This window comes from Saccostrea echinata, unplaced genomic scaffold (assembly GCF_033153115.1).
Source record: "Saccostrea echinata isolate AGI-Se365-2 ecotype Australia unplaced genomic scaffold, CSIRO_AGI_Sech_v1 ptg000058l, whole genome shotgun sequence".
Lineage (NCBI taxonomy): Eukaryota > Metazoa > Mollusca > Bivalvia > Ostreida > Ostreidae > Saccostrea > Saccostrea echinata.
The window spans coordinates 5,837,524-5,909,612 of NW_026889807.1; the positions used below are offsets into that span (position 1 = coordinate 5,837,524).

The window sequence follows — 72,089 nt, forward strand, 5'->3', positions numbered from 1 at the left end:
AGTGATATATACTTTAGAGCTGTAATATATAGTACAAGTTTGAAATATGAAGAAGTTTGATATTTGAAGTTTGAGATGTTTGATCTATCAAGTTTGAGATATTTGATATATTATATACAAGATTTGATATATGAAGTTGATTTGCTTGAAATTTGAAGTTTGAGATATGACTTTGATTTTGAACAGTTTGTATGTTGATTTTGAACAGTTTGTTCCGCGGTAGGCCCGGGGCGGTTAAACTTTGAAACACACATGAAGTTTGAATTTGGTGGGATTGCCCAGTTGAAATGGCATCCCACAATGTTTGTATTTTCTTGTGCCACGGCCAATACTCGCCACAATAAATAAGTATAAATTCTATACTGAGTTTTGTGTCATTTTCTCTGTATAAATAATAGCATCTATTTGTGTATACAAAATAGATGCCTTTATTTTACGAGAAAAGTATATTTGCAGGGACCTATATACTAGTATATAGGTCCCTTGTACGTTGGCTTTTAAGAGTCGGGCTTGGATGACACAGCAAGTGTATATATAATGGGTCGGGTTTGTTCTTCGCACTCCTTTCTGCTGAACCTTTCAAAGGTAAAGACGCATAACAAATGCTTGCAAAAAATACATCTAATTTTTGCTTTGTAATTTAAACCCTCCCTCCCACCATCTTTATTAGAATTTTCTGTTTTCTTAAAAATATTTTCCGTTGATTTCTATAGAGATGAAGTTTTACCAAAATTATAGACTTGTTTCTCTTTGTTTTCCCAAATAAGTTATGTTTTTTGATGAAATTCACATTAATATTCGGTATATAAATATGAAAAATCATTCCAATATGTTAACTTTCCAAATCAATTCTCCGATAGGTGGCAGAATTTTACTATCATTCTTGATATCATATGGTCTATTCAAGCATACGTATTAAAGCTAGTAATCTGGTTCCCATTAAAAATTGAAAAATGCTGTAATTCTGTCAAAAAATCATTGAAGCGGAACATAATGCAAACTTGATCTGTAACTTATCAAGATACACTCACATACCAAAAATCAACTCAATATCTGCAAACGTTTGGAAAAAATGCGTTGAAAACCCTTAAAAATTAAAAAAAAGTTATTCCCTCAAAAATCAATGAAGCGGAACGAAATTAAAAACTTGATCTGTGACTCATCAATACACACTTGCATACCAAAATCAGCTTAATATCTGCAAGCGTTTAGAAACCAAGTGGGACAGAGTGACAGAGAGACAGAGGGACAGCTAGGCGGACAGACAGACAGGCGGACGGACAGACTCAGAGGAAACCTATCGTCCCCTCCGGTTTCAATTTATTTTATTCTCGATGAAACTCTTTAATTCTTTGTGCAGTGTATAGAGGGCTCTTAAGCACATGTTAAAAAAAATTCCAACTTTTTCCTCATTTTCCCCTCCTGTTTATGTCATGTTTCATCATTGGGTTATATTTTTAATTCTTTTGAATGTCATTTAAACATTGAATTGTGAATTGTAGATACATGTAGTATTACATGTACTGCAATAATTATTTTCAATAGGTCTTTCTTTGTTAACACGATAGAATGCACCATTCGATCCTAAAATGTTTTCATTCGTGTCTCGAATTTGATTCTAATTGATTTTCACGGTCACATTTTAAGAGTCAAAGACACTGAAAGATCAAAAGAACTGCGAACGATAGTATTGTTCTCCCGCCTACCTCCAAGTCAATTTTCAAAAGTTAACATATTTGAATGATTTTCCATAGTTATATAGATATTTATATGAGTTTTCATAAAACATTACTTCTTTGGGAAAACAAAGAGAGATAATTCTATAATTTTGGTAAAACTTGTGATTTTAACTATAGAAATCAACGGAAAACGGGAAATATTTTTACCCCCCCCTCCCCCCCCCCCCCCCCGCGTGAAACAAAAATTCCTTTTTAAAGGTAATATGAACTGTCATTTTACAAATTCATACCAAAGCTTTTTGTGTTTCAAGGGGGGGGGGGGGGGACATATGTCTTCAGAGAAAAAAAACTACAAAATGCCTATTTTTTCACCAATTTCAAAGGGATTTACAACTAAAACATTGTATTTCATTCATAATATATGCTAAACTTTATATGCGTAAAACATAAGAAAAGACTTAAGGAACATTTACTCATATCCAAAGATATTCTAAAATGTGATGTTGCTTTAAAGCCCGATTTCAATGGAAAATAACGTCTACCCCCCTTATTTAAAGGGCTAGAATTAGGGGTAATTAATTATTTAACACTGGTATCAAAAATATCAATTACAATTTAACTATTCTTTGCATTCAACAAAGATTTTACGGCCATATTGCCTTTAGTAATGAATTAAATGGGTTTAAAATGTAGGTGGGGATCGAGAGTTAGCGTGCGTAGTTCTTTAAAGGTCGATTTCAACTCTTAGACTTAACATACACACATGGTTTTGTTAGTATTCGCCGATATATATGCAGTTCAAGTTTTGTTATGAACATAATGTAATGTTGAAAAACGTATTCAACTGAAAATCTTAATGTCGCGTCTTTTATTTACAAATTTCAAGATGAAATTTTCAGCCGTAAAATCGTTCCGAATAGATTGCAATGAATGTTAAAAGATGTCTTTTATCCTATATAAAAAGAAATCAAACCACTTCTCGCAAAGAAATGCATGGGTCTCCTTTTATGCGAATTCATAAGCATGTCGCTTAAAATCGATTAACTTCCGTAACGATTTTGTTTTAAATTTCACGCATAGAATGCAGATTTCAAAAAGAACTGAAAATTATCTGAAAGTGACCACGGAACCTTATATCATCGATTCTAGTTGCGAGTCAGCTTTTTTGGACGATTACATTTTCGGCATGACAAAATGAATTAGACAAAAACAGTTGTCTCTCTTAACAATTTAACTTCCATAACGGTAATTCAGGAAAGTTTATGCATTAAAGGTATAAAGTTTTTTTTATCATTTTGGGAGCGAAATGCTTCATACTTTTGTTTAATATTCTAAAAGAAACTATTGAAGAGAATTTTAACTTTTATTGCTGGGAATTAACTTCCGTAACGATTAACTTTCGTAACGATAAATTTTCCTGAAAATGTAATTTAAATTCGGATTCATGCGAGACTTCATGAATTATACTTAAGCGATCTTTACTGAACATCAAAAACGAAAAAAATGGTCAAATTCAGTTTTTTTTAAAAAATAATAAGGCTTGATCAAAATTAACATTACCTTAAAATCAATGGTATCTTGAATTTGTTGTAAAAAGATAATGATACTAGATTTGTGGACAATTCTTTGTTTTCAAGTTCACTGATATGTCCTTTAGAGAATTATGTTGTTCATTTTGCTATTTTTTTAAAATCTGAATTGGTCCATTTATCGATGAATAACTGTTAAGCCCTGAGAAGTTTATTGTGTGTAAATCTTGATTATAAAGCATAGGTACATTCATAGATGTAGAATAAAGTGTGAATACATGCACAGGTACAGTCAGGGATGTTGTTTATAAGGCACAGGTACAGTCATGGATGTAGAGTAAGATGTATATACTGCACAGGTACTGTCGTGGATGTTGTTTATAAGGCACAGGTACAGTCATGGATGTAGAGTAAGATGTATATTCTGCAAAGGTATAGTCGTGGATGTTGTTTATAAGGCACAGGTACAGTCAGGGATGTAGAATAAAGTGTGTTTACTGGACGGGTACAGTCGTGGATGTTGTTTATAAGCACAGGTACACTAATGGATGTAGAGTAAAATGTGTATACTGCACAGGTACAGTCGTGGATGTTGTTTATAAGAGACAGGTACAGTCATGGATGTAGAGGTAGATGTGTATACTGCACAGGTACAGTCAGGGATGTTCTTTATAAGGCACAAGTACAGTCATGGATGTAGAGAAAAGTGTGTGTACTGGACAGGTACAGTAATGGATGTGGTTTATAAGCATAGGTACAGCTATAGATGTAGAAAAAAGTGTGTGTACTGGACAGGTACAGTCGTGGATGTTGTCAATCAGGCACCGGTACAGTCATGGTGTTAAATTTCTAGAGTTGTCAAGACAGGTACAGTTGTGGATGTTGCATCCCAAGAAATTCCTTACGATTTTCTTTGAGCTGAACTCAATAAAGGTGCTATTAGCGCTATTCACCGATATTCCCTATAGATTGATTCCAGACAATTGATTGCAGAATCTTAGAGAGGTGGATCTAATAAAAATATTTACTTATACAAATATTTTCTTCGGATGTTATCGATAATTATAGCATTAATTTCCTTTAATATGATCAATTATTTTAATACCATACCCTGCATATTTCAGATATCACACAACGGTTATCGACCAGTCAAGATGTTAATTGTTCCATGCATATAAAATTAATTTTTATTTCTTTTGAAAATTGGGGGGGGGGGGGGGTTCTTCCAGCCTATTTTACAACTTTGATACCTGTGCCTAGTAAATTTTATGTACTTTGTAAATAAATAAAGGGTCTTTGTCAGGGACTAGTCTTTTTCAGGGCATAGGAGGCTACTTCCTGGGGTGCACTTGAGATGTTTATATATAACACATTGAAAACGCGTGGATCCACCCATTCCACCCGTATCTATCGTAAGACATATATTCATGGGGAAAAAACTGTCTTTTTCATTGACACCACTTGCTTGATCAATGAAATTGGTGAAATTAATAATATTGTGACGTACTTATACTTTCTAACATTAAAATGATGCATTACAAATTAATTCCAATATTTATTATAATTTCCTTTTTTATTTTACTTTATTTATTGTTTACTCGTATATTTTCAATAATTATACTAGCATGTTTCATTTTAAATTCATCATTATTATTGAGCACGTAGGAAATTGAAATTATGCTGCCCCCCTCCCCCCCCCCCCCAAAAAAAAAAAAAAAATAAAGACCTGGCTCATATTTTTCTCTGAACATAAAGTTTTAAAGCTTTAATTTTAAATCTGTAAACGTTTTGGATCCTTCCCTAATCACTGCTGACATCGTTTGTCTCGGTATCACTGTCATGGGTAATACAAAAATAAGATTAGCGTTAATTGAGCGTTGATTGAATTCAGTCTAAATCTAAATCGGAGAAAATCCACAGAATTTCGTGTCGTGGATGTTATTAATCAAGCGCAGGTTGAGTCAGTGGTAGTGTGTATGTACGGCACAGGTACAGTCGCATATGTTGTATATCAGGCACAGATATATCGTCATAGATATACAAAAATGTACGCTGTAGTAAATGTTACTTTTTAGAGATTATAGCGATCCATACAATGGATTTAGGCATAGTCAAGTTTACATAATTATATTTTCCCCGATATATTCACTAAGCCAGTTATTGGTACCTTTTGGCGATTACAGCCTTCCATAAAGTAGATTTTTTGAAATCAAAAATTTTCTTTCCTCCCTATTCGTATTTTTCATTAAAAGCAATCCATACTTAACAACATATAGTTAAATACGTTGAACAATCCGGAAAATCTTGTTCTGACATTCCGTTTTTGATATTAGTGAGCAGGTACAGTCATGGATGCCCGGTACCAGCATTGCCGAGTACAGTTGCGGATGTTAGCTGACAGACCCCACTTAACTAAATTAAAGGATATTAGGAAAAACCCAGAAAACTGTCAGCGGACAAGAACGGAAAACAGAGAATGACAATATAAACACTGGGCACTCAGAGAAGTATGGGAAGTAGATTCAGAGAGCATATCATCTTTTATTCACTCTGTTAACTCTAAAACACAGACTTTTCAGAGCAAGAAAAGGAAAAATGAATGAGAAATGATGATTAGAATAGCAGCTGAGAATGATAATAAACTGATCAAAGAGGTTGAGTAATTGCAAGTGTATTCCAAGAGATTAAAAAAACATAGGTAATCAAGGATTTTGAAGTTCATCTAATATTTTCTAGAAGTAAGGAAACTTTTTTATGCCCAACCATATAGTGTTTGTCATGTTCCTCTTTCGTCCTTCTGTCACACTTTGCATTTAGCTCAGTATCAAAGCCCAGTTTCAAAGAAACTATTCAAGATATTTTTATCAAACTTCATATGCTGAAACACATTGATGATGGTGATTCAACGGCATTAAGTTTTTGTGACCTTTGCCTGTCCTTTGACCTTGACTTAACTGTTCTTGAATTAGTGTTAGCTCGGTCTCAAAGAAACCATTCGATATATTTTAATCAATTTTCATAAGCTGATAGATACTGATGCAAACTTTCAACTGCATCGACGTTTTGTGAACTTGACCTTTCCTTTGACCTTGACCTAAATGTACTTAAATTTGCATTTAGCTCAGTTTCAAAGTAACTATTTGAGATATTTTTACCAACTTCAAATGCTTATACTTATTAGTGAGAACTATGCAATTGAATCAAAAACTTTTGCCTTTGAACTTTCCTGTGACTTTGACCTCCCTTTTCTTAAATTTGCTTATTGCTCAGTTTCAAAGAAATTTTAAAGTAAACATATGCACTGATACATAATTTGGTGAGATTTTATCAATTATTTTCATTTTTTTTTTAAAGCTGACCTTTCCAGTGACCTTTGACTTCATTGTTTATTGTCTATAGAACTTGGTTTTAAACACTTGGCGGGGCATTCATGTCCTATGGATATATTACGTTACATCTGACCAATATATTGAAACCTTTCATTTTTGAATCATCAATATACATAGTTTTGCCATGCTAAGTAGTTAAATTTTACAGTGAATGTTAGAGTAAGGTCTTTTGTGACAGAACGTGCATTTTGCTTTGATCAGTAAAATGGTTGATACATAAAGGTTAGTGAAGCAATAGTTTCCTTCCAGTAATTTGAGAACCTTTAAGCTTTATACGCAGAATGCCGTTGGAAAGCAAATTAGCCAATAGATTAGTAGGTCCAAATTTAAGGTTATGTTGTTTCTCACTATACAAACATTCCAATTTAAGTATTATGATTTTTATTAGACATGAATATATATATATATATATATATATATATATATATATATATATATATATATATATATATATATATAACTCTGATTTAAGGACTAGGGAGACCAGACCATTATATATGGCTTAAGGAGACAATATACAAATTTTTTAAATTTGCTTTTTTCTAAAAAGAAATACCAGATCAAAGATCTATAGAACACCATTTAGTCGACTCTTGCTTAATTTCTTCATAATAAATGCCTCCTAAAAATATATGAAAAAAATGGTCTCCTTAATATTTTATGTTTCTCTCATATGACTTAAGGAGACCAGTGTATATTTTTTATAAATATAACTTGTGGTTTAAGTAGACCATTTTTCTTTCATAGTAATTTCACTTATTATGCATTAATTAACATATTGTTTCCAACCAGAATAGTTGCGGATGGTCATTAGTCAAGGTCAGCAGAAAGATATTTGTGCTAATGTGACTCAACATGATCAGTACAAAACGTTGAATTAAACTAAAGTTTATCATTGCACAAGTGACTTAAATAGAGAGTAGTTGCCCCAGTGGCACAGTGGTTAGAGCGTCTGCTCTAGAGTAGCGAAGTAAGGAGTTGATCCTTACGTCGCAGGTTCAAATCCCACTGTGGGATGGGGAGACCGGTCCTTCAGATGAGACCGTATAAATCGAGGTCCTGTGTCGCAGTAGGTGCTGGCACGAAAAAAATCCCTCGATGCTCAATGGCCGTAAGTGCCGATATAGGACAAAATTTGCAGATCTCCACCGGCATGTGGTGGTGTCTCCATTTGAGTGAAAAAATCTTGAGAGGAATGTTAAACAACATACAATCAATCAATATATAGAGAGTATAAGCCCAGAGTAGCTTGTTCTGATATCCACATTTAACTCTCAATGCTGTCGCCCACGTGGTGCAGTGGAAAGAGCCAATGCTCTAGAGTCGTGGAGTTAGTTGATCCTTTTCTCACATGTTTGAATCCCACTTTGGGACGTAGAGACCGGTCCTTCGTACAAACAGAGGTCCAGTGTCGCAGTAGATGCTGGCATGAAAAAGATCCCTCACTGCCCATTGGCCCTGAGTGCCGAGCATAGCTCATTTGCAGCTCTCCATCAGCAAGTGTTGGCATCTCCATATGAGTGAAAAATTCTCCAGAGGGACGTTAAACAACAAACAAACTCTCAATGCCCAAAACAGTTTAACCTAAAAGTGAATGCAGACATAGATTATTCTTTAAACCAAGCATAGTATACTCCATATTGTTTTGTTGAGGACACAAAGTTCACAGTGGACTTCAAGTAGTTTTTCCTGCTATTTATACCAAGCTTCTTTTAAACCATATAGTCACTGAGTGCATTCGCTTTCCAACTAATTGATGAAGTTCTGACCTATGCCTATATTTGTTTAAATTCTTTCTGATTTAAGAATACATTTGACCAGTTGAAACCAAGAGTACATGTACTACATAAAATTTCAAGGTTGTGATTAAGATTCAGTAAAAGTTATGCCCCATCCAGTATAGCAATATGTGGATGCCATGTTCAATATACATATTTGCTATCATTAAACTTGCAGAGACCATGAATCAAAATAATTCAAATGCTTAAAAATCATTTTATTTTTACTGCTAGTCAAAATACAGTCACTCAAGCATATCCTTTGTTAATTTGAAAAAAAAAATGATAGTTTAACATTTATTATTAATACCATACCAAAGCACTTCTTACATAATCCAATGATTCATGCTGTGATTTTACCTATTTAGATGTTTCTTATTTACAGTTCAGTATACATGATATACCAGTACAATGTGACACTAACCTAGTATCAGCTAAATGGATCATTACTATTCTGTTTTTAAGAAGTTTGCAGGGTAAAAAGTATAATAAAATAAAAATGTTGATACATTTATTGATTGCATATGCTAAAAACTTTTATAAAATATCAAACATTGTATCATAACAGCTTTTACAAATGAATTCAATACATTCAAAGGTACAAAAATCAAATTATTTTCATCCACAGTTTTATCATATTCAGTTGAACAACAGCTACATCTATTATATAAAATGTATGGTAGTTGGCACTGATGGTATATATATCCTGAGCAAAGAAAAAACACTTCTATAAATGTTATCTACTAGTAAGGCAAAGTCTCACTCAACAAACACTCTGGTAATGTATATCACCTGGATCCAAAATCTATGTAAGTTGGTCTGGGTTAGATTTAACTGCTCAATAACCCTGAAAATGTATGTTACATCCAGCATCAGAAGCAGGATACATCATCTATGTTTACTGATCACCAAAGAGTATATTGTTACTTTGAATGAACCTTCTCTAAAAACTGGTCATTAATCCAGAAAATCTAAGTCAAATCAAGGATTGGTACCCTGAAACATTTACATGTACATACATCATCTTTGCAGGTTTGTTCAACATAGAGTTTATAATTACATGAGAATAGGACTGCTCAAAACACTTAATCTTGTCGAGTCCCCCATGTGGCGCAAAGGAGAGAGTTTGTAATCTAGAGTCGCGAGTAAGGATTTAATCCTTAAGTCTCAGGTTCAAATCCACTGGGGTTGTGGGGACCAGTCCTTCAGATTAGACCATATAAACTGAGGTCCCGCCTAGCAGTTGATGTGGGCACAAAAAAGATCCCTTACTGCTCAAGGCCCTGAGTGCAAAGTATAGGTCAAATTTTGCAGCTCTCCACCAGCAAGTAGTGGCATCTCCATATGGATGAAAAATTCTTGAGAGGGATGTTAAACAACAAACAAACAAAAACAAAAAAAAAACACATGAGGAAAATGTAGATCAGGTCAAGCATCTGAAGTAAATCTGTTAATGTGCTTTATTCCATGCAAGTTTGTCCAGGTAGAGCTTAGGAATGAACCTTGCTCCTTAAATTTTAACTGGGATGACAATGCTAGGTATATAATAAGAACTCATCTAGACTGTCCAGAAAAGCTAAAAAATATTTAGCAATTTCTTACTTGCATGATTTAAAAAAATCTGCAATCTAACATTATTTAAAAAAAAATTCAACACATTTTCTAATTTTCAACAAATTCAATGCACTATGAGACGATTTAACATTTCTTAACCACATACACTGTACTTAAAGTGCAATATACATGCATTATACTGTATGTTAAATCTTTACAGTTTTCTTCAAGTACTCTAATAGTATATGAAATATGAAGATTACCAACAGTGATCAAGCTTTAAAGTCCATTGAAACAATACATAATTAGAGCAGAGCAAACACAGACCTCTAAAAACACCAGGTGCAATGGAGGAGAAAGCATTTCCTGCCATGTGCTCCTTGACATGACTGGGCAAATGGAAAAATCCACAAACAATTCAGTGTAAACAATTTTGATGAAAAACATTAGTCAACATTCAACTTAATGATCGATTGAATTTGCTATAACAATTAATTTACACGTAAGTGTACACACATGTATGCATACTAGATGAATTATTTCACAATATCCAAAATTGGACAATAATAGTTTCTAATCTAGCTAGACAACAGGAAATTTTCATTATTACTTACATTACATGAAACTATTGAAGTCTGTGAGCTACAAATTATATCTAAAAATTATACACATTTTAACAAGTGTTTACAGTTTAGTGTATTTATTATACACAAATGATGACTTAGTAATTATGACATACTAGTAAAGTCCACAGATTGACTTCCAGATTTCAGCTCAAAGGCTTGAAGATTTTTAGTGGCTCTTTCATCATTTTTTATTCACTGAATATTTTCATTTTTATTTTCAAGATGCTGTTTTTGTTGAGGTCTTTTAGCAGTTTGATGCAATCCAAGAACTCCAAGGGCAATTTAAGAACTCCTGAATTTCTTTCTTACCTGGAAAAAATAAAAATTTAAAAGTTTAAAATATATTCAACTTACATGAAGAAAACTAGTAAAACTAGTGATAATGTAATAGACCTTTCAGATGTTCCAAAGCAGCTACATGTATCTAATTAAAAAATATAAAGTTTGAAGTATTTAGAGTCACCTGTACTCTGAACATGGGATATATGTATTTGACAGACAGATGAATGAATAGACTGATCACTATAGAGCACCTTAGTCTTAATTTTCAATAATCTTTATATTAGTGAAAATCAAATAGGAACTAGAGTGTTTCAAGGAATGAATATGTCACCTGCTAGGTATCGTTATTAAAGAGGTAAATAAATCTAAGAGTGGTCAGCTATTAATTTAATATTAGCATGGAGGTTCATGCATTTGCCTGCAAGGAAAAAAAGGATCCAAAAGTAAAAGACTGGGATAGAATCTGGCAATCAAGGAAAATATGGTTCCCCAGTCCTCAAATGAATAATTTAATTGAAATTATGAGGAATAACTATTTATCATTTTATTAATACACATGTAGGTGCTTCCAACAATCCTCGGAGGAAAGGAATTTCAGACTGTCTTTACTTTAATTGTCACTTTGTCAGTCAACACGATTCATTGTGGAATACTGATCCCAATGTATTTTCATAGTATTTAAATATAAGTTTGTGTGGTAACTGAATTTCATACAGTTTCAAAGTATAGTATCATGAGCTCAAAAACATATATAAATGCTAATTATCAAAACCCTGCCTCTCAAAATTTTGGAGATATAAGGTGTGACAGACGGACAGACAGACACCAGGTAAAGTGATCTCTAAGTGTCGTTCTGCTCTGCAGTTGACACAAAAATGAAAGTTAGTCAATTTTTGACCATGTATATCACTTCAGTGATGAAAGGAATGCTGAAGTGGTAAGTCTATCCTAATTATTTGAAAATACGGCAACCCCATTGGTCAGAATATAATACATATGCTGTCCAGCCTTAATTTCATTGGCATAAAGCAGCACAAAACACGATTTGATTGGATGGTGCAACTTGTTTTTCTAGGGGGCGCTGTTGCAACCCTGGAAAAGAAAACAGGACTGGGGCTTGCCCCTAGAGGGCACTTACTGACCGGAAGTAAACAAACAACAGAAATAGCAATACACTAGAAATATGTCCATAGGACATGTATGCCTGCCGAGTGTATAGTAATGCAACATGAAATTTTGTGTTAGTGTATGAAGTTTGATGAGAATATCTTGAAAAGTTTCTTTAAAATTGAAATTGAAATCTAAAAAAAATGGATATAGATGATAAATTCTCACCAAATTATGTATAGATGCATAGCCTTAGATATCAATATTTTAAATGGTTTTAAAACCATGCAAAATGCAAATTGAAGGAAAGTGAGGTCAAGGTCACAGGAAAGGTCAAAAGTTTTTGAAATAGTTGAATAGGTCTTACTAATTATATATGTATCAGCATATTAAGTTTGATAAAAAATATCTTGAATGATTTCTTTAAAACTGAGCTAGTCACAAGCGTGGCGCCATGGTTAGAGCGTCTGCTCTAGAGTTGCGAAGTAAGGAGTTGATCCTTATGTCGCAGGTTTGAATCCCACTGTGGGACATGGAGACCAGTCCTTTGGATGAGACCTTATAAACCAAGGTCCAGTGTTACAGTAGGTGCTGGCATGAAAAGACCCCTCACTGCTCAATGGCCATGAGTGCAGAGTATAGGACAGAACTTGCAGCTTTCCACTGGCAAGTGGTGGCGTCTCCATATGAGTGTAAAATTCTCGAGAGGGCCTGCAGATTACCTGTAATGATTGCGCAGCTATGTTTAGGCTTCCCGAAGCTTTAAAATGGTCTCAAAACATAATATGTCATTGCGAGGTTGGTTTTAGTTTTAATTTAAAAGTATTGAACTTAAGTACTTCCAATTTATATAGAGGATTTCCTCGGCTATGTATTAACATATTTGTTATGATATCACATGACTTTGCTGATCACGTGACGGTCATTTATAATTTTTTGAAGTGTTTCATATAAATCGCTTCGGCGCAGTTGATTTACACAATAATTATTAACATTTTGTTATAAAAATAAGCTCATCGTATCCTTGTGTATCCGAAATGTGCTTGGGAAAAGTCATAGTATTACTTAGATACAAAATATTTCCAGAGAAATTCAACTTACCTACAAATTTGAGGGTATTTTCCACACAATATCGTAATCTGTATTAAAACAAAGCCAACACACATTTTTCCCAAGCAAGATTCAGTTAGAGAACAACCTCTTCTTACAGATTTCAACAAAAATTCTCAGATTAATCCTCATTCTTCACCTGCGCCAGACTCTTTTATACACACTAAATAAATTCTACCTCCAACCACGGGTATAAAACAGAGTACATTTCAAAAGTATATTTTTCATAAGCATTTTGAACATGCTGAATTTCAATCAAGGGTAGGTAAGCGGTGTATTTTTAAAATATTCTGACATATACGACTTAAAAAAACCTTTAACGACCCGTGAATTTTGCAATAGCTACCTAGCATTTTACATGCAGTTTCAAATAAAGTGTAAAGTTCATGACACTCTCCCCGTCATAACACCTCAAGATTTCAGTGACTTGACGTCATTTTCCATTATGACGTCATATTTTGGTAGTTCAGAGATGTGAAGGCACAGAGTGCACTGTGATATTCTACGGGAAGCCTAACCTACCTGCGTGACCAAAATCCCTACTAGGCTTTAAACTCTTCATTCTTGACCTGTATTTCGTCAAATAAGATTTTTCCAGTTAATTAAGGTAAAATTACTAATTGTTAAAACTGTAAATGATTTTTTTTTTTTAACCTGAGCCAGATTTTTACTTTTCTAAAAAGTGTCTGTATTTGACTGTTGGTTCCACCTATCTCAAGGAAATGATCTGTAAAAGCTAGTAAATGTTAGAAATCATAATCTGTTCTCTATCTACTATAATCATGAGAAAAGGTGTTGAAAATTAACAGATGGAGATAAAATCAGCAGTCATATTAAAGGCTTTTTTTCAATAATCAATTTATTAGTGAAAATCATAAAAGTATTAGGCAAAAAGGAAAAATAAATGTTGTCATTAATTAACCTTGCATATCTCTACAATTTTCTGATAAGAAAATTATACCCGATGGATGCAATATAATCACCCTTTGCCTGCCCCTAAATTAAATTATGAAATTTTGATAGATTTTGATCTAGTAAGCAATTATTTAAAACAAGGTTCTTTTAGAGGTGCCTAGGGTCGAAATTCATAGAAAAAAAAACTACAAAAAACGTGAAAACCTATTTCAATCATACTGGTTTATATTTATTACAAATGTCCTCATAGTCAGCATAGCCCAGAACGATAGACCGCAGACTCTCACCATGAACATTTTTAGTGTCCTGGTTCGAAACCATTTGTTGGCACATTTTTATTTTTTCAAACTTTTTACCTGTATAAACACTAAAGAACGAGTGCACTTATGGGCCCCGGTAAAATGTGACAAAATGAAGAATTAAATTAAGCATAATTTTCCATCTCAGATCATTAATTGATATCTAAACCATAAGATTCAACAAATTTTATCGCTGAAATTCATGAATATACAAAGAGCAAAGCCATACAATGTGGTAGGGGTCAGCCGACATTCGTGATTTTTTATAGTAAATCGAGGACGGTCATTCATTTCAAAGCTTTTGTTTATTGTCAGCCTAACATTGTACAAACTTGTGCGATTGACAAAAAATGCATTATACATTTATAAAACTTGTGTGAAAGTAGGAAATTTGTACATGATTAGGCTTGTACTTAAAATATTAAAAATGTATGAAAAGTTCAATGTTTTTCCTATAACAAGCAAGAGCTATTTACCTGTATGACCTATGTTGAACCCACCCGTGGAATAAATTATTTAAAATACTGGTAGTCACGTGAGTTCTACCCAGGTAAACATTCCTCAAAGATGTTCACTGTAAAACATAACCACGTTTTGTATCATTATATCGAAGTCAAGCCACATAGAGAAGTTTGTATGTATTTGGTTTTAGGAACACAGGATGGTTAGGAGAGTTTAGTGTCGTTAAAATGTCATCATAAATAAAAGTGTCAAACATTTTTAACATTCATGCAAGACAATGGTACTGGTATTGAAAGCCACCTAAATACACTTTTTTTCATTTTAAAATTTAAAGGAACTAATGTTAATAGTTATTGTATTATTTCAAACGCAAGCATGCAAATTTCTTAGTTTGATCACTATGGATACAGGTATCTATACAACTTCATTCGATTTTTTTCTCGGGTAAAATAGCACAAGAAGTATCATTCGGCAAAAGTGGATGCTCTTGTGTATCGAATCAACTGAGAGATATAAACCCCGTATGCAGGTGATGAAGGTATATTGCTGAATAAGTAAGGGAAGTTGACGATTGAAAAGTTAAAGTCATCACGTTTATCTTAAAGCTTGGTTGTTAGATTACCATTAATGTAGAACTAAAGCAATACATGAGAAACAAGAAACTACACACATGTGGCCTAAAGTCAGTGACCGGAACATATATCGGTAAGCTTTTTCTAAAGACAGAAACCAATATTGGTCCTATAGGTCATCTCATATTTTTAACTAGAAGTGTTCCTTTGATATACTATATTTTACTTAATTTCTATAGACTTACTTATTAATACCCTGAAAAAAAAAAGGAGGAAAACAGGAACTACCTGTTTAAATGACCCCGACCACCGAGGTTAATCTAAAGTTTGTCCCTGCCTACCTGAAAAACAGACTGCCTTGGGCAGTCAGTAATTTCCAACTCTGGTTATGAGATGCTAAATGTTTAATATTTACAATTAAATGCTTATATTTACATTTTTAAATTCATGATAGATTGAGAAAGTCGATAAAATCATTTCTATATTAAGTCTGTATACTGTATAGGGGGAAAATAACTCGCGGTGTTAATATTCGCTATATTCACGGTGTGAATAAATCCGTGAATTCAAGAAACAGTGAATAAGTTTTCAATAACCTACATGTTATATTTGGAAATTTGAGAATAGACTACGATATCATAGGTAAATATATGTGCAGTGCATGGTCATTTCAGTAATTACGAATCGTACTTGTCATTCAATTATTTTAATTAAAATGCTTGACATTAATTTAGATCACCCAGCAGATAATAACCTGTATTTGTTTAAAAAAAAAAACTGTTTTAATAGCCAACGCTACATGTTTCATCAATCAAAACACTAGGGTCATGGGTTTTGAATACCCGTACGTAACTATGTTACGATGTGTATTTGTTACCTGCATTATCATGTTTTTATCGACATTTTGGTTTTAAAAAATCATTCAAATAACTATTGAACTTGCTGATGTATATATAAATCTACCCTGTTGTTCGTGAAGTGAATACATAACGCTGATTAATGCCTTCTAGCTATGCTATGGATTAAACAGATATAGACATTGAAGGAAGGTACATGTAACCTTAGTTATATACCGATTCTGCGAATTCAACAAACCGCGATCGTGTCAGAGGAGAGAAAAACATGAAAATTACAACCCCTGAAATTAATCCCCTATACAGTACTTCAACCGAGAAATTAGTTGAAACTGGTTCCAGAAAAGAAGCTGAAAATGTTCAATAGTTTACAGACAATACTTGACACATGATGACTGAACAAGAACAGATAGCAATAAGTAATTTAAATGACTCAGGTGAATTATAACCTGTTCAATCTTAGATCCATCTTTTTTCTAATACGAGGGTTGATTCAAAAGTTCATGGGATTTAATTATTTCTAAAATTTTATTGTGATTTGATGAAAGCAAACAATAGGCATATTTATAATATAGAGTCATTATGCAACAATACTGGAAAATTTCACCACGTTCCAATTACCAATAAGGTCACATGAGCTTTCTGAACACTGATAGTTGTAAAATCCGGGGGAGACTTCGACGTAACGTCAAGTTAAGTATGTCATGTCATGTTATAGGAGCATCTCACCCTCATGTTCAATTCAACTAAGTAATTCTACAGAATATTCTGCCTTTTTCTCTTTTTTTCTCTCAAGAAAAGCCTGGGTATCCACCAATCAACTTATCTTTATATTACACTCATATTTCAAAAATACTCCCCATCTTTCCATATGATGTTCCAATTTCAGTAGCAAAGTCAAGCACAGTACGTCAGTGGTCAACATCCATCAACGCTTAATTTGTCTACGAGAAAAACAGACCCTCCAAAAGCAGCCACACCTTTAATCAACCTCCATGGAAGGTCTATTGTTCTTAAATTTCTCACGCCACTGGAAAATCAGTTGCTAAATGCATTTTTCTCCAGCCTGTATCAGTAGTATACCCCTTTAAGTCAGAGTGTTCCTAAGATTTTAACAAAACATAACTTGACTGAAATGTGACGTTCTCTAACAATTAAAAGATGAACAAGAAATCATCAACTAATAATCTAAATATCAAGTTAAATCAGTAAAACTCTCACAGACAGATATATTAGTGGTCAAGCAATCATAATAATGACAAAATTCTCATTTTATTTGCCACTTAGCGCAGGTTTTTTCTTATATCACGTATTAAGAATTAAAATGATAATGAACGAGTAAATGTCTCCCCTGCATTTTAAAACATCCTTTGCTATGGCAACTGCCATAGAGTTACTATCATTAATATTTAAAATATTTTTTTATTAAAAAAAATTCAAGAAGTGTCTATATTTTTATTTGTAATTTTCAACCACTTTCACTAATAAATAAATAAAATAAGAAGAAATTCCATGAACTTTCGGATCAATCCTCGTACATGTCAGTCATTAAATTTATATAATATACAGTATGCATAAGGGAGACCAAATGTATTATTACTGCATTAAGGAGACCAACCACTATCCATATGTAAATCAGTATTCAACCACTTTCACTTAATAAAAAAATAAAATATGAAGAAATTCCATCAGCATTTGGATCAACCCTCGTACATGTCAGTCATTAAATTTATATAATATACAGTACGCATAAGGGAGACCAAATGTATTATTACTGCATTAAGGTGACCAACTACTCTCCACATGTAAATCAGTATTCAACCGCTTTCACTAATAAATAAAAAAAAATATGAAGAAATTAGTGATGAGACATCGGTTAATTTTCATAATCGATCATCGGTTGGAATTGGTTACTGCTTCTGATGCGATTTCACCGATTATAATCGGATTTCTTCATAGTTTTGTATACAAAAAGCAGACTATTACAATAATTTCATTTATTTCTTTAACATGAATATATAAAATACATAATATATTATTTTCTTTGTTGTTTTGCTTCTTTTACACTTTCTAGACCTAAAAATATTTACAGTGGACACCCAACATGGCTGCCTAGCGGCAGAAAACGAACTTCAAAAAGCTGTGGGGGGAATTGATCACTCTATATTTAAGGTAAATGTTGACTAAGTTGCATATTTTATATCTCAAATAAAAGATACAATTAATATTTTTTGAATAAAAAGAATCAGCTGATTGATCAAACCAAAGAGCAAACACAGATTTGGCAGAAAAAAAATTCACCCGGGGGTAAATTGAATGGGTCGGTCGGGTTATTACAGGAAACAAAAATAATTTTTTTTAGGCCCTATATATGAATCTTCGGTTCTTAATCACCTCTGCTTCGTGCTAGTTGGCTAGTATCAGATGCAGATGCCATTTTCTTTCATTAAGAAGAAATAAATTTTAAACCAGAAATGGATAATTCCGGAATGTATTGTATTAGAAGTATGTTTCCGATGATCGATTATGAAAAACTATAATCGATCATCGGAATCAGTAGCATTTTTTTTGTCGACAATCGATGTTTTTTCTGATTATCGGTACAACACTAGAAGAAATTCCACGAACTTTTGGATCAACCCTCGTACATGTCAGTCATTAAATTTATATAATATACAGTATGCATAAGGGAGACCAAATGTATTATTACTGCATTAAGGAGACCAACTACTATCCACATGTAAATCAGTATTCAACCACTTTCACTAATAAATAAATAAAATATGAAGAAATTCCATGAACTTTTGGATCAACCCTCGTACATGTCAGTCATTCAAGGGGGAGTTTCGATAAGGCCGTTTTTCGGCCCCTCACGAAATTTTATGAAATTTTGATATTTTGTAGAAAAACTTCTAAACTTCCTAAAAATATGAAAATAATTTATGTTACGCATTTTCCGGTCACGTGATAATTGAAAATTTAAGTATACCCCCATTTCGTATATTTTGGGAGTAGACATTTTCATAGGGGGAAAGTGGATTTTTTAACCGTCAAAATCGTAAATGAAATAGGATAAATATGAATAAAGACATAAATTAACCAATCTCAACAATTTTTTTACGGAAAATGGTGTTTATCTTATGCGAATGTTTTTTTAAGGTGCGATATTTTTCTGGTGTGTCAAATGTTACTTTTCTTTAAAAGAGGATGGATTTAACTTATGAAACGTAAAATATATAGAAAGATTTAACATCATAATTAATCGACAATTTATACATAAACTATATAATCAATATTTAACATTTTCCCATACGAAAAATGCAAATGAAAAGATATGTAGACATGAGATAGGTGAATGTAAAAACGTCATATACAGGTATATGCACTACATTTTCATCAATAAGGTTATACAACTACATGTTTTATAAAAATATACCTTAGTATCATAAAATTGAAATTAAATAACATGTTTTGAAATAAAAAGATTAAAAAATATTTTAAATACATACATGAATAAAAAGTTTACTTAAAAGCATCATATTGCTAGGTAAGCCAGTACATTGTAGGTGCAAGGTAAGAAAAATATTTTATCTGGCATTCGCCACATAATTATTCGGCGGCCGCTAGAAAAATTGGCGGCGGCCAAATAGTTTTCCTGCGGCCACCACATAAATGACTGGCGGCGACCAGAAACTTATCTGTTGGCCGCAACATAAATAACTAGAATCCGACAAATAAGTTCCTTGCGGTGTAGACATGTAATCTAATAAAACATAAATCTAAAGTTATGAGGTGAAAACCTTATGAAGTGAATTTTTGTATGAAGTGTAGATTTTATCTTTGTTAATAAGGCATGAAACTCCAAGACTTGACTTCAAAGAGAAGTTGTAGATGTCGTTAAGATGGCTGGGGGGTTGTGGCCATTTTCAGACTATATTGATCTCCTTCAGAAGAAGAGCTCCATATAAAGATATACAAAAATGATCAAATTTTAAAACAAAAATGTATGAAATTTTTCTTTGCCAAATAATAGTTGACAGCTTAAGATATCATATCTAAAAAATTAAGTTATATCTGATGGTTAATTTGTTGACCCCCCAGCCTCCTTAAAGGCAGAGATTTTAAGCACCGCCTTCGAAAATACCTGGTCTGTGTACCTCTGTCAATCAAGTGCATTGAGGTATATCATTGGGTGCTACAATTTGATTGGCAAAAACACTACAATTTTATCTGGCGGCCGCCAGATATTTCAATGGCAGAAACTTATCTGGCGGCTGACAGATAACATATTTTTTTACCTTGCACCTACTGGCTTCTGTATATTGCAATGTATTTGATAATATGAATGATATTGATTACAGTCAAAAGTATTTTATCATGATACGTAATATGATGGAAAAATCTATAATGCATTAAATTTTCCTTCTCATTATGAAACTTATAAGTATTTGCCCACATAGATCTGCATTATGTTTTCAGCGTAACTGAGAGAATCCCAGCCAGGACTTATTTCCTCTCGCTTCTCAAATCTCCAGAGATACTTAAGTTTTTACACCATTTCTAGTCACTTCTCATTTAGAGAGTTCTAGAATTCATTATATATGATTTGCTAGAACAGAGCGCAGTTCGAAATACATGTGAAAACGCCAAAGATATGTGTTTAATCCGTAATCAAGCAGACATATGCCCCTAGACATCCAGACTTAAAACAAGCCATGTTTCCTATATCAACCACACATAAATACATGGGCGCCTCTCTAGCATGTCGGAGCGTGGATTTCTATTTACAAGAAAGTCAAAAATATAACTATGCATGATGAATAACGTTAAGGAATGGACTTGCTCGAAAACTTATTTTTTGTTCAGTCAGTAGGAAAATGTAAGAAAGATGCAGCATCTGAACCATGTCTGGTAATGTGCAATCCTAGATGCATCATCAATGCAAGTTTGGTCACAATGGGGCTTATAGTTATATAAAAATGAGACCAGCTTCAAAATCTTTAACCTGCTCACTTATTAATGAAATGTAGGTCATATCCAGCATCTGAAGCAATATAGTAGTGTGCATCATAAAGCAAGTCTGGTCAACAAGTGCTTTCAGCTGCTCTGCTCCAAAAACTTAAACCTGCTTTTAAAACATTTACTTGGACATTCTTTGACTAAAAATCCAGCATCTGAAACCTGACTGGTGACAAGGAAACACGCTGGATCATGTGACTCTGATTAATATAGGGCATAGATATACTTGAAAAAAAAAAATCTGCTTCAAATACTTTTACCTGAAACACCGATGCCGACGGTATTACGAAAGCTCCCCCAACTTCAAGGAGGTGAGCTAAAAATGTGACGTTAACGTTATACGTTGGCGACAAAAAAAACTGTCGAAATGAAGATAGGATACGATAATGTTTTCTACTGTTAATATAATCGAGAATCTTCTTTGATTTTAAAAAAAATGCTACTTTTGGCCTAGTATTTTAACAGAGTCAGATCAAGAAACCAGGAGCTTCTAATTTTAGATATGCAAATTTTATGCAATTTTCATTTTTTTGGATATGAAGTGCACACGCGACACTCATCATATTTCAAGAAATTAGTGTGCAGAGTATATCTAATTACTGAAAAAAATTAGGTGAGTGTCCCTCATGCACTTCATATTCTAAACATCGATTTTTAAATGCCACCCTCTTATATTTTCCCATAAGCCTAATGTTAACGGATCTGAGGGTACATCTAAGTATGTATCAGCTACGTTGTGAATTCATCTCATATTAACCTCTGAAATGTTAATAACAAAAGTTAATATATTTTTCTTGAATTCTTAACTAGTTTTGAAAAAATAAATTGAAATTTATTTTTATGAAAAAAAGTGGGCCGCTGAGCGACCTTATCGAAACTCCCCCTTTATATAATATACAGTATGCATAAGGGAGACCAAATGTATTATTACTGCATTAAGGAGACCAACTACTCTCCACATGTAAATCAGTATTCAAAACTTGAGATTTTAATTCCCTAATAATTTACATGTTTAGTTACATGAACTAAATCTATTTACCTTTGTCATAACGCAAGAACTGTTTTACATTCAGCCAACTTTAACATTACACATGCATACAGTGTATGCCATGCATTAGGAAGACCAGATGCATTACTTCAACATTAAAGAAACCAACTACAATGGAACAATTAGACAGTATTCCAAAAAGTTCATTCCAATACCATAGTAATTTCCCTTAATTTGTTTGTATTTAGATGACCTAAATCAATTTATCTCAGCCAGAATTGGAACAAAAAAACTAATCATAAAAGTGGCCAAACACATGAACAGACAGATGGACATGATGATTCCTATGCTTATATACTCCCAAAGTTGCCAAAGTAGAGCAGATGCAGTGGTTAGAGCGTCTACTCTAGAGTTGCGGAGAAAGAAGCTGATCCTTACATCGCGAGTTTGAATCCCACTGTGGGACGTGGAGACCCGTTCTTCAGATGAGACAGAGGTATTAACCGAGGTCCCATGTCACAGTAGGTGCTGGCTCGATAAAGATCCCTTAATGCTCAATGGCCGTAAGTGCTGAGTATAGGACAAAAATTTGCAGCTCTCCACTGACAAGTGGTGGCGTCTCCATATGAGTGAAAAATTCTCAAGAGGGATGTTAAACAACAAACACTCTACACCCAAAACTTTGTTTGCAGAAGATTTTGTGATACATGCTTTACAAGTATACATATTGTTCATAAGGGAATAAAAATGCTATAATATATCATTAAGGAAAGCAACTGAAATTAAATGTGCACTTCTAATTGAACTAAACAAAATTACCCTTTGTCAGAATGTAGATTTATAAACAGGAAGGCTGTTTTTCTTCATTTTTCCATGTCAGATTCAGACTGTTCTTGAAAAAATTCTGGCATTCATCCTGTAAAAGTGAAGAGTGCAGATAATAAAGAGCTTCTAAATAAACTGCATAATATTTAAATGATCCACTTAAAAGGGATAACAAATGCATTTAACTCCATCAAGGAGACCAACTGATATCCATATATATATATAAATCAGTACATGTATTTTAATTGTGATATTTTAATATCCTAGTAATTTACATGTTTAGTTTCATGAAATAAATCTAGTTACCTTTGTCCAATGACCAATGAGCACAAGCACTGATTTTTCCTCTTTTTTTTTAACGGAATCACCAGGGCCAGTCTGTGGTCCATATGATTCTGGCATATGTACAATGTACACTCTGTAAAATGCATATTTGTACCATGTACAGGCATATGAACAATATTTCTATACTACATACATGCATCATTAAACTTAATAATCTTTTTTTTCCAAAATTCATTATTCATAGTGTTTTGCTGTTAGCAAAATTCAACAAAAACTATACCGTATATATACTTGCCTATAAGGTGGTCCACCTATAAGTCAGTTGTATTTTTTGAGGTTATTTTGGAGGGATTTGCTATTGACCCGCTTATAAATTGGTACAACTTTTTGCCAGAATCAATTGACAATTTCAAATCAATGCTCTGATGTTTTAACCTGGTTTCAAAATACTAATCTTTTTATGACTCACCTATAAGCTGGACATAGAATATATACAGTACCTGCATTATACATGCATTAGGAAGACCAAATGCATTATTGCAATATTAAAGACACCATTGTGGCAAAAGAAATCAATGTATGAATTGTATTCAAAACTGCGGGTGTACTAATTTGTCTGAAGTATATCATGATATATTTTTTGTGATACAAAAAGACTTTAACAGGATATGTACATATACCCACATGCCTAAATGTAACAACAGGAATTATCGTTCTACAATAATTTATTGAAATTGCCAATATGAATAAACAAAAGCAAACTTTGTTTCGATTGTATGAACTTTAAGTTTTCTTTTTCCACTACGGTCAGATAATCTAACTATCCCCCCTGGTTGGCTACCGGGTCCTTCGTTAGACTGCCTTATCGGACATGATATTTACTGAAGATTTGATTTTTGGTACTGACTTTTATACTCAAAATAATGTCTTTAATTGTTTAATTTCTTGAGGTCAATATCACTTTGATGTGTTCAGTGTTTACTTTGATATGTAATGATGTGTATAAGCGTGTATTTTCGATAATTTAAATTTCTAGTACAGTAATCGTCCCCAAGCTGCTGTTTCATTATCGTGTCATAGTATCTCTGAGAGTGCATTTTATTAACACCTCCAAATCACCTGGCCTGCGTAATTAAATTTAACTACCAAAAACAACAGCTTGGGACTAATAAGGTGTGATTATCAGCAATGGTCCCATGAAGCCTGTGCTAGACCTAACGGAAACGTTCAACAGACCGTAAAATTAGCATAATGGGATTATTGTGTACTAAGGTGTGAATTCAGTGGAGCGAGAATTTGTTGGACTTCGAGATAACGCATGTGTTTATAGCACTTGGGACCGTAAATCTACTTCAAGATAAGCGAGGTATTCGAGATTTCCATGTTCGAGATACCGGGGTTTTTTAAAATCATAAATATAATAAAAACGGCTGGGACCGTTGATTCACTTCGAGATATCCGTGGTATTCGACATACCGGTGTTCGAGATACCGAAGTTTACCTGTATATCGATACGTATCTAGATTAATGAATATATCGTATCAAAAACAAGAGGCCCATGGGCCACAATGCTCACCTGAGCACATTGGCTAGGAAAAAGCACAAATCACTTCAGTATTGTAAAGTTTAAAGGGGAGGGGGCTTGGATTTTGAACTACCTGAGGATGCTTCCATATCAATATTACAAATGGCTTTACTGTTCTTGAGCAGAAGATTTTTAAAGATTTTTTTCCTATATATTCCCTTGTTAAAAATTTGATCCCCCATTGTGGACCCTCCCTAACCCACCCACCCCCCCCCCCCCCCTCCATCATTTGAACAAACTTGAATCTACACTACCTGAGGATGCTTCCATATCAATATGACTAAACATGGCTTTTCTGTTGATGAAAAGATTTTTTCCTATATATTCCTATGTAAAAATTTGATCCCACATTGTGGCCCCACCCTACCCCTGGGGTTTATGATTTGAACAAACTTGAATCTACACTACCTGAAGATGCTTCCATATCAGTATGACAAAACATGACTTTGCTGTTCTTGAGAAGAAGATTTTTGAAGTTTTTTCCTATGTATTCCTATGGAAAACTATGATCCCCCATTGTGGTCCCACCCTACCCCCCAGGGGTCATGATTTGAACAAACTTGAATCTACACTACCTGAGGAAGCTTCCATATCAATATGACAAAACATGGCTTTGCTGTTCCTGAGAAGAAGATTTTTCAAGTTTTTTTTCCCTATATATTCTTATGTAAAACTATGATCCCTCATTGTTGCCCCACCCTACCCCCCAGGGGTCATGATTTGAAAAAACTTGAATCTACACTACCTGAGGAAGCTTCCATATCAGTATGACAAAACATGACTTTGCTGTTCTTGAGAAGAAGATTTTTGAAGTTTTTGATCCTCAATTGTGGCACCACCCTAACCCTGGGGGTCATGATTTGAACAAAGTTAAATCTACACTATCTGAGAATGCTTCCATATCAATATGACTTAACAAGGCTTTGCTGTTCTTGAGAAGAAGATTTTTCAATTTTTTTTTCTGTATATTCCTATGTAAAACTTTGATCGCCCCTTGTGGCCCCACCCTACCCCGAGGGGTCATGATTTGAACAAACTTGAATCTACACTACCTGAGGATGATTCCATATCAATATGACTAATCGTGGCTTTGTTGTTCTTGAGAAGAAGATTTTTAAAGATTTATTCCTATATATTCCTATGTAAAACTTTGATCCCCCATTGTGGCTCCACCCTACCCCAGGGGGTCATGATTTGAACAAACTTGAATCTACACTATGTAATGAAGGTCTCACCTAAGTTTCAACTTTTACAGCCCAGTGGTTCTTGAGAAGAAGATTTTTAAAAGATACCACTAAATTTTCACTAATTCTTAATTATCTCCCCTTGAAAGAGGGTGTGGCCCTTCATTTGAACAAACTTGAATCCCCTTTACCCAAGGATGCTTTTTGACAAGTTTGGTTGAAATTGGCCCAGTGGTTCTTGAGAAGAAGATGAAAATGTGAAAAGTTTACGACAACGACGACAGACAACGGACAAATTTTGATCAGAAAAGCTCACTTGAGCCTTTGGCTCAGGTGAGCTAAAAATAACTTAATTCCAATACATTTTGGGCAGGCAGTTTTTTTTATGTAATTCTGTGAAAAACTTGGGAATTTCAATCACCAAAGATTATATTTACCGGTAATTGTTTTGAATTAAAACTGATCAAAAATGATATAATCATTAAGGAGGTAGCACATCTTAAATGATTATTACAAAATCATAAAAATACATAGACAACTTTACTTAACATGTTGATTTTACAGTCAAGAAAAGTTTGAATTTGAAGTGTAATTTTTAAAGACGGTGAGACAAAAAATTAAAAATGAGAAAAAAACAATTATTATTTTTATAAAATTCATGCATAATGATTTATAAGACTTTTTTGATAGAATTGTTAAAGAATTCAATATATTGCATATCGCATTAAAAAATGTCTTTCTTTTTCTTTTTTTTTTTTTGGTCAATACACAGCCCTAGCAAAAATGATATACAACAAGGACTTTGATTGGATTATTAAAATTCATTCGATTGATCATAATTATTAACTGTTATTGCACTTTCATTTTCAAAATGTTGTTAGGTACATTGTTTGTTCACTTTTTTGCATTGATATTATAATTTTATAAAAGAGTATTTTAGCAGAAAAAATTATCAATTTACCTTTCTTGGAATAAAGACATGTTGACCCTTGAGCTGAGATTTTCTCTCTTTCCATAGATTTGTTACACTGGGGTCCACATGATACTAGCAGAGACCCTGTAAAAAAGGACTTAACTATGGAAAAGCATGAAGAATATATGCCTATTATACATATCTTAAATTCTAATGAAAACAATGTTTTTTAATTAAGATCCATATATTTCTAATGATTGACATAATACAAATTCAAAATAAAATATGCATGTCTATATTATACACTATACCTTAAGCAGACCAATTGCATTATTACATCCTTCAGGAGACCAACTTAAATCAATGTTTGAGAACTACTTGTGAGAACAATAAATTTGTCTACTTTACAGTACTAAATGTACATGGAATCTATAGGATCATGTTACTTTAATTGACCTGCCTTAGTTCAACACAGTAATTTAACAAAGAAATTGAGCCAAAACAAAATTTTAAGACTTTTTGAACAGTGCATGTTCCTATCATTTCAAAACCATTACCAGTAAAAATGCTAATATAGGAAAATGATGACAATTAATTAATATTGTACTTTCAGGTATATTAGATGAATTAATCTGATTCGTCAAGAAACATTTGTTAAAAAGCACAATTATCCGCTGAATAATGAAGCCACGCCCAGTGTCACAACAGTCAACATTGCTTGACGACGGGTGATATTCCAAAAAATAGTGACTGCGCAGATTTATGCGCTCAAGGTTCACTATTATTTGTATTTGTATAAAACATTCAGTATAATATAATAAATATTGCATGTAGTTGAGTGTAATATTGAAAATTTTCACCCCTCGAAAACCAAATACGTCAAAAAGGGGATGGGTTTCTCCAACTTCTACATAGTTTCGCCCCTGCAAAAACTGGTATAGACCTTGGATATGTTTAAACGGGCTAAGAGAAATCAAATGCATCAAGAGTACTTAATTGTTTTTACCCAAGTTACATGCCAAAAAAGATTCAGAGAGACGTCACATAAAGTTAACGTTGATTTGAACTGAAGTTAGGGTGTCAAAAGTCATTCACATCCAAAAGTGACATTGATCATGTGTGGTAGATAATAAACTCCTACGGGCTAAATATGCTGCCATAATCAAGTGAGGATCTTTCCCTAATCCTATATATAAATCCATTTAGTACAATATTATATGCACTTAAGCAGCTGTTTATGACATTGTAAAATTATATAAACAAGACCGGTTTATATAATTTATATCAATTTATATAATTAATAATATAATTTATGTAATTTTATCAAGATAAGTGTATGGGGTAGAGGGAGCAGACATTGAGAATCAATGTTGTCGGACCTCATGAAACTAAACTAACAGTCTTCCAAATAACCCGGGAGTCCAATGCCAGGGACCTGTTAAATTTGCAGCCGGGCTTGTAAAAATTGCCAAATTACATGTCCGAAGAGGGCATATGTGAATCTTCTTTCATTGTACGATCTTTACTTGCCATTTACTCTGTCCTACCCCCATTATTCGCTTAAACGTTGCTATATGTAATGTCGATGGATTGCCTGTCTACATTCTCGATACGACCTGTCAAATGATTGTCAATCTAATCATTGAAGTGTTTAGTTTAACCTATTTGTTTTCTCGAAGTTGCTTGCTAAATTACGAGATGTTCATCCATGCCACATACTGTGGCACTACAGTCATGATCCCATTTCTGAAATTCAGTTCAGCTAAACCGGCCAACAAATGACCAGCATGCAACTCAAAAGTTATTTATGAACAAAAACAATTTAGAAAATGGCAATCACAGGCCATGGTTGGTTTACGACGCTGAAAAAATTAATATAAAACCTTTATACCTAATGGGTTTTTTTTGTTGCACAATACTGGTAAATGTAAGAATTTTGAGTAGGACATGTACAAATTTGAATGGGCTGGGTAAAAATGATAGGTCTACATGCCCGAAGGGCATGTGCTGAAAAAGAATTGTTGTGAAGACTGAACTAAAGCGACAGTGCCGGGTGATCATATAAAGTCCCCTTTATTACATAATAATTTGGAAAATTATCAACACATCAAGCTAAAATTTCCAACATATCTTAACAGTGAGAATTTTTATTTTTTAAGTTGAAACCTCGTGACCTGTGAAAAAAATGAAATTTGTATCCCATCTAAAGTCTTAAAATGTATCAAGGTAATTTTCGATACAAAAATGCGGTTGGGGTTATAAATGAAGGATAAAACCAGAGACCTCGGAATGGAATACTCTGAAGTCTCTGGTTTTATTCTACCCCCAACTGGAAGTTGTATCCAATCTAAAGTCTTAAAATGTATCGAGGTAATTTTCGTGGAATAAATGAGTGCTTTACAATAAAGAGACTCGACCAGAGATGTCTGAAACGATTTATTTGACAAGAAAAAAGTCTCTTGAAGCGAACGATGTCATTTTAAAGTAGGTTAATGATTGATAATGATACATGAACAAAATACGAGCTTGAAGCGGGGGTGCCTGAAATTGAGTTAGATACCTTGTGGTAAAAATAAGTAGGGGTGCACCGTATATGAAACAAGTGCCTGTGATTGATAGTCTGAAATTTCTCTTCACCTAAATATTAAAAGCTTGCAGTGATCGCTATAAATCTATACAACAGTCAAGTTACATATGGTAAACTAACATAAAAACAAGATTACAACAGTCATGATTACAGAAGGTATATTTTGAAGACTCTAGGTCAGTAGGTGAATGTAAACAGGTAAACACACGTGGGACAGTCACCGCAAATATGAACCACAAAACGACTTATAACATTAAAATGTAAATATTCATCTGCACACAGATTTTTGCATAATAATAATAATTTTTAAAAGTGTAAATTAAAATATAAAATAAACAAACCTCAAACCTTGTAACAAGGCTTGTTTCCCTACAATCTTATTCTGGTTCTCTGTGGTTCACTGAAAATGCAGGGAACCAGGCTGCGTTATTAACTCGTACACAGATTTGTTGATACGAATAAACCTATAAACATATATACGAAATAAAATATTATCATAAAAAATGAAGAATTTCAAATTGCTTGAAAAATTATCTTTATGTAGTTTATAATAAATGGTTGTAATTGTTTATTAATTTCTATCTATCCATTAAAATTTTATACGTATATCAGCTTAATATGTATCCGTCTGAAAAATTATTGTTATTACACTCCCTGTCACATCCTCATAGTTAAGCCTGTAAGCATGGTAAGTAGGAATCAATTTCAGTTGAAGGGGACCAAAACCAAACATTTTTCAGTTTCATTTGATGGGGAGGGGGGGGGGATATAAACCTCAAATGATTATTTTATCTCTGTCACTGAACTGCTGAAAATAATGAAGGGAACTAGGCTGCGACAATGATTTGTTGACAGAATTAAAATACGAAATAAATTATCATACATACGAAATAAAATAATTTCATGAAAAAATGAAGAATTTCCAATTGCTTAAAAAAAGAAGCTTTTCATGTATGTGATTTACAATAAATGTTTGTACTTTTATATTTTCTATATATCCATTAAAATTTCACAGTATCAGTATTTCACTATTTGTAAACATTAACAATAATATTAAATAAATGCTACACTCACTGTGGCTTTGACTGAGTTACTGTCACATCTTCATAATTAAACGAGAATATTCCCTTCCGTAAATATTGCTATATATATCTGAACTGTTACCAATTCATCTTTCTTTGGTGAAAGAAAACCTCAGGGATGGAGAATAGGCCCGTACGTAATTTAGTTGGAGGGGAGGGGGGGGGGGGTGAGCACAACCAAACAACATTTTTCAGTTTCAGGTTGGGGGAGGCTACAAACCAAAAAAAATTTTAATAAGCAAAAGAAAAATACATTATCAGAGGTTATTATTGAGGGGGCCCAAAAGCAAAAGAAAAATAGATCATCAGAGGTTATTATTGAGGGGGCCCAAGCATAAAGGAGCAATGTTTTCTATAGTATACCTAAATTTCAGCAAAATTACAGGGGGCCTGCCCCCCCCCCCTTCCTTCAGCCATGTATTGTATCAAATCTGCTTCACCCTGATTCAGATTTTTTTTTACAGCATATATATTCTATTAGCAGAGGACCAGATTATATTAATAAACAATTATTAAATTACAACTATTTTTTTCTTACAGGGTCTGTTTCATTTATACTATATCATGATGAACATGTCCTGCATGATGTTTACAGAAAGTTTAATTTAAATTTTTAAGCTCGAAATAGCTGCGTCAACTTGCGAGACTATTTTTTCAACGTTCGGCCTAATCTTTAAATATTTAATTTGTTTGTGGACTTGCATAAAAGAATTAAAAAAATATAGGGGCCTATCATTTAACTTTATTTCGAATTTCCTTCAGGATTTTATATACCAAACTATAGTCTAACGATTATTTAAAATCATACTTTTTCTCTTGAAAGCTAAATTACTAGGCCAAAAAAAAAAAAAAAAAACAACAAAAAACCCAAACGAATGTTTGTCTTGTGTATTCTTAATTACAACTTATTACTGTATCATTTTAGTTACTTACCCAAATTTCTCAACATCCATGGTGTTCAGAGGTCATTTTCTGAAAACTGAAGGGGCATTCCGATGGCATTCGGAACAAATGACGGAAAGCACTTGCTAAGAATTCAAAACATGGTTCATAAATTTACAATATTTTTCCTTTTTAGGTTTTTAACATAAAACATGGAAAACTAAGTTAAAGAAACACTCATTTGAACAAATCAAAAGCGGAAAAAATATATATGCTAGATTTTTTGTTTAATTGCATGTTTTTCATGGTCTCCAAAATGCAGAAAAATTATCCTTTGAAATTATACGTAGGTTATAAATTCTTTTCTTTTTTAGGGAAGATGATAGAAATTAGACAACTTTTGAATGTTAAATAACAGAGTTAAAGATTAATAATATTTAATGGCAGACTGTTTATTTATCTATAAAAAGACATTTGCAATACTGATGAGGTCAAAATAATAGGGAGACCGAAAAAGGTCGCCTTAATCCAGTGGTCTCCCTAAGCCAGAAAATATATCCTCCTTGGTCTCCTAAAGCCATATGTCATATATATATATATATATATATATATATATATATATATATATATATATATATATATATCAAAAATACATACACTTAGCAAAGTGAAAAATTGTGGTTTAATTTGTAATCATGAATCTGAAAATGAAGTTAATAGAAAAACAGTGTCAATTGTTTTCTCACTTTTGAACTATGTAACAGTTAAGATACATTTAAATGAATATATTCTTCATATGTTAATTCTGTATGTAACTATTATTTGTTAACTGAATTGTTTGTTTTTCTGTGGATCCAGAATAACGGATAACCTTTGATTGCTTGTTATCACCATACATAGTAACCAACAGGTCCCCAAAGAAGGTACAACAGACACCGCTAGGTTTCCAGTTCTGTAGTCTGATCACCTCCTCTACTCCTTCATTCTTCACTATGTTCACAGTTCTATTAATCTGATCAGTATAAACTAGATCTCCACTTTTTGTCACTGCTATGTCATAAGGCCAGTTTCCAGACTTTGTTGTGATTGACTTGAGTAGTGATCCCTGAATGATGCTGTAGAAGTTCATTGTGTGGTCATCTCCACTTGTCCAGATTTCTTCATCACTCAGGCAGGCCACGTTGTTAAGGTACATGTAATATTGATACCCAGTGTCTATGGTGGTGACAGTCTGTGGTTCATCAAGCAGCTGTTTGACAGGAGGAGAGGATCCAGTGTCTGTTTTTTTCTCTTGTAAAGGAGACATTTCAGCTCCTAGCAATCTCTCTGCTGTTCTTATGCTGTAACCATGGTTATCAGATGATACCGTTGTTGGAATTATTTTTCCAAATACTTCAGAGATCTCTTCCTGTATAGAAGGTGGTGAAAATTGTGCCATTGTTATGTTAAATTTAGACGGAAGTAACCTGTATTTCTTATATTCTAATTGGAAGTATAACACTTTCAAAATATCTGTAGAGTCTATTAATTTGTGTAAAGAATTAATGTCATCATTTATCTTAGAGGTGCATGAACGTACATTAGATAAATGTGCTTCTAGAGTTTCATTATGTGTGCTTTTCATCCCGTCAATTTCAGCTTTAAGTTTCTTGACAAGTTTTTCAATTTCTCTGTGCCAGGCCTCTCCATGTTTTGTTATGGCTGTTGACAGTTCTTCATGTTTCGCATCTAGCTGACTCAGTGTATTTTGTATATCCGTTGCTATGTCCAAGTAGGTTGGACAGATGGATTCCTCCAATTCATTGATTTCTGTCTGGATTGCTGCCTTCTTCCTGGCAAGAATGTCTTTTAGTAAGTGGATGTCATGTTCTTTGTGATTTCTGGAGGCAATACAAGCGGAGCAAATTGGAGTATTGCATTCCTTGCAATGCAACTCACAGCTGTTATCTCTGTGAGTTGTACATCTAGGGTAGAGGAGAGTTGATTTCCTGGCCTGAAATTTGACAACTTTATGGTCGTTGGATTCATCGGAGATCATGTGTTCTCCCACACAGGCCTTACACAGGTTGACAAGGCATGTATCACAGTGCATCTGTACAACAGTGGTCTCACACAAGTCACATCGCATCAAGTCCTGGGCACTGGTACGGGGGTCCATGGTTAGGAAATATTGCCCTATAGTAAAGAAAATACTTTAGCTTGCAATTATTAAAAGCTTTTTTCAGAAGAAAAAAAAAAAAACTTGTTCTTTTTATTTTGGTTAACAGACCTCTATGCTGCATAGCAGATAAGAAATCTGTCCAAAGACACTAGTATTAGTGAGCGTGAATTTTTTTTAAAAGTTTAGTTTTAGATTTTGTTTTGGATTTTTTATCATAATACTTTGTAAATGTGTCATAGAAAGATATATCATTTATAAAGTCAAAGAACCCTTGGGGTACGGAAAAGGTGCAACGTCCCCAAGCACCTGTGTGCGTAACAAGTCTGTGTGATTTAACAAAAAAAAAAAAAATCTCCTTTAGTAACTACATTGAACTGTGTGTGTGTGTGTGTGGGGGGGGGGGGGGGGGGTATGTGCAATAAGTGTCACCGGCGACAGTATATATCGATGGACGACATTATGAATTAATACGATGAAGTAAGGGTTAGTGCAGATTGCCACCAACAATCAGAGATTGACGATATATACCGTCTCAGGGGATTGGAAAATCAGAAAACCCTGTTTGACTTCGCAAACCGAAAGGTGAAGAAGAATACAGATAAATACGGAGTAAGTTTTCTGTGAAATAGACCAATTACAGTAAATTGAAATGAATAAAAACAAAATATGAAGAAAAAAAATCTATTATATATTGAATTTCTTAAATAATTAAACCATTTACATGTGTACCTTCTTTCAGTAATGGCGACCGCATGTAGCCTACACAGGTATAACCTGGTTTTCTATATGGTGTTTATTTATCCTCACCTGGAAGCTACCTGCAGACTATATGCTCTTCAGTCATGCCCTGATTACCCGTGTGCAGTTCAGCAACTTCACAGTTACATGTACGTTTTCGGCATTTTGTACAGATATTTAAATGAGCACGATGCAGTCAACCTGAATAAAGATTATCTGTTCCCAATCAACTTATTTTCTGTTTTAGACAAGTGGAGGTAAATATAACATACATGAATCCAGTTCTGTAGGAAATACAAACACGATCATGCATTACTTGTTGACAAGACATCCCCCACCCCCTTTCCTCCATAATCGATGCATTTAACTTTACTAGGATTCTATCAGAAATTATTTTACTAAGACACTTACAAGACATCCCAAGTCTTTAAAATTAAAAGGAAAGAAAGATTACTCTATAAATATTTACATGTATAAAAACTGAATGTACATAACTATATTGTTAAGAAGTAAGCGAGTACTGAGCATTTCTAAAAAGATTTTTACCCAGAATATCCATGAAATGAAAAGGGTATGAGATTTATATCCTATTTTTTGGAATATACCGCGCTACAATGGAACCCGCGATATAATGAGAATTGACGATATAATAAATGTGTTCAAAACATTAGTTGATCTCCCCGGGGTATCAAAATACATTTAGAATATCCAAATTAACAATCCAGTATCCAAAAAATAACAATGAGCAAAAAAGTTGGCAGACAAAAACTGCCGTGGCAGACAAAATCTCAATAACTGCCAAAATATAAACATAAAAAGTATTCAATCTAACAAGTACAGAGGTGGATTAATGACCCTAATGACCGGGGTGGTTGGTGGGCAACACTTGGAAAACCCCTCCTACTGCTATCGAATCAAAACAAAAAGTGACGTAGAAACTACATGTCTCTCCTGATTGGTTCATAAAATTACCCCCTATCGATCGCTCTAATATTGACACAAAAAACAAAACTGGATAAATACGGATTAACATGTTACATATAAATAAACTCAAAACAATCATTACATGAGTACATAAATGCTATCATTTACAATAATGCAGTTTTATGTTCTCCAGTGTAATTTCACAAGTTCACTGAAGGCTAGTTTTTTGCCCATACTTAGAATGTTTTATAATCCATATCATATCCATATTAAAGTTAACACAAACAACAGGTTTGATGGATGAATTTGTCATTTATTATACATGTACATGTACATGTATAAAGGACGACAAAGCCATCCGAGTAACCGGTTACTCTATCGGAAAAATGAGCGAGTAACCGGTTACTAAAAATCGTCCGATTTGACAACACTAATTAAAAGTAATTTATTGTTACTACAGGGAAAATGTGCAAAATTGAGGAGGAATTGCAACGGAAAGTTAATGTATCCAAAGGAAGTGTTAAGGACTGATATTGAACGTATCATTGTCATTGACATATATCAATTATCTTACCTCCGGTTGTTTAAAAATAAGCCTACAAGTACACAGCAGTAAACAGCAGGAGGAATCGTGAGGCAAAATCATTGTCTATTTTAAAGCAGTTTGTATACTCACGTAATACATGTCAGCAGTTTGTTAAGTTTATTTCTTAAGAATTTTTTTCAATCAAAAACTTACAAGGAAAAAAAAAATAGGTAAGTTAAGAAAAGCAAAATAATCAAGCTTATTAGGTTACATAATTACTCTCTTTGGTTAAATCTGGCAAGGGGTATAACTCTATAAAGAAGAACGTGTTTTGCGTATTGTACCCACAATTAGCAAAATTACCTTTCGTATAATTTGATAACAGAACTGGAAAAAAAATCTCAATTTGTAGCTTATAAAAAAATAGTTATAAAAAGGGATGAGAAAGTGAGGCTTCATTTTTTATGTGAGTCTTCCGTTATTCTGCATTTCAATTATCTGTACATGTATTTTGTCTCCATTTAAATAGAAGGTTGCGGGGGGGGGGGGGGGGGTTACTGATAAACAAGTTATACACTGTGATTAGTACCATTAAACAAGTTTTTACGAAGAATTTGGTTTCAATATATATTTCTAAGCAGCATATCTGTCAGCATGTATATTTTGTGCACAATTTCTCGAGTTTGTTAATCAAATAATGAGTATGTACATGTAAAGTAGCGCGTTTGTCACTAAAATTAAATTATTAGTACTGGCTAGATACAAAATATTTTGTACATCGAGAAATAAATCTAAATCAAATCGCACACCTTTTTTTTATGAAAGCCTTTTTTTTTTAATTTTGAAATCTTAATTCATTTATCTATTTTTATTTTAAGATTTCTTCTATATTAGTATGGTGGAAATTATAAACCGCATTTAAATATCAAATTAAGGTTCCTTAAAAAAGTATCTAATATTTCTTACACCGTGAAGCAAAATAGCAAACACATTATTTTTCAAGATCTGAGACGCAAGTTATAATACATTGTAATCAATCAGGACTGCAATTTGTACGAAAAAAGTAAGATGTAATAACCGGTCTCCCCTTGTGGTTTTTACATAGAAAGTGGTTGTGATCAGTATATTGTGGGGTTATTCCTAGTAAGTGCATTTGACATAAACCATTTAGCAATGGGGATCCGCTGGAATGAAAAAATAACGATGATCTATAAAAGAAATTCTAACATCAAAGACAAATTAATGCAGTTTAACACACACCTCATACCCCCCAAATAGTGTGTAATTTATGCGTTTATCTGGTATTAAAAAATACGAAATTAATAGCGCCGCCATTTGTTAGTCTTGAAAAGGGGAAGTGGTATTGATGGCTTTTTCATTGCCAAAAAACTTTATATGGGACGATTCTTTTTTTTTTTTTTTTAAAAAAAAATTCTTTTCAAAGTTAACTTTTTTAAAATTGATTTATGTATATTATATACTTTAATGTTACTTTATAGGCAATGCGAATAATGGATGAGAAAAAATCATTTGGAAATTCTTGCATTAAAAAATCATAAATTTGATACACGCACAGTTCAAAAGAAGTACGAACATGAACCTTGTTTCGTCTGTAAGAATGAACAATTTTTAATTACTTTTCTAATGAAATCGTCATGTCGGAAATCTATTTCTACAAATTATTACATTTGTTCCAGCTATCAAAGATACGATGAATTGAAATAAAAATTCTATTTTTTTCTGAACATAAGGCAGTTTCAAGTAAATATTTTATCGGTTCAGAAAATCTACATATTTCATGTTACGTAACGTTAAAATCAGTAACGTCTTGATGACGTTATCACGTCAAAAGTTGTAATTTTCAAAGAAAACTCTACATTTTTAGGGTCCTCTGACGGAAAAATGGTTCGCGATAATTTCAGAAAATAAAATGATTTTAATGGGACACATCGTAGGCATGTCTGTAAAAAATCTTAATCAAATTTAAAGACAGGGCCGATAAGTGGGCTTAACGTACCCAGTTCTTTCACGATGGACATGAATTTGTAGGTTTCTTCCCGAACTCCTTTGGAATTTGAACAAACTTGGTTCAACACGACCACATATAAATATATCCATTCATTACTTTGCTGTTCTTGACAAGAAGATTTTTTTGAGAATTTTCTTCTTATATATTACTATTTAATACTTTGATCACCCATTGTGGCACACCCTTACCCCAGGGGTCATGATCAAATACAGGGTGTTTTATAATACATGTTACATTTTTAAATCTAATTATTTTTCTTAATTATCATATTTCTATTACAAACTATATATCATTTTAAACATCAAATCCTGCATTTTTATTCCGTATGAAAAAGTCAAGGAAATCATGGTATTGCAAGGATTAATTGTGACATAAAATTCGATGTCATAATTTGAATATTTTTCGAAATGGACTTTACTTATCAACATATTGCTGAATTGTAATGCTGTATTTTCAATACATGTCGCCAATATTCATTCAGAAATTGATGACGGAAATATTCCACAAAAATGAAAGCTTTCTAGGATGCTTATCAGAAGGCTAGTAACAAGGTTAAAGGACAGGGACGGGCAATATGCGATAAATGACACGGTCCTCCAGAAAGTCTATGGACTTCAAGAACCGAAGATTTCATTGTTGAAATGGAAACTCTTAGATAGTTTAGCAAACTCCTGAAAAAAGTGTCAGATAGATGTTTTCAGAAATTGATGCTGGCAGTATCAGGATTTCAAGCATATATTAAACTTTGAAATATGATATGAAGTTATCAGCGTACAAATTTTCAATAATGCAGTACCCAAAGAAAAGAGTTTGATCTCTGCATTCGCCAATCTCAATTTTTGGGCCTTTTTCTGTAGAGGTTCTCTAGGAACAGGGTCTACAATCCTAGACCGCAGATACTTAAAGGGCTCAAAAGAAACATAAACCTTCAAATGAGGAGTGTCGAAGCAAAAATGTGTGACAAGATTATACCAATTTCGAGAAGCAACTTTCATTTGTAGTTGAAATAGTGGAGATTATTAAGAACAAGTAATATGGGCTTTTGACGCTGTGAAATTCAACGTAACAAAAATGACGTAATTTAGAAATTTCACTAATTTTCATTAATGGTTTGAGATTTCGTCCATAGTTTAATATTTTAGTTGGTAATTGTATATAATGAATCTTATGGATATATGCATCAAATTGATAAAAACACTTGTCTGTATCTTTTTCTTATGTTTGTCAAATTGAAGATTCAAAATGTAACATATATTATGAAACACCCTGTATATGGAGATAACGAACAGTATTCAAGCTCAAAAGTCCATTCAAACAATACAAATCAGGAGCAGAGCAAACACGGACCTGTAAAACATCAGAAGTGGGATCAGGTGCCATGGAGGAGTGAACATCCCCTTCCGACCGGTAACACCGGCCTTGTGCTCCTTGTCATGATCGGAAAAATTCGGAAAAATCTATAGACAATTCATTATGTAAATAATGGCCTAACAATTAGTATGAAGAATGTTAGTCAGCAGTTGACTTAATGATAGACTGTATTTGCTGACAAGGTCATTGTATCGACCGCAGAACTTTCGAAATGATGACTTTAAACGAGACTGTTGGTATATCTTGTTTCATCAATTTGCTTTTCAGTAACTTACTTCGTTTTAGAAATTGTTCATACGTAGAGCATGTTCTTGCGTATCGAATCAACCGAGAGATAAAAACCCCGTATGTAGGGGATAAGGGAATATTGCTTTAAAGTGAGGGAAGTTGACGATTGAAAAGTTAAAATCATCACGTTTATCATAAAGCTTTGTTGTTAGGTTACCATTAACGTCTTTTTCTAGTAAAATAAACAATTATGAAACAGATGTGTCAGACTCTGTGGTATCTTAGATTTCAAGCTCACTGGGATATATCGTGTCGACATATGAGTGGAAATAACTATTGATGTGAATTTGAATCTACTCTACCAGAGGAAGCTTCTCTATAAATATGACTAATTATGGCTTTGCTAGCTGTTCTTCCAAGGAAGATTTTTCCTATTTTTGCTATGTATAACTTTGATCGCCCATTGTTGCCCCACAATAACCGGGGGGTCATGAATTAAACAAACTTGAATCTTCAATACCAGAAGATAAATATAACTGATCATGACTTTGCTGTTCTTGAAAAGAATTTTAAAGATTTTTCAAAATTAATGCATTCTTATGTAAAATTTTGATCGCTCATTGTGGCCTACCCTACCTCCGGGGTCATGATTTGAACAAACTTGAATCTTTACTATATCTGAGGATGGTTCCATATATATTGGTTTGCTGTTCTTGGGAAGAACATTTTTAAAGATGTTTTCTATATATTTTGATAAAAAATATTAGTAGCCCATTGTGGCCGAATGTTCTCCCTGGGGTCATGACTTGAACAAAATTTGAATTTGCAATGTATAATGAAGCTTATGCGTAAGTTTCATCTTATCAGGCCGAATGATTCTTGAGAAGAAAATTTTTAAAAAATACCTGTAAACTTTCACTAATTCTCTATTATCTCCTCTTGAAAGAGGGCTTTGCTTTTCATTTGAACAAACTTAAATCCCCTTAATGCAAGGATGATTTGTGCCAAGTTTGGTTGAAATTCGCCCAGTGTTTTTCAAAAAGTCGAAAACGTGAAAAGTTTACAGATAGGTGGAAGACGGACAAAATTTGATTAAATCTGAAGGTTACAGATATGAAGAAAAATCTTATTGTCAACCAGACGCGTTTATCTTCGACAAAGCGAAAGAAAGTTCACTTAAACTTTCAGCTCAGCGGTCCTAAAAACACGAACAAACAGTAGTTATATGTAGTGTGTAAAATTTTGCCAGTTATTTGTATGCGTTTTTATGGTGTTTTTGTCACAGGATGATGATTACTTTGGTTTTACAGCGAAATGTCGCTTAGTGAAGACTCACATGTATTTGACTGTGCATGTATTTGTAGTTAGTAATGTGATGATTTCTATGCAAACGATTTTCTTTTACTAAATGGGTGCCAAAAAATACATTTTTGCAAAAGTCTTCGTTTTTTTCGATAAAAGGGATTTTATTAGTCTCTGAAAGGATTATGATATCTTTGGACATTCCAAACACTGTACTTTGTCTTTGGCAGCAGTCAGTATTCAGATAATAATGAGTATTTTGCAATGTTCTTGATATCATACTTTAAAAATTTTCAAAATACCTAATTCTCACTTTATCTAAAAAAAAAATAGATAGATTTATGAAACATGCTGAAATCGTCAGATGACATTATAGGTGTGTAAAAATAAAACGATGTCCATGGTTCATTACACGTACTTGAGTCACCTTGTCTTGCTATCCTTCTGGTTGATATATTTTTTTAGAATGATCTCTCTATATTCCCTAGTACAATTGACCCCTAAAATTTTTTATCTAACCTAGCTTAAAAGGAAAATGACTAAATCCAATTTAAGCGATTAGTGACTTGTGGGACAAGCACAATTGTTTACCACACATTAACTGTTTATAGCTTTTGACGGTTTTTTAATTCTTAAAGGACTGGGAGACAATATTCGAGACCTTCGTGTTAGACATTGTATGTAAAATTCAGTAGCTGTGTTTTATGCTCATAAGCAGGGGGGTGGGGGGGATCTCAAAATTGAATGAACTCGCTCGTGAATTATGGATTTGGTGTATATAGAATGAAGCATCTTGCCTAGTGCAGAACATGTACAAGGTGCAACAAACATTATAGCTGACTCGTTATCTCGCAAAAATGTAGATATGGAATGGAAGTCAGATAAAATGGTGTTCTAAAACTGACAAATCTTTGTGGAAAATGTGATGTAGATTTGTTTTCATCTAAGGACAATCATCATGTAGAGAAATATCATTCATATACACCATACCGAAATGCTGTAGTGGTTGTTGCTGGGAGAAATATTCTTTTTAGTGTCATAAGCAGTGTCTTGAATAAAATCCAGTCCGCGTTATCTTCTACTGAAAACGGAGATTCTGCTGGAGTTGCCAAAGGATCCAGAACGGCGACGAAGTTGGGTGCGTTCAGTTTGTCCAGCAATGCTTATATAGGAGAAAGATACCAGCAGACACTGTCAATATTATCTGCGTATCATGGCCAGAGTCCACAAAGCGAAAATACAGGAGTTATCAGAAAAATCTTGGTTTGGGGCTTCAAACTCGACAAGAAGCTCGTTTAGTTCATTTTTGTCTCTTTCAGGGCACTCGAATATGAATTTAAGCTAGGTGACATATTTTAGTTAAATGTTTTATCATGTTCATGAAGAGTGTATTTTTATCTAGCTGCAGAACTGTAGCGTAATGGTTTTATATATAAGTCTTTGACCATGATGGTCAAAGACTAATATATAAAACCATAACGCTACAGTTCTGCAGCTAACTTTTGCCAAGACAAACTTTACCCAAATGGCATTTAGCTTGGGATATAATATAGGTTTAAGGATATCTAAGACACTGTCTCCTGTACAGGTTTTGTCATTGTTTCAGTTGTCTAAGAAATTGGCAATGTTATTAGCTTTATTATCTGAACAGCGAAAACAAGATGTTCCTCTTATAGATGTTAGAAATGTTTCTGTAATAGATTATATGTTAATCTTTAGATATTGTGACTTGTTGAAGCAATCAATACAAGAGCATCATTTAGATGAGATTTCTATTGCTGTTTATCCAAATGCATATTGAACGTGTACTCATAGGGAATATATTGATTTCATAAAACAAACAAACAAACAAAAAAAAAAAAAATGAGAGGCTCAGAATTCAAAGACCAAATTTAAAAGATTCGATTTCTGTGTATACAATTTGTCGCTGGATTAAGTCAGTTATGATGAATGCTGGAATAGACATAAACTGTTTTTCACTGCCTAGCACACGATCAGCAGGAACTAGTGCTACAACAAAAGCTAAGGTGTCTGTTGCTGCGATTCGTAGAACAGCCAGATTGAATTTATTACAATACCTTTAGGAAAAATTATAATAAACCAGCTAAACTGTGTAGTGAAGTAAGAAATGCTTTGTTGGATAATTCTTATAATGATAACTTACATTTCATTAAACATGTATACATGTATCTACTTATATATTATATAACTGATATAGCATATTTTGTAAATGAATATGTTTTTTGATTTGATTTGGAGAAAATAATGTTTATTTAAATATGTGTTTTAATCATGTTTTTTTTTTTTTTGGGGGGGGGGGGAGGTGGGGGGAGTGTTAATTATTGGGCCCTCAACTCTGAGTTCTCATTTGATACTGACGCTATCAATGGGGAAAATCATAAAGTTAAACTAGACTTATCTGTAATTTTTCCTCCATTTAGAGACGTAAGGATCAAATACCCAAGTCTCTAAATTTTGTTCCAAGCCTCATCCTATTTACTGTGTTAACTTGATGCCCCAATATGTTTTACTACTCCTCTGAATTATGAATACGTGACCTTCAACTTCATCTCATTTTATCCCAACATCTCTCAATGGATGAACAATTACAGTCAAGCTTAACCTTCCAGGTTCTGTCACGGTAGCTCAGTTGGTCGAGCGCTCGCTCCGTGATCGGGTGGTATAGTTTCCAACCCCGGCTGCGACTGACATTATTAATCTGATAAAAAATAGGTAGCGACAGTTCCTTTGGGCTCGACACTGTGAGGTGAAAGTTGTGGGTCTTGTGGGTCGGATGAGGCTTAAAAAACCGAGGCCCCATGTCACGACAGGCGTTGGCACGATAAAGATTCCTCACTGCTCAATTTAATGGCCCTGAGTGCCGAGCAAAGGTCTGTCTAAATTTGAAACCTTTCATCGGTATATGGTGACGTCTCTATATGAGTGAAAAATTCTCGAACGGGACGTAAAACGACACACAGTCAATCAATCAATCACCTCCCAAGTAAGTCTCATTTAATATTAAAACATGTCTACCAAATTTAGATATAATTTGACATTTAGTTATGAAGGAAGTCCTTGAACTTTTCGAACAGCGGTCGTATCTAAGCTGTACTTGAAAGTCAATTATCCCAAGTTTTTTTTTTTTTTTTTTTTTTTTTTTTTTTTTTTTTTTAACATTTCTGACAGGAATTATTAAGACGTCAATCAGCTCGAGAAATTTATGCGTTGGCGATCTCTATATTGAGTATATGAAAAAAAATAATAAATTTTCACATTGATCGACATAAAAATGCAATATGACAGACGCATTGCTTGTGTCATTCACCTTGCACTCTCTCTCTCTCTCTCTCTCTTTTACATTAAAGAAGTTTATATCTCAAACATCACATAAATTTAGGACACTGAAATACAGAAGAAAAATCTTTATTATTTTAAGTTTTTAGCAATTGACATATTTTTTTATTTAGAAAATTATGCATATATTGGTTCCACGAATACGACTTTTGATTTCTTTCATTGATATTTGAAATTAAACAACAAAAGCACCCTACACCAGAAATACTTTTCACAGTATAAAATGTCAACAAGTTTAGATGTTTAAAAGCGCCTGTTCGTTCAACACATTTAAAAACTGCGTAAAAAGACATAATATATTTAATAATATTTCGTTTCCTCTGTTTATCAATTGTGAATTTTCTAGGTTACCTTCAAATGGATATCAGTTACATGTACCTAAAAATAAACGAGAAAGAAATATCAAAGAATAAAATGTCAGTATTTTTGGTACATATGCACTGTAAACAAAGTAGTTGAAATCCTCAATAGTGTTTAAGTCGGTTCTACATACATATTCTGGTTTGGTTTCCTTTTCTTGTCCCATAATAAAATAATTCTAATTTAATTTACAATTCAGTTGATTCCAACAATCTTAGTATTCTATTAACACAGGCTGGTATGTTGAAAGCCTTTTCACAAGAGCCCTAGAAGTCAGATTTGGAACAATAAAGCTGAGTGGATTCAAAATTAAAACAGTCAGTTGCCACAACTCTCTCTGATTATTGAATATGAATTTCATTACCGATGGAATTTTTGATCCTGTTTTTTCCAGAAAAAATATCGTGTGCACAGAGCTGGGGCAACTATTCAACTATACATGTATTAGGAGTTATCTTTCAATGCACAATTTTTCTTTTTAATTAACATTTTTTAATAATTATCTTTACCTTTTGATATCCATAAAATCTTCATATTTTACACATTTTTATCTTGTATTGATTATATTGTGAATAGGGAAGTCAGTGTTTTCTATTTATAAGTTACCTTGGATAAACAACATCAGTTTAAAACTTTATTTCTTACTGCTAAAACAATGATAAAAATATGAATGCAATCTATCGTTAAGTCTAATCTTGTTAAACAAATTATTAAGCCACTATTTTCTCATTGATTTTTGTATGGATATTTCCATTTGCTCGACCATGACAAGGAACACACGGCGGATGTGACTGGTCGACAGGGGATGCTTTATCCTCCATGGTACCTGATCCCTACTCTAATGTTTTTAGAAGTCAGTGTTTGCTCTGCTCCCATTTTTTTTTTTTTTTTTTTTTATCATATGGACTTTTGGGCATGATTCCTTTTCGTTATCTTCATATTTCATGCATATGATTCAATATTAAAGCCATAATGCTTGTATATAAGATAAATACGTCATATTTATTACTACTTCTATTACTAATAGTTTGTTACATGTACCTGTTGTATTTACGTCCAAAAAATCATAGCAAATGCAAATTATAGAATAACTTTTGACTGCCCATTATATATATTTTTTGTTTGTAACGCAAAGTTGAACGTGCCCACAGAACGAAATTATTATTGTTAAATCTTGATCTAGCTCCATTAAAATACAACTTGTGTGTAATGTTTTAACTCTTCAAAAACTTTGATTTCATGTTGAAACCCTAATGACCGCTTTTCTAAACTTCCTTGACTATATTACCGACATAATTTGGAATATAAACATAGTTCTGCAGTCAGGTAAAAATATTTAACATTAATGTTATGTATTTCTTGAAGAAATCAGAATTAATATAAATCACTTTTGACTATTGTTAAAACAGGGGATTTAATTTTTTGGGGGTTGGTTGGAGTGGTGGGGGGGGTGGGGGGGGTTAATTCTAGATGTTGCATCATTCAATTCCCATTCAGATTCTTTCAGTGTACTTAACCTATAGGTAACTCTTAATAATCACGTGACTTAATGATAATGAAATATGGAGATAACGAACAGTAATTAATCTCAAAGGTCCATTGAAACAATACAAATTTTGAGCAGAGCAAACACGGACCTCCGAAAAACAACAGAAGTGGGATCAGTTGCCGTGGAGGAGTAAGCATCCCCTGTCGACTGGTCACACCGCCTTCTGCTCCTTGATCGGGAAAAAAAAACGGATAAACGTAAAAGATTCAGTGTGTAAATAATGGCCCAACAATTAGTATAAAAAACGTCAATCAACATTTGACTTAATGATAGGTTGTATTTGCTGACAACATCTCTGTATCGACCATAAAAAAATTGAAATGATGACTTCAAACAAAACTTGATGCTTCATTTACTTGTTTGTCAATAGCTTGCCTCGTTTTAGAAATTATTCATACGTAGAGCATGCTCTTGCGTATCGAATCAACTGAGAGACATACACCTCATATGCACGTGATAAAGGTATATTGCTAATAAGTAAGGGAAGTTAATGATTGAAAAGTTTAAGTCACCATGTTGATCATAAAGCTTTGTTGTTAGGTTACCTTTAACGTCTTTTTTCTAGTTAAATATCCAAAAATGTATATCCAGTGTATATTCCTTATTTTACGCTAGTGCTTATCATTGCAAAATGGCTCTTATGAGTCAAATCGGGAGAATAATAATTCGTGAGGTGGGGGTGGGGGGTGGGGGGTTGATAAGGAGATTTTACTTGGATTTCATCATTGTGAAAATAAAAGCAATTAGTTTTATTTTGCGAGTGAGGCTAATCGCAAAAATACGCGATAATTTATTTCTTGCTCTACAGTACATATAACTTCTTAGATATTTTTTTACATTTAATGCTGCTTTTTAACCTAAAAAGCCGTGTCTCGTACTCAATAGAACACACACACAATGATAAATTCAACACCCGGATTCCTTAAGGGAAAAAAAGGAGTTTGATTTTTTTTTTTTTTTTTTTTTGTAAGTTTAACATTGCCATCCTAGAACATATTATTCAATTCCTATATTTTCAAAAGTGGTCTTGAGCCGTTGGCTACATCCTGAGCAAGTGGGGGCACATTGTCATAAATGATATTAAGGAAACAATTGGGTATACTATACACTTAGAAGTATTTAAAATCATTTCATTGATATGTCATAAAAGAGGATTCATAAATATAGTGCCCTACATGTAACACGCGTAATTTTTCATATCTGATCCAAAACATACTTTTACGTAATTTAAAAAAAAAAAATAACACGTGACTTAAATCCCTTTTTAATGCATATCATTCACTTTATATCTTTCATCAAATATTATGGATTAAGGTGTTTAATACCACTGTTTATATATAGCAACTGGTAAGTTTTATTTAAGAAATAAACAACAATGTTAAAAAGTTCTCTGGGAAATGAACTTGGTTGGTCACGTGATCAAATTCTGTGAAGCCCGAAGGGCTTCTCAGAAGATTTGATCAAGTACCAACCAAGTTCATTTCCCAGTGAACTTTTTAACATTGTTGTTTATTACTTTTCTTTACATTTGAGACGAATTTTCTGAAAAGAACTGCATTTATTACACGAACGGCCCGCCGTATTGCTATGTTGTGACGCGCAATGACCTAAAAGCTGTTTGGTTTTGAGAGTTCGCCTCGCTCTAACATTTGAATACTTGCATTGATGTTCAGCAGTCCAGTTCAGGAAATATCTGTTCATAATGAAAAAACGATGATCGCTACTGAGAATAATCTTACTATTATTGTATGAGTTCTTTTTATATGAAGTCAAAAGCGGTGGTATCGTCTTCAGTTTACACACCTTCAAAGGAATTTCGGGTTAAAAATGTAAGCGTGATTTTAGGCTAATCAAAAACATTCTTCACACCGAAGAAAGAACTAATAATCATTTGTTGAACGAAAAAAAAAACATATATGTTTCAATAATTTTATCTTTGTCATCGCTTTAACGGCTTAGAAGTTCCGAAACCAGTGTCATCGGGACAGAAATATATGTAGACAAGATATCATATCGTTGTGTGATTCGGTCACGGCATGACCTCTGACCCCCTAATAAGTTTATACAGAATTGAACATATTTTCTCTTCAATGGGTTCATCTAAGAAAAATATTTGCAAATGTAAATAATTTATTTTAATTAAATTGAAGTACTAAATGTAAGAGGATATCTTTTTAGAAAGACATTTATAAAGAAATTTATTATAGTTAAATGGATCCACATGAAGTTTAGAATATTTCTATTCGTCAATACAAAAACAACACTTTATTTGAAAACTGTTCAAATTCTTGAATTCAAAGGAATAAATACAAATTGAATACTATGCTATACTACAGATAAAAGGTTCTATAAAATAGGTGAAGATAAGAAACAGTGATCGATCTCAGAAAACCTAAACAATAGAGCATAAACACGGACCCATGGAAATTCCAGACGTACGTGGGATCAGGTGCCTAAGAGAGGTAGGCATTCCCTGTCGACCGGCCACACCCGCCATGAGGTCTAGAGTATGTATTGATTATGTAAATAGAATATTCCATTATCAAATTCTTTATAATTGATCGTACTCAGAGCATCCTTTTGAATATCGTATAAGATGGGAGACATAAACACAATATGCAAGTGAAAGTGGAATATGACTACATAAACAAGGAAAGTTGACGATAGAAATGCCGAAGTCATTTCGTCTGTCATACAGCTGAGTTATCACTAGTAGTTGGTCATTATCGTGAAAAAGGTGATGATAACAAACAGTGATGAATCGGGGAAAAACTAAAAACAATGAAAATCTGTGATCAGGGCATATAAACAGGATGGCCCCTGGAAATTCCACAGGTGGGATCGGGTGCCTAGAAGAAATAAGCATTCCCTGTTGACCAGCCATTACGGACGTAAGCCCTATATGTTGATCAGGTAGGTAGAATATTATGTAATTAAAGGATTACTTCTAGGTAAATATATGCGTTGACCTATAGGGTCGATATTGATTTCAGTCTTTAGGAAAAGCTTATCGATATCCGTTCCGGTCGCTGACTTTAGGCCACATGCATGGAGTTTCTTGTTTCTCAAGTATCGCTTTAGTTGTAGTTAACTGTGTGTTCATATGACCCTACCTCGGTATTTACAGATACATCCTTTGTAGGAGGGTCCTTACTTGATGCCTGGGTAGTGGCAACGGGACATAAAACCTTTACTGACCTTACCACATTCTTTTCTGATCTGTAAACCTTCCTCCTACATTTTTGGCAACACAAATTTCCCGAGGAATGAACTGCATCTTCTCTGCATAGCCCAGTATCTCTCCCACCGGCACAACAGTACTATTACCCAGAGATGTTCTTGAAAGACAAACGCAAAAATTTTTGCTCGGCATGATTTTTTTTCCCATGACACCTGCAGTATCGAGTAACACAAAGTGAATGATTCGTGTCCTCGAACAAAGTGTGCTTACACTGAGGTATACTTCCGGTTGATTGAGATTTAATGATCTGCATTTGTATAAATGTCTTTTAATTCAACAGCAAACATACATTTAATGAAGAAAATAGAAGTAAAATGCAAAAGCCTGTATAAAAAAATTAAATTCGTGTTTATACAGGTGAAAATTTGAAAAAATAAAAGTATGCCAACAGGTGGATTCGAATCAAGACTATAAAAATGTTCATGGTGAGAGTCTGCGGTCTATCTTTCTGAGCTGTACTGACTATGAGGACACACGTCATAGATATAAACCAGTATGATAGAAATAGGTTTTCGCATTTTTTGTAGGTTTTTTACGAATTTCGACCCAAGGGCAGGGGTGCCCCTAAAAAAATCTTGTTTTAAATTATTCCTTAGATCAAAATTTATCAAAATTTCATTATTTAATTTGGGGGGCAGGCCTGCCCTGAAGGACTTCTATGCCAAAATTCATGCAAAAAGTAGTGCTTTAACGGACAAAATACCGTTTTGATCAACTTTGGAGGTTAATTTCAAAGTTGCAAATAAATAAATTTAGGTTCAAAATGCAAATTTGAAAAATTTAGAGAAATATACAATAGAAAACAACTAAAGAACATTGATTTTTAAATGTGACTTTTTTCCGGAAAATTGTTCTCTCCTATAGGTCAAGTCTTTTGTTATAACGAATACATCCTTTAGTATAAAAACAAATGCCTATCAATTGATTTGAAATATGCCATTCTGAATAAGACTCAATTTTATATTTGCTATCAAGGCAATTATAACGATCACAGCAATTACAAAATGCCAGTAATAATCTAAGCAATTTATGTGAAAAATAAACATTACACTTAAAACATCATGGTTGGCCATCGTTGACAACTTGCCAAGAAAGAGTTGTTAATTTTTGATCGGTTGACAGGGGGTGTTTACTCCACTATGACATCTAACCCTTCCTCTTATATTTTTAGAGGTCCGTGTTTGCTCTGCTTCGAATTTGCATTGTTTTTAAATGACTTTTGAGCTTCATTATTGTTCGTTATCTCCATATTTCATTGTACATCGTAAAAGAAAATATGTACCCTATGAAATGTTGAGATAATGCAGAGAAATTATGCTCAAATTCCTTTTGCAAACAAACACGTACGAATCTCTGAAAACAGAAATAGGATCAGGTACCATTGAAGAGGAAACATCCTCTTTGGAGCTGGTCATATCCGCCGTATGTCCCTTCATAATCTGGTAGACGGAAACATCTGTTGACAATTCAGTGTGAAAATTATGACATAACAATATGTATAAAAAGATGTCAGTAATGTTTATACTTAAGATAAATTTTATTTGCAAATTAGTCCAATGTATCGACCATTTAATTTACGAGAGACTTCAAAGATAACATAGATATTGTCATCACGTTTATCATAAGGCTTGGTTGTTAGATTACCATTATCGTCTTTTTCTAGTAAAATATCCAAATATGATGATTATTATTATTATTTTATTGAAAAAGCAACTGTCAATGATATTAAAAAAGCCTGGACTTTAATATATATTGGGGAATGGTTGTGTATAAAGTTGAAAAGTCGAAAGTTTTTATGTAGTTGATTTTGGTAAAAACTTGTGATTTCAAATTTTCCAAAAGTTCCTTGATATATTTTCCCTTTTAAATATTTACTGACACCTTGTTTTGTTCTATATATGTCATTGAAAAATCTAAAATGATATAGCACTAAAACACCTGTTATCCACGCCAATTTTTTTTTTAAATATTATTCAAAGGAAAAAAATCTGGAAACTGAAGAAATATGAAAATTTTATTTTTCATCTCTTATACGTGCCGAACATATTAATTTTAAAGTTTTCGGGTTATTACTTGCATCAAGTTAATGACAAGGTAAAGATAACGAATAGTGATCGATCTCATAAAAATCTATACAAATATGTTAACTGAATTAATACAAAAATGACGTAGAAACAAAAGAATATTAGTTTGGGTGACAATACAAATAGCAATTGCCATAGAAACAATGACATATTATGAGTTTGGAATGAGATAAATCAAAAATGGTCACAGTTGCCACAAACACAGAGGAAGGCCAGTTGGAGATGACACATACTGAAGCTTGCAATAGCAAAGTATCTTGTTCTTTTTAATGCCAACCCTAACATAGTTCAGCTAATAATTATACAGGGAAAATTATCTGAATATGTTCAGGGCTACAACTAGAAAAAAAAATATTTCGTAATTTTCATTCTGGTTATCGTAACGTTTAACCTTCCTTCAATAAAATGTGTAAGGAAATTTAAATCTAAATCTTCCTGGTTTTCCCTGACAATTTTATTCTTGTTTACAAAATGTCCTTGGTGTTTTACTTTTTGTTTAAATTTGAGAACATTTGATGATAAAAAAAAGTTATTAAACGGTTCAAATGTCGAAATATAAAAGCGAAGAAGATATTTTAAGAAATTGGAGTTCCGCAACGAAATTATATACGCAACTGACTATTGTAATGCAATCTTTTCAGTCGGAGTCAGCTTCAATGAAATAAGGAAACGTAAGTCTACTTTATTGTCAACCACCACTTTTTATAATCTAAAGGTAACAGTCCTTCTGTTAGGGCCCTTTGGGGTAGTAAGAACTACAATAGGACATAGATATTTTATATGGAAAATATAAAATAAAAGATTATTCACCAGGAAAGACAATCTAAAAATACAAATATTCATTTTTGATTTAATCATGCCCCCGTTGCCATAATCGTGACCAAAATTTACAAAAGCAATGACCTAATGATTTGAGCTTTTAATAATATTTGTGTGTCATTTATCTTCATCAGTTATCATGGTTCATTTGAAACAACTGTTCTTGTAGGTACACACAGTCTATGGATGTTCCAGACTATTTTCCCGCTTAAGAGACATTTGCACTGATACAGACACTGAAGCCATACCTCTAGAATTCTCTCCATATTAGCTCGCATCGATGTCACTAATGTCCTGCACAGAATTTCGTTGTGGCTAACAGTCCTCGTTGCTTAATTTAGTTTACTACTGTACACCTGTCAGCCATTTTGATTTCTGATACACCTGCTAAAATGGACGATAAATGGATACTGTATTTGTTAATAGCCATAGCATTGTGTGTGTTACTTCTTTATCTACTGAAGTTGACGAGGATTCAAAAGGTCAGCCATTTACCATTCACTCTTTTCTAATTAAAAAAAACAATACTTGCAAATATAGTTCATGGAAATAGGAGCATGTGTTTACATAATAATACAGTGAAAGATAAGATACAGATTAATCAGATTAATTAACAATTAACTCCTTCACGCAAGACAGTGTATATTTAAAAAATGAATACAAAAAAAAAAGTTTATGTAGTTCCACACACAGAAAATTAGCTCTCATGATATTCATGCGATTTTATTTTTTTTTTTTTTTTATTGTACAAAATTTATGTGAAAATCACACGATTATGTTTTATTGCGAATGAGTTTGTGTGATATTCGCATGAAATTAAAAAAAAAAATTTATATTAAGATTGTATGTTTTTAATATGAAAAGTAGTGACAAATCAAGATTAAGATCTTCAATTTCTTTCATTTAAATTTTACCAAATATGTATATAAATATGTTAAAACTTCTTACAATGGTCTTTGTTGTTTAACCCAATGAAATTGTAAGAGAGGCCTCAAATTCCCGCATCACACAATGTAAAATCATAACCACGCACTAGAAATGGTCATGTAAGTAAAATGAATAAGTTTAGCCATATAAAATTGAATTTTTTGCTCAAGTTTTCTCAATAATGTTATAGAAATTAATTTCAAAAAATATATAGATTACAAGAGGCGATGGCGTAGAGTAGGAATTTTTAATATCATAAAACGTGTACAATTTCTTAATGTTTTAAATGTTTAACATTTTCATAATTAAAACACAAAAGTAAGTCCAAAATATGAACAAATATAGTCATGATGAAATATAAAGATAATGAACAGTATTCAATCTCGAAAGTCCAATAAAACGATACAAATTTGGAGCAGAGTTAACACGGACCTCAAAATTAAGAGGTGGGATCAGGTGCCATGGAGGAGTGAGCATCCTCTGCCGACCGGTCGCTCCTTGTCATGATCAGGAAAAAAAACCCTGAAAAATTTGTAGACAGTTCTGTGTATAAGTAATTGCCTAACAATTAGTATGAAAAATATCAGTCATCATTTGACTTAATGATAGGTTGTATGTGCTGACAAGGTCATTGTATCGACCGTAAAACTTGCGAAATGATGACTTCAAACGAGACCGTTGATATCCGTGTTTCATCAACTTGTTTGTCAATAGTTTGCCTCGTTTTAGAAATTTTTCATACGTAGAGCATGCTCTTGCGTATCGAGTCAATTGAGAGACTTAAACCCCATATGCAGGTGATAGCCAATTCTTTGTTTATAGCATGTGTCTTACATTTGATTTGAATAAACTTTTTCACGGAAAATATTCCTCTGTTAAGTAGCATTTAAGGACATATGCAACGTACCTTACCTACTGATATTTTTTTGAGATATTCTTAATTTAAGATTATGGTGCCATCAGATGTTCTTAGACATAAAATCAGCATGCAATACCAGGGGTTTTGAAAAGATATCAATTGATGAAAATTCTTGTATAACGCAAAGAAAAATATACAAAAATTACGAAACATGTATTCTAGATGTTTGTTTATCTAAACTTGTTTTAGAAGAAGTGTACAACAGCATATATAGACCTCAAAATGTAGCACACAGTTCCTTTAAGTATTGGAACTCTTCAACTCCAGGGAAAAAGACAGTAAAGTTCAAACTACGTTGCGTATGTCCTTAATGTAGTACATTTCACTCAAGTCACTTTTCGTGTTTTCGATAAATGATTGGGTACATAATATGCATGCATGTGTGAATTCCAGCTACAATTTACATGTATATACATTCTTTGTAGGTTTTCTCAATAAATAATTTCTTCTTTGCAGTATGTCAGGTCATGTTTGTTTTCCAAATCAGTTAGACTTAAAGTCAACAACATATTCGCACCAGTGAGTAAACTGTTAAACATTATCTGTAGAAATATGAATGAAAAACGCTGCTACAATCTGTTTTCAAAAATAATTATAATTTGATAGATATTGTATACAAAGTCAGAAGAGTTAATGCTTTGATAGGTTGTCATTGATTCGTTTTTCTGGTCTGAATTCTCTATAAAACATGGCATATAAGAAAACAAAAATATAGAGTTTCAGGATTTTATTAATATGTTATAATGGGTAATGAAATAAATGTGTCAAAATCTTTTTAAAGGGCTATTTTCGAGTTTTCAGTGGTAAACTGACATGCGTTGATACATGTATATGCATGCAGAATTCCCTTCAATGTTCTCTTTATGTATATGATCAGTAAGCACATGTGTGGGATGGATGTAGTTGTACTACATTTTGTTTTTTTTTTAATTAGAAAAGAAAAAAAAAATATTAACAAGTTAGTTTGTTTGATTTTGCAGCTATTTCCGGCAGTGAAAAATGCCAATAGCAAAACATCAACATTAGCATACAAGTCAAGAAACCACAAACCTTGCACGGGTAGCAAGATTAATCCTCGGTCCATGCACAGATCTACTGCGTGGTATTCTCAGGAAAACAATTTCCCCTTCAAAACTTTCAAAATCTGTCCAAATTTGGATTGCTGATTTAAAAAAGAAGAAAAAGAAGAATCCTTTGAACCAGCATCAGGTTGATCTCATTTTTCCCCTGCCAACAAAACACTATGGCGGGAATTATTCAGATTTCGATTTTAGTTTATTGTACATTCTTCTACGTAATGTGTGTAAAATTACACCGCACATAAAGGGATGGGGGGAAATTCCTGATCCTACCGACAATAGTTTATCTGCCAACATTGAAAAAATTCGGCTGACAAGAAACAAGTATTATGGACACACATCAGATTTTTCCCTTTCAGAATTAGATTTTAAAGAGGAATGGCAAAATATTTACGATATAACTGTAGAGTTGGAGCAACATCTTGGGACTTCCACCTTTTATCAAGATGCTGTGAAATATATTAAAACCTGTTCTATGGATCCGGAAATAGAGGCAAAATACATTGATAAACGTTTGATTATTGATGAACTGTGCAAAACCGCAAAGAAACACTCAGGTATGTCTTATTTTCTACAAATTTAAAAATAAACATTCTGTTTATTGTCAAGGTATACGCAAACTATGTTTTCTTATGGTTTGAAATTCAAAGATCAAGGGCAACTTATGATACATTTTTGTCAGTCTACTAATTAGTGCATTAAATCGCAAAGAACATGATATGGATGATGCTAAACTTGAATTTATTTTTCAATGTTGATACAAAGAATTATTCTTGAATATTAATAATCTATCATCTATACTACCATATAATAATTTAATATGAATTTGATTTTATCTGCTTTACTGTCTGTTAATCGGGAGAGAACTGCATTTTGGTTTTAATTTTACAATCATTGTACCTAGCTTCATGAAGTGTTCAAATTGGAACTCATTTTTATCTCTATAAGGGTTGATTTATAAATTATCGACGAAAAAGACTCTTGAAATTTGGAATTTGTATGACATATTGAAATTTTAAAATCTCTTCCGCCGTTCGATATGTCGGACTACAACGAATTCGGACAAAAACACAACAAAGTGGAATTAACATTCAAACATATAATACTATTTAATAAGAAACAACGACTGTCAAGACATAAATGCAATTATATTAGAATTTAATAATAATTTATCAGTGTATTGAAATACAAAAGCTAAATATGACACACATAAAATTTAAGGAATATATAGAAAAAAGTCAAATGGAAGATTATCCCATGAACAGAGGTTTCATAAATCATGTAAATTACATGTATATACAAACATCCCATTTTTTTGACGATTAAAGTGTAATCATATCATGGTCCCATGTCTGATCCCACATAGTAAGCTTTTAGCTAGTTTCAAGATCCCTTGGACTAGAGTGGGGCCAAAGTAGGAATGTTTACAAGTCTACAATGAAACATATCTACTTCCGGAAGAACAGCAAGGCTTAGTTTTGTTGTAGGACTTGGATTGATTAGGTGGAGTCTCTAAATAATTTTTTTTTTATGTTGTATTTGTTTGTCACAAAGATTAAGTGACCCATGTGAGAGAAATTTTTGATTCCTTTCTTATGTATTTCATAGTAGGGTTGACTATATTTAAAGACGGCAAATATCTCGTTATAAACCAAATCTATAAAATGCATACCATTCGTTTATAGCTATATTTGATTGCCGAGGAAAGAGTCATGTTTTCTCTCCCAGAGTCACGGGATATTCAAAATCGTCTGCTTCTTTTTCGTTAGACTCAGAATTTTTTTTTAAAATGCAATTTGCTTTAAGATAAGGATTATTTTATAGCTACTGACTAATTTAATAGTTAATTAAAAATGAAAAAGCATATTTTACATCATATACCAAAGTTAGGGGTCCTCAGTAACTCGATTTTAACTCTTTTATAGTATGGTAAATTTTTCACGACAAACATGAAAAGCCGACAACTCAAAAGGTTTCCCTTCATAAATGGGTTGTTTGTACACTTGCAAAACTAAAGGTTAATTGTCTGGAGAGATTGCACTTTTTTGTGACTAGATGGATATCATAATGCAAATAATGTATTATTTTGTGAGTTAGCACAATGTTTACCTTTACAGTTGCTTCAGAATAAATAAATTTGTCCTCGTACCATCTTCTAATATCAATGCTACATCTGCTTAGATTCTCACTTATTTTTTGTTATCACAGACGATATTAAGAAAGCACAATACTCTTGTGAAATTAGTTTTAACGTGTATCTCCTTAAACAAACAGGGAAAATATATAAGATCTCCTTAATGATTTAAATGATGTCAATATTAACTAATAATCTGAAAAATGAAGATCGATAAGTAAAGTAATCGTTCCCAAAAAATCATAACTAATGCAATTTTGTAAACAGAGCATAAAAGCGGATCCCAGAAAATTCGAGAGGCGGGATCAGATGTCTAGGAGGAGCAAGCATCCCCTATCGACCATTCTCAACAACCGTAAGCTTGAGGTATTTTTCGGGTAAACGGGATAAATCGTAGTCAATTTAAGAATACAAAATGGCCTAGCAATTGGTATGAAACATGTCTATCAAAATACAACCCAATGATAGGTTGTATTTGTAAACACGATCATTGTAACGACCGTAGAATTTTAAAATGCTGACATTAAAACGAGGCGAGGCTGGTGAAATTCCTATAACATTATCATAACATTTATCGGTAGCTTGTCTCAAAATTTTTCGAAACATCAAAGCATCGAAACATTTGACTTTCCTACACTTTATACAACCATTCCTCTAGGTTAATTAAAGACTGGGCTCTTTGATATCATAGACTTTGTTAGAAATCCTTCTGATTGTACACACAAGTACTCTGAAGTTGATATTAAAAGAATGCCTGAGTTCCTCATCTATGCAGTCTTTAGAGATACATGTAGGTCTAAAAAATTGTTGGAATTACAATAGGCACTTATTGTGCTCTTTTCGGTTGACCTATGAAGCAAATTTATTCAAAAACTTCCACTTGAAAAGAAAAAGTTTCCTGCTGGGGCTTTCAACTCTACATTGATGTAGATATATCGACGACGTTTTATCAATAACAATAGTCACTTTCATTTATATGTCGGCTCTATATAGCCCAGTAAACTCGAAATAAAAGACATCACAGAATTTGCTACATCTCTTTCATATTTTGATGTTTTACTGATATAGACTATAATGGCCAACTAACAACTTAACTGTTTAATAAAAGAGATGACTTTAGTTTGTTTTTTTTTTTTTTTCCATCGTCCACTTTCCTTATTTATGTAGTAAGTATTCAGTTATCACCTGCATATGGTGCTTATGTTTCCTAACTTATTCAATACGCAAGAGCATGCTCTGAGTACGATCAATTTTTAAATCAAGGCAAGCTACCGACAAATACGTTTATGTAACAGAATTTCAACAATCCGTTTAAAGTAAGCTTTTCGCATATTCTACAGTATAATTATAATGGCCTTGTTTGTAAGTACAACCTTACCGTTGTATCGTATTTTGTCTGACATGTTTGATAAAATTTGTTTATTCATTGCTTTTATACTAAATTTGAGTACTCAGGAATACTCCCTATACCTGGTCAATATATAGGCCTCATGCGGTTGTGTCCGGTCGACAGGGGATGCTTTCTCCTTCTAGGCACCTGATCTCACCCCTCTGTTGTTTCCAGAAGGTCTGTGTTTTACCCTGTTCACGATTTCGTTTGTTTACTGGATTTATGAGATTGATCCTCGTTCGTTATCTCCACATTTTACACGTGAATCTTTCAATAATGAAATCTTACTTTCCTTTCTCTTAAAGCTATAGATGAAACCTGATATCTGTACACATGTATAAGTTGTTTTCCAAATTAATACACAATGTAAGTCAAAATCAAAACTTGAAGTTGAAGGTCAAATATGATTGCGTCATTTAGGATTTTTTTAACAAGAAATCTTCATTGAATATTCTTTAAAGGCAAAACTATCTGAATCCCACTGTAAATATTCCTCGTTTTGAAATATTTCAATCTTGTATACATTTTTAATTATTTCGTTAGATTTTTCTAAAAATGGAATGAATCATTTTCTTGCAATAGATCTTGCAGTCTAATATGCTTACTTGTTGATTTGATTTGTTGATTTGCAATTCGCAAGACTATGTTTATCTATATAACTGCGTTTTTGAATGATAGTGTATACAAAATAATAATAATACATATAATTGAATTAAAGTAGCAGACACTCTAAACCTACATAAATTAGCGCACTCAAAAACTTAGCTCGATCTTCTTAATCAACTGATTGGCTAGAATTTTTTAAATCAAAAAATAAATATTGGAAATAATTTAGCGTATCTGTTGTGTACTACCTTAAGTATAAATTCTTTTTATTAGCTCCACTAAGATATCATGATTATCATTCATCATTAGTACATTTTTCTGAAATGGGATATTAAAAGCTATGAAGTAGCGAAAATAAAAAAAAAACATATTATGTTTGAAGCAAGTCTAGTGTGAATTGCAGCTGCTTCCCTTCCCCCTATTCAGTTTACCTGAGCCAAGAGCTGCGGTGGGCTTTCTGATGGCGAAGTTAGCGACGTCTGTCTTTTAATGTGCACAATTTGTCGTGCGTAAACTCTTCACATTTTCATTTCTTATCTCAAGTTACACTTGCCCATTATATTATTGGGTAAATGGAATGCAAGATTTTTGAAAGAATAGTCATATCCTCTCTCTAATGTAGATGACTGAGAAATAGTAAAAATATAGTTGTGGTACAAGTATTTAAAATATACTTTCTAGAGGCTAGACTAGGGTGGGGCCAAACAAGGGAACAAAGATTAAATATAAAGTATACATAGAATGTCTCTAGAAATCGAGAACAACTGAACCCCAATTAGTCATACTGATAGGCAAACATCTAAATCTAGAATTCATGACCATCATGTCCTGCAGTAAAAGGCTTAAAGTGGAATAAACTGCGATGGTTTTAATTTCACTATGTTTGCGATCAAAGAATTTTCAGCGCGAACATTAAGCCATCGTGAATATTGTCGACATATCAATATGGTATTAATAAATCAAATACATGTACAATTCCATACACTATGAAAACTGTATTCATTTTCCATATTCGTAAAATTGTTAACCATTGATAATCAATTGGAAATGCCAGGTTAATCCAACGGTTGTTTAAAGTTGTTTCTTGAAATGTTGTGAAAAGGTCACCGTGACTTTCTTTGTTTTTTGTATTACAAATATCTGTGAATGAGACATTAAGTGTCCGCGAAATTAAAACCATTGTGAAATGTACCAACCGAAAATCGTGAGATATTGAACACGTGTTAGTAAAGACGTTTACAGTATACAACGGTACAAATGTTTAGGAAAATAATTTTAAAGATATCCTCCCAAGAATAGGAGGGTTTCAATTATTCATAAAACTGTATTTTTTCCACATAGTGTCAACTAGCTTTCTTTAGTACATAATCTATGGTCCTAGGGTGGGACAAAAATAGGGTGTCTTCGTTTAGCATGGTAATATACAGAAAAAACATGGAGATTTTTTTTTTTCGAAATCTTCTTCCTCAGAACATTAGGGCAGCCATCAGTTGTATTGCATACAAGCATCTTCATGTAGTATAGAATCTGTTTTGGACACTTCAGGCTAGAGATCAAAGGGAAAATATTAAATCTTATCAACAACAACATGCTGTTATGGCATCAATTTATATGTATTAATCTTTAGATCTTCTTTAAATCGGCATTTTCCCGAAATTTTATGAGTATTCATTATGTAAAGAAATGTGACACCAGGGCTAGGGTTCGGCTACAATAGAGAGCCAAAGTTATGAATTGTTATTTTATAAATTGTTATACACGATGTCTCTTTTGTTTCATTACTACCTTATGTAAATCAACATTTAGGTCTTCCTCACATTCGCACCATACTTTACTCTCTCCCTTTGAAACTTTTATCCGCTTGAAAAGGTCAAGGAAAGTCCATTTTTTGATTCCTCGACACCAGAATACAGGCTTGGATCAGTGATTATTGATATTGCAAATCGTAGGCTTTTTAAAACGCCACGTTTTACAGAAGAAAATGCAGCTTAAACTACCCTTTTTTTCCATAAACTCCAATATGCCAACAAAGGAACTGACGTGGTTAAGTAATATTCTTAATCACAAAAAGTTCCAGTCTTGTATTCCACCATACTTCAAATTGGAGACTACACCTTGTATTTCCTACAAATATACATCAACTATTACTTCCAAACTTTTTAATTACAAGAAAACTTTACAGAGCCTGGATATCGAATATCTTAACCATAATCCTCCTTCCTGTTCATGTTCTTCTTCACCTTACAACTATAGTCCTTGCTGGACACGTTATTACTGATGACGTAAATATAGTTAATAATGAGGAGCTTATATAATTAATTTTAAAAGGGAAAATTTAGGAAACCCCGATCTTTTAACTGGCGTCATAATTTCATTTATAGTATGGATTCTGTGGAAGATTACTCCAGGCGATTGGCCAAACATGAAAAAGTGGTAATCCAACTTATACCCATAGCTCCCATTCTACGGAGGAAATTCTTCAAAATTATATATCAGTTTTGAATACTTTTGATATTCCCAACAATCAACATGAATTTGAATTACCATATCTTTACTGGATTCCGAAACTTCATAAAAGTCCTTACAAACAAGATACATAGCGGGTTCCAGTAAATGTTCTACCAAGCCTCTTTCTTTACTCCTCACTAAAATATCAACAGTAGTGAAGGAGAAACTTCAAGAGTACTGTTGATTAATATATTCGCGAAGTGGTGTAAACCAGATATGGATAATTAAAAATTCTAAGGAACTTTCGGAAAATTTGAAATCACAAAATTTTACCAAAATCAACAACATAAAAACTTACGACCTTTAAAACTTTATATACAACCATTCCCCACGATAAGTTATAGTACGTGCTTTTTGACATCATTGACAGCTGCTTTTTCAATAAAAATGAAACTCGTGAACTTACTTGGTCATTTGCAAAATTATTTTGTTAAAAACATTCTGATTGTAGACACAAATACTCTAAAGCTGATATCAAAAAGATGCTTGAGTTTCTGATTAACAAAATCTATGTGGTTTTTGGAGACCAAGTCTTCAAACAATCTATTGGAATTCTCATGGGTACCAATTGCGCCCCGTTATTAGCAGACCTATTTTTGTATTCATATGAAGCAGAATTTGTCCAAAATCTTATGCGTGAAAAGAAGAAAACACTTGCTGTGGCCTTCAACTCGACATATAGATATATCGACGACGTATTTTCAATTAACAATGGCTATTTCCATTCTTATGTCGATACGATATATCCCGCTGAGCTTGAGATAAAAGATACCACAGAGTCTGACACATCTGTTTCATACTCGGATATTTTACTTGAAAAAGACGTTAGTGGTAATCTAACAACCAAGCTTTATAATAAACGCGATGACTTTAACTTTTCAATCGTCAACTTCCCTTACTTATGCATCAATATACCTTCATCACCTGCATACTGGGTATATATCTCTCACAGTTGATTCGATACGCAAAAACATGCTCTACGTATGTACAATTTCTAAAACGAGGTAAATTATTGACAAACAAGCTGATGAAATACGAATATCAGCTGTCTCGTTTAAAGTCATCAATTCGTAAGTTCTATGGTCGATACAATGACGTTGTCAGCAAATACAATTTATCATTGAGTCAAATGCTGACTGACGTTTTTCAAACTAATTGTTAGGTCATTATTTACACACTGAATTATCGACGTATTTTTCCGTTATTTCCCGATCATGACAAGGAGCACATGCGGATGTGACCGCTGGCAGGGGATGCTTACTCCTCCATGGCACCTGATCCCACCTCTGATGTTTGGAGGTCCGTGTTTGCTCTGCTCCTATTTTGTATTGTTTAATGGACTTTTGAGATTGAATACTGTTCGTTATCTCCATATATTTCTTTTATATATCAAAATAACTGTCAAAATTTATTTCCGGCTTCGCACAAAGTAAAATGTTACCAGTGATAAAAAGTATACTTTGCAAAATAGATAATCTAATTATCCTATTTTTTAAAGATGAAATCAAGGTACTACAGAGTGTTATACCACCAAATGTTAAAGGTATGTATGTCTTAAATATATATATATATATATATATATATATATATATATATATATATATATATATATATATATATATATATATATATATATATATATATATATATATATATATATATATATATATATATATATATATATATATATATATATATATATATATATATATATATATATATATATATATATATATATATTATTATTATTATTATTATTATTATTATTATTATTAAGGTCTTTCCTCTTCAGCCGAAGACCTTCTTGTTATTCTAAGATTTCTTTTTCACTTTAATTATTAGGGTCTTCCGTCTTCAGCGGAAGACCCTTCTATTATTCTATTCTTGATTTTGTTGATTTTTTCTTTTTTCTTATTTATTAGGGTCTTTCGTCTTCAGCGGAAGACCCTTCTATTATTCTTATGTTTCTTTTTCAAGCTTTTTATTATTAGGGTCTTCCGTCTCCAACGGAAGACCCTTCTATTATTGTATTGTTTCTTTTTCACTTTTATTATTAGGGTCTTCCGTCTTCTGCGGCAGACCCTTCTATTATTCTATTGTTGATTTTTCACTTTTCTTCTTCTTATTATTATAATTCTTTTTTTTTCCTTACCGATTTTGTGCAGAAGATTTCTCGGAGATCTCTTGATCGATTTGCTTCAAATTTTCAGGGTTAATGCGTTGCTATGTGAAGTTTATAACGCCATGTCAGTTTTTTGAAAAATCACTTCCGGTCAGAAGTTATCGCCCTTTGATCGATTTTTACATAGACCTTGTGTCTGCACAAAAACTCAAGAACGACAACGAGGGTTGAAACTTTTAGTGGTGATAGAGGACATGTTCTAGATGTGCACCTTGGTTTTCAAATTTTCCGGAAGTGCGAAGTATGGAAGCTCGGGAGGGGTCAAAATTTAGGGCGTGATTTATGAGTGAATTTTAGAGACATTTCTTAAAATAACATTTTAAATAGAAGTATTTTGTTAATACATATTGAACAAAAAGTCTTTAAAATCACAAGACCTTTTATTTAATATCAAGAAAAAGGGACTGACCCCTCAAATTAGGGGCTCAGAAGGGCCAAAAGTCTTTCATCTATAACTCTTTAATAATGAATATTTTGTTATAAGTTATTGAAGCAAAATGTTTATCTCAACATTCTGCAACTATATATTATAAAATTTTGATCATATGTTACGTAATAAGGGGCCATAAGGGGCCATAATGCTAAATCTTTGACACATTATATCTCGAAAAGGGGAAATATTTTGATAAGCAATATTGAACAAAAGATGTTCAGAATAATGTTCTAAACAATATACACCCTTTTGATTTTTGCAAGACATCCCCATTAAGGACTTGGAGGGCTGGCCCCTAAATATTGTTATTCCATACATCTCTTAAACGAAAGGAAATTTCTGAATAGTTGTTGAACAAAAAGTCTTCAAAATTACAAGACCTTTTATTTGATATCAAGAAAAAGGGGCTGACCCCTCAAATTAGGGGCTCAGAAGGGCCAAAGGTCTTTCATCTATAACTCTTTAATGATCAATATTTTGTTATAAGTTACTGAAGCAAAAATGTTCATCTTAGCACTATATATTATAAAATTTTGATCATATGTTACATAATAAGGGGCCATAAGGGGCCAGAATGCTAAATCTTTGACACCTCGACCAAGGGGAAATATTTTGGTAAGCAATAATGAACAAAAGAAGCTCAGAATAATGTATTAAACAATATGCATCCTTTCACTTTTTACAGACGAATACCTCAGTTAAGATCTTGACTAATCATATCCAAAATCAAACGGAAGACCCACTTGTTGCTCGCAACGAGAACCATCTAGTTATTATTATTATTATTCCACTTTTACTTTACAATTTTTGTGCAGAAGATACCTCGCTAACGGTTCGATCGATTTTCATGAAATTTTCAGGGGTAATGCCTTTTGATCTGAAGATGATCCTTTTTTGTTCAAATCCTTAAAATTCACTTCCGGTCGGAAGTTATCGCCCTTTAATCGATTTTCAGATAACCATTTTGTCGGCACAAAAACTAAAAAACGGCAAAAACTAGAGCGCTGAAATTTTCAGCGATTATAGACGACATGTTGAAGTTTTGCACCTGTGTTTTCAAATTTTCCTGAAGTACCTGGTATGGAAGCTCGGTAGGGATCGAAATTTAGGACATGAATCAAGAGTGAATTTTCGAGACATTATGGAGATTTTCTAAAAACATATTGAATAGAAATTGTGTAAAATTACAAGATCTTTTATATGATATCAAAGAAAAAGGGCTGATTCATCACATTAGGGGCCGAGAGGGGCCGAAAGTCTTTAGTCAATAGCTCTTTAACAATCAAAATTTTGTAATGCATTACTGAAGCAAAAATGTTTATCTCTACAATTTACAACTATATATTATAATATTCACATCATATGTTACATAATTAGGGGCCATTAGGGGCCAGAATGCAAAATCTTTGACGCTTTATTTTTCAAAAGTGGGAAATATTTTGATAAGCAATATTGAACAAAAGATGTTCAAAATAATGTTCTAAGCAATATGCAACGTTTCATTTTTCTCTAAACGTCCCAATTAAGGAGTTAAAGGGCCGGTCCCTAAATACATCTTTTGCTAATATCTCGGAAACGAAAAAGAATTTCTGAATAGTTGTTGAACAAAAAGTGTTCAAAATCATAGAAGCTTTAAAGTGGTATGAAGAAAAAGGAGCTGGCCCCTCAAAATAAGGGCCAAGAGGGACCGAAAGCCTTTAATGAATAACTCGTTAACGAACAATATTTTGTAATGCATTACTGAAGCAAAAATGTTAATTTTAACGATTTACAAATACAAATTATGATATTTACATTATATGTTACATAATTAGGGGTCATAAGGGGCCAAAATGCAAAATCTTTAACGCTATATATCTCGAAAGTGTGAAATATTTTGATATGTAATACTGAACAAAAGATGTTCAAAATGATGTTCTAAACAATATGCAACCTTTTATTTTTTGCTTAACGTCCCCAATAAGGAGTTAAAGGACCGGCCCCTAAATGCTTCTTTTGCAAATATCTGGGAAACAAAAAAGAATTTCTGAATAGGTGTTGAACAAAAAATGTTCAAAATCATAAGAGCTTTAAAGTGATATGAAGAAAAAGGGACTGGCCCCTCAAAATAGGGGCTGAGAGGGGCCGATAGTTTTTGATGAATAACTCTAATGCTCAACATTTTGTAATTCATTACTGAAGCAAACATGTTTATCTAAACAATTTACAGCTATATATTATAATATTCACATCATATGTTACATAATTAGGGGCCACAAGGGGCCAGAATGACAAATCTTTGGCACTCTATATCTCGAAATTGGGAAATATTTTGATAAGCAGTGTTGAATAAAAGATGTTCAAAATAAGGTTTTAAACAATATGTAACCTTTTCATTTTTGCTAAACGCCCCCATTAAGGAGTTGAAGGGCCGGCCCCTAAATATATCTTTTGCATATATCTCGGAAACGAAAAAGAATTTCTGAATAGTTGTTGAACAAAAAGTGTTCAAAATCATAAGAGCTTTAACGTGGTATGAAGAAAAAGGGGCTGGCCTCTCAAAATAGGGGCCGAGAGAAGCCGAAAGTCTTTAATCAATAACTCTTTAACAATAAATATTTTGCGATTCAATACTGAAGCAAACATTTTTATCTCGACAATTTCCAACTATATATTATGATATTCACATCACATGTTACATAATTAGGGGCCATAAGGGGCCAGAATGCCAAATCTTTGGCACTCTATATCTCGAAAGTGGGAAATGTTTTGGTAAGCAATATTGAATAAAAGATGTTCAAAATAATGATCTGATCAATATATAACTTTTCGATTTTTGCTAAACGTCCCCATAAAGGAGTTGAAGGGCCGGCCCCTAAATATTTCTTTTGCATATATCTCGGAAACGAAAAATAATTTCTGAATAGCTGTTGAACAAAAAGTGTTCAAAATCATAACAGCTTTAAAGTTGTATGAAGAAAAAGGGGCTGGCCCCTCAAAATAGGGTCTGAAAGGGGCCAAAATTCTATAATCAATAACTATTTAATGATCAATATTTTGTAATATTTTACTGAAGCGAAATAGTTCATCTTCACACTCGTTAACTATATAACATGGTGTTTACATCATATCTTGTGCAATAAGGGTAATTAGGGGTTAGATTGTATAATCTTTGGCGGAATAAATCTTGAAAAGGAAGAATATTTTGATAACCAATATTTTAAGGAAAAAAAGTTCAAAATTATATTCTTAATTATTTGCAATCATTCAATTTTTGCTAGTTAGGGTCTTCCGCAGGAAGACCCTTCTTTTATTCTATTGTTGATTTTTCACTTTTCTTATTATTATTATTCTTTTTTTTTTCCTTACCGATTTTGTGCAGAAGATTTCTCAGAGATGGCTCGATATATTTGCTTCAAATTTTCAGGGTTAATGCGTTGCTATCTGAAGTTTTTAACGCTGCTTCAGTTTTTGAAAAATCACTTCCGGTCAGAAGTTATCGCCCTTTGATCGATTTTTACATAAACCTTGTGTCTGCACAAAAACTAAAGAACGATAAATGCTAGAGTGTTGAAACTTTCAGTGGTGATAGAGGACATGTTCTAGATGTGCACCTTGGTTTTCAAATTTTCCGGAAGTGCGAAGTATGGAAGCTCGGTAGGGGTCGAAATTTAGGACGTGATTTATGAGTGAATTTTAGAGACATTTCTTATAATAACATTTTAAATAGAAGTATTTTGTTAAAACATATTGAACAAAAAGTCTTCAAAATCAGAAGACCTTTTATTTGATATCAAAAAAAGGGACTGACCCCTCAAATTAGGGTCTCAGAAGGGCCAAAAGTCTTTCATCTATAACTCTTTATTGATCAATATTTTGTTATAAATTACTGAAGCAAAAATGTTCATCTTAACATTACGCAACTATATATTATAAAAGTTTGATCATATGTTACGTAATAAGGGGCCATAAAGGGCCAGAATGCTAAATCTTTGACACATTATATCTCGAAAAGGGGAAATATTTTGATAAGCAATATTGAACAAAAGATGTTCAGAATAATGTTCTTAACAATATACACCCTTTTAATTTTTGTAAGACATCCCCATTAAGGACTTGGAGAGCTGGCCCCTTAATATTGTTATTCTATATATCTCTTAAAAGAAAGGAAATTTCTGAATAGTTGTTGAACAAAAAGTCTTCAAAATCACAAGACCTTTCTTTTGATATCAAGAAAAAGGGACTGACCCCTCAAATTAGGGGCTCAGAAGGGCCAAAAGTCTTTCATCTATAACCTTTTAATGATCAATATTTTGTTATAAATTACTGAAGCAGAAATGTTCATCTTAACATTCTGCAACTATATATTAAAAAATTTGATCATATGTTATGTAATAAAGGGCCATAAAGGGCCAGAATGCTAAATCTTTGACACATTATATCTCGAAAAGGGGAAATATTTTGATAAGCAATATTGAACAAAAGATGTTCAGAATAATGTTCTTAACAATATACACCCTTTTAATTTTTGTAAGACATCCCCATTAAGGACTTGGAGGGCTGGTCCCTTAATATTGTTATTCTATATATCTCTTAAACGAAAGGAAATTTCTGAATAGTTGTTGAACAAAAAGTCTTCAAAATCACAAGACCTTTCTTTTGATATCAAGAAAAAAGGGGCTGACCCCTCAAATTAGGGGCTCAGAAGGGCCAAAAGTATTTCATCTATAACTCTTTAATGATTAATATTTTGCTATAAATTATAAAAGCAAAAATGTTTATCTTAACATTCTGCAACTATATGTTATAAAATTTTGATCATATGTTATGTAATAAGGGGCCAGAATGCTAAATCTTTGACACTTTATATCTCGAAAAGGGGAAATATTTTTATAAGCAATATTGAACAAAAGGTGTTCAGAATAATGTTGTAAACAATATTCACTCTTTTAATTTCTGCAGGACATCGCCATTAAGGACTTGGAGGGCTGGCCCCTAAATATTTTTATTCTATATATCTCCAAAACAAAAGGAGATTTCTTAATAGTTGTTGTACAAAAAGTCTTCAAAATCACATTAACATTCTGCAACTATATATTATAAAATTTTGGTCATATGTTACGTAATAAGGGACCATAAGGGGCCAGAATGCCAAATCTTTGACACTTTCAATCTCGAAAAGGGAAAATATTTTGATAACCAATATTGAACAAAAGATGTTTAGAATAATGTTCTAAACAATATAAACCCTTTTAATTTTTGCAAGACATCCCCATTTAGGAATTGGAGGGCTGGCCCCTAAATATTGTTAATCTATATATCTTTAAAAATAAAGGAAATTTCTGAAAAGTTGTTGAACAAAGTCTTCGAAATCATAAGACCTTTCATTTGCTATCAAGAAAAAGGGGCTGACCCCTCAAACTAGGGGCTTAGAAGGGCCAAAAGTCTTTCATTCGTAACTTTTTAATGTTCAATATTTTGTTATAAATCACTGAAGCAAAAATGTTCATCTTAACATTCTGTAACTATATATTATAAAACTTTGATCATATCTTCAAAATAATGGGCCAAAAGGGGCCAGAATGCCAAATCTTTGACACGTCGAAGAAAGGGAAATATTTTGATAAGCAATATTGAACAAAAGATGCTCAGAATAATGTTTTAAAAAATATGCATCCTTTCACTTTTTATAAACGAATATATTAGTCAAGGTCTTGACTAATCTTATCCAAAATCAGACGGAAGACCCACTCGTTGCTCGCAACGAGAACCATCTAGTTAGGGTCTTCCGTCTTCAGCGGAAGACCCTTCTATTATTCTTCGGTTTCTTTTTTACCTTTATTAGGGTCTTCCGTCTTCAGCGGTAGACCCTTCTATTATTCTTATGTTTCTTTTTCAATTTTCTTATTAGGGTCTTCCGTCTTCAGCGGAAGACCCTTCTATTATTCTTCGGTTTCTTTTTCACCTTTATTATTATTATTTTTATTCTTTTTTCTTCTTACAAATTTTGTGCAGACGATTTCTCGGAGATGGCTGGATCAATTTCATTCAAATTTTCATGGTAGATGCGTTTACATCTGAAGTTAATTCCGGCAATTCCGTTAAGGGATATTTACTTCCGGTCGGAAGTTATCTCCCTTTTATGAAAATTTAGAGGGCCTCCTTGTCTGCGATGGAACTCAAAAACGGCTTAAGCTAGAGTGCTGAAATTTTCAGTGATGATAGAGGACATGTTGCCATTTTGCATCTGGGTTTGGATATTTTCCGGAAGTGCCTAGTATGGAAGCTCGGTAGGGGTCAAAATTTAGGACACAAATCATGAGTGAATTTTTGAGACATTTTGTATCATATCTTTTAAAGTATAATTATTTTGTTAAAACATACTGAACATAATTTGTGCAGAATGACAAGATCTTTAATATGATATCAGGAAAAAAGGGCTGACTTATCATATTAGGGGCCGAGAGGGGCCAAAAGTATTAACTCAATAACTCTTTAACGATCAATATTTTGGTATACATTACTGAAGCAAAAATGTTTATCTCAACAATTTACAACTATATATTATGATATTCATATCATATGTTACATAATTAGGGGGCATAAGGGGCCAGAATGCTAAATCTTTGACGCTTTATATCTCAAAAGTGGGAAATAATTTGATAAGCAATATTGAACAAAAGATGTTCAAAATAATGTTCTAAACAATATGCAACCTTTCATTTTTTGCTAAACGTCCCCTTTAAGTAGTTGAAGGGCTGGCCCCTAAATACTTCTTTTGCAAATATCTCAGAAACGAAAAAAAAAATTCTGACTAGTTGTTGAACAAAAAGTGTTCAAAATCATGAGAGCTTTAAAGTGATATGAAGGAAAAGGGGCTGGCCCCTCAAAATAGGGACTGAGAGGGGCCGAAAGTCTTTGAACAATAACTCTTTAACGATCAATATTTTGTAATGCATTACTGAAGCAAAAATGTTTATCCCAACAATTTTCAACTATATATTATGATATTCACATCATATGTTACATAATTAGGGGCCAAGAGGGGCCAGAATGCTCAATCTTTGACGCTTTATATCTCAAAAGTGGGAAATAATTTGATAAGCAATATTGAACAAAAGTTATTCAAAATAATGTTCTAAACAATATGCAACCTTTTGATTTTTGCTAAACGTCCCCATTAAGGAGTTGAAGGGCTGGCCCCTAAATATATCCTTCGCGTACTTCTCGGAAACGAAAAAGAATGTTTGAATAATTGTTAAACAAAAAGTGTTCAAAATCATGAGAGGTTTAAGGTGATATCAAGGAAAAAGGTCTGACCCCTTAAATTAGGTGCTGAGAGGGGCCGAAAGTATACAATCAATAACTCTTTTAATGATCAATATTTTGTAATATATTACTGAACCGAAATAGTTCATTTTCACACTCTTTGTTTAAATAACATGGATGTTGATATCATATGTTACGCAATAAGAGGTCTTTAGGGGCCAGATTGCATAATCTTTGTATATATCTCGAAAAGGAAGAATATTTTGATAAACAATATTGAAGAAAAGACGTTCAAAATAATATTCTGAACAATATGCACTTTTTCATTTTTTGCTAGATGTCCCCATTTAGGACTTAAAGGGCCGGCCCTTAATATTTCTTTTGCATATATCCCGAAAACAAAGAAGAATTTCTGAATAGTTCTTGAACAAAGAGTGTTCAAAATCATGAGAGCTTTAAGATGATATC

General features: G+C 33.0%; 1 protein-coding gene and 1 long non-coding RNA gene across 2 annotated transcripts; both read right to left on the reverse strand.

Annotated features, from left to right (window-relative positions):
* Nucleotides 1-8,578: 8,578 nt before the first annotated feature.
* Nucleotides 8,579-30,069, reverse strand: LOC133174687 (uncharacterized). Its single transcript, XR_009719171.1, has 5 exons — nucleotides 29,884-30,069; nucleotides 27,004-27,099; nucleotides 23,295-23,406; nucleotides 22,983-23,079; nucleotides 8,579-10,864 (listed from the first exon to the last, which is right to left on the reverse strand). It is a non-coding gene; the product is annotated as an uncharacterized LOC133174687 (long non-coding RNA).
* A 2,236-nt stretch (nucleotides 30,070-32,305) lies between these two features.
* On the reverse strand, nucleotides 32,306-33,664 carry LOC133174600 (uncharacterized). The gene has a single exon (XM_061309701.1). The coding sequence runs from the start codon at nucleotides 33,662-33,664 to the stop codon at nucleotides 32,306-32,308; it is 1,359 nt and encodes a 452-aa protein (XP_061165685.1).
* Nucleotides 33,665-72,089: the final 38,425 nt, after the last annotated feature.

Coding starts and splice junctions, on each gene's coding strand:
- LOC133174600 (XM_061309701.1), bottom strand. CDS start 33,664: ATGGACCCCCGTACCAGTGCCCAGGACTTGATGCGATGTGACTTGTGT.